Source organism: Aptenodytes forsteri, unplaced genomic scaffold (assembly GCF_000699145.1).
Source record: "Aptenodytes forsteri isolate BGI_AS27 unplaced genomic scaffold, ASM69914v1 Scaffold841, whole genome shotgun sequence".
NCBI classification, from domain to species: domain Eukaryota; kingdom Metazoa; phylum Chordata; class Aves; order Sphenisciformes; family Spheniscidae; genus Aptenodytes; species Aptenodytes forsteri.
This window is the reverse complement of record NW_008796189.1, coordinates 457,534-518,598: the sequence shown is the minus strand read 5'-3', so window position 1 is coordinate 518,598 and position 61,065 is coordinate 457,534. Positions and strand designations below refer to the sequence as shown.

Genomic DNA, 61,065 nt, shown 5'->3' with positions numbered 1-61,065 from the left:
GGTGCCGGGTGCCGGAGCGGGTGGCGGGGGAGCCGGGGAGGTATTTCCCCACTGCTGGGTTTTTACGTCTCAAACGTACCCACAGCCCCGAGTGAGCCCCGCCTCGGGTGGCCGTGGTTGTGGAAATGGGTCTCCCCGGTCTCCCTTCCGTGGAGCTCCTCCCGGGCCTGCGGTAGCTGGTGCGCCGCCTTGTTGTCTGTTGTTGGGGGGAGGAGGGGGAGGTCCTGGGCGGCTGACTTGCAGCGGTGGGTTAAACACTCTGGGCCGTTGCTCCGGTGTGGTGAGGGGGGATGATGGTGCTTCCTTGGGAGGGGACTGGCATCCCCCAAAGAAAGCAGTGAATGAAAGACTCATCTGTGCTTACACAGTGCTTAAATGATGAAGATGCAAATATGCTTGTCAGTTCTTTGTCTAGTGTCACATTGCTAGTCTTGATCTTGTTACTGAGTCTTCTTGTTGCATATTTGTATTTTTTCTTTGGACTAGATCATCTGGGAGCAAAGCAGGACAAGTTTGGGCCCCTGAAGGATCAACAGCTTTCAAGTGTCTCATCTCAGCCAGGTTCTGTGCAGCTCTTTTAAGCAACATCTCTGATTGTGATGAGACGTTTAACTATTGGGAACCGGTAAGTGGCTTTCTCTCCTTGGAGATACTTGTGAATTTATAGTTGGCCTGTGCAAATGCAGATTTATCTAGAACCTTGTGCTAATCTCTGTTTCAAAGAGAAATTTTCTTACTCAAGAATTCAGAGATGGGAAATGCAAAACTGTCTACTCTGTGTGATGCAGATTTATTTATTTATGTAATCTCCATTGTAGACACACTACCTCGTTTATGGAAAGGGGTTTCAGACATGGGAATACTCTCCAGCCTATGCCATCCGCTCCTATGCTTACCTGTGGCTTCATGCCTTACCAGCCTTGTTCCATGCTAGAGTTCTACAAACTAACAAGGTAAATCAGATGTGTGAAAGCTTCTTTTGTGATGAATAAACATGCCTTTAGTCTGTGTTAAACAGCTGCTTTGTTTGTTGTCAGAGGTAAGAGAATTAGTGTTTACAAAACACTAATTTGTTTACAAACACTAATCTTCCTGTAAGGATTTGCAAGGGTTTGTGAGCTGACTCAACGGGATCCAAGGAAAAGTGATTGGGAAGTTGCAGGAAATGCTGTCAGGCTCCGGTTTGATTGAGAAGCTGTCCCAGAGGGGCTGTTAGCTCCTTGGCCTTTTGAGTGTGTGCAGGCCTGGGGACAGACCTGGCAGCCATGGGCTCTCATTCACCCCTGTGAGTTTCACCCTGATGCTTTAGAAGCCAGTATTGTTTTCTATGCCAGCTACCAGTGACTATTTTGATTTTTTTTTCAATAAACTATAAAAAATAAATTAGTATTTTGCAAGCGATATTGCAAACTGAACTCACAGAAATGTAAAAGAAAAAGCACTGAATGTGGATTCTGCTTGGGTATCCATTGCCATACTTGGCATGTTTCTGCATAACAGAAAACAAAAGAGGGGTAGTTCTGGTAAGTTCAGTGGACTGTGTTCACTTTCTCTGTTGTAAAGGACTTCAGTGTTAGAGGGCTAGGCCTTGAGCTGCCGGGATCTTCATCCTCCCTTGGTGTGGGATCTGGGTCTACGAGAATAGGCTCATTCGCCACTGCCAAACTTGCTCCATCCTGTTCAGAACTTTTGTTCTTGGGACCGACTTGTTAGTAATAGGTGAATAAGCTTCATTGCAAACCTTGTTCAGACTCTGAGTATGTCTCCTAGGTTCTTATCTTCTATTTCCTCCGATGCTTCCTGGCCTTCCTGAGCTGCATTTGTGAACTCTACTTCTATAAGTGAGTATTAGAAGGTGTCTACAGTGAATGTTTTGGAGCAATGTGAGTAACATATTCAGTTATTGCCACAGGAAATACACTCTGAAGCTCATGTGTAGATGTGTCTGGTAAATTGGGCTACTTCACAGTGAACCTTGAAAATATATGTTCTTATGATAACTTAATGAAATACTGGTCAGAATTCTACTGTTATGACAAAATTGTATTCTCGGATCTGCCACCCACATCTCCACTCCAGCATTTTGTTGACTACACTTGTTTTCTCAGTGATACCAGCAAGCAAGGTGGGAGTGTTGTAAACTGAGCTCTGCTGGAGGAGAGACTGGTGTTGTGTTTGCTTATCATAGTGAATTTTAGTGGAATACATTGATTGTTGCTGTCTGTAATGTATCTGCCAATGGTGTTTACATCCACTAAAGCAGTAGCCTGAACATACAATTATCTTGTCTAAGCTGGATTTTTATTTTTACCTGCTGCCTCTTCATTTGTGGCTTTCAAACTATTACCTTGCATGACTTTTCTGTTGGCAATAGTCTGGTTTTAAGAATGTGAGCTGTGGCTTTCTGCATGATGGGATTTTGTGAGGGGTGAAAATCTTAGATTGATGTTGTAACAGCAGTGCAGACTCCCTGAGTTCCTGAGATTTGCATGAGTGCAACTGACGCTGGTAGAAGCCAAGTCTCTTCTAGAGTTTTGCACTAGTGTAACTTAGGAGGATCTGAAATCCCAGGCCAGAGGCAGTCATACTGCTCTTCAGGTTGCCTTCAGTGGCTGAGTAATGAACATCACCCACCTTAAAGCTCTCAGGATGCTCCATGGATTGTTTGTGATTCTGCATGCATTGGGTACTGTTCTTTTATGTACTGAGGATATTTTTGTGGTCTCTAATTCTCTCTTGCTTCCTTAGGGCCGTGTGCAAGAAATTTGGGCTACATGTGAGCCGGCTGATGTTGGCCTTCTTAGTACTCAGCACTGGGATGTTTTGCTCATCTGCAGGTGAGTTTGCTTAGCAATGACACTAACAATTACTTTGTCCATAGAAACCAAAGACAGGTCCAGAGAGGAGAAAATCCACAGCACTAAAATATCTCTCTAGCAATCGTTTGTTGTATTCTGTTGCAGGTCTTTCTCATGGCAGGTGTGATGACGGAATAAGAGTTGATTCAAATTATGTTCCCTGCATCACTCTCTTGTATCTTTCCATTTCCAGGGCATGTTTGTTTCTATTGCTGCCTCCAGTCTCTCTGCTATGGGCCATGCCTTTAAACAGGGTCTTGGCCTACCTTCCTTGAACATATTTTAACTCAAGGAAGGAGGGTCATATTTTGGCATTGTCATTTGCCTTTGTGTCCTGTCCTCTCTGGCTGTTGTACCCATTTGCCTAGCCAACCACCATAAGACTTATAAAACACCTGCTGTAGGTATTGAGTAAAGTGCAAGGAGAGACTTTGAGCAAAGGTTTTCTGTATTGTGCGCATACAGAAACTGAAAGGGAAATACCACAACTTATGAATGCTGAGATTTCATATTTTACCCTTTTTTTGTTTACGGTGAGTGGAGAAAAGACTTTCCCTTCATTATTTTTGCAGTGTCATAAGTCTCCTCATTCTTCACTTCCCACCAGTCTCTGCCCAGTTGCTTCAGAGACTCTACGCAGTCAGCTCACATTTTCTGCTGCCACTTGAGCAGGTTCATTTCATTTTTTTCAACCTAGCAGAATATAGAGAGTGCAACAGGTGTTACAAGTGGTAACCATGGATGTTGTCAACTGGTTACCACTGCTGAGTGCCACCAAGGAAAGAGGCCTTCATACTTAAAGGAAGTATTTCTGGTCTTGGCAGAACAAAAAAAAGAATCGTCTTTTTTTTGCTTTCACTGAAATGAATGTCCAGTGTAGCATCCAAGCTCCAATGGAATGAATGAATAAGAGATATCTTAGCCTCATGCAGTTTTCCCGCTGTGGGAAAGCTGTACTAACCCTTTTCTTTCCTTGTGTTGCAGCTTTCCTCCCAAGCAGTTTCTGCATGTACACCACGGTGATTGCCATGACTGGCTGGTATATGGACAAGACCTCTGTAGCAGTGCTGGGGGTGGCCGCTGGAGCCCTTCTGGGCTGGCCCTTCAGTGCAGCTCTTGGGTAAGGAGAGGAGGGCTTAGGAGTTTTGCACTTTGTCAAATGTTTCTTGTCTGGTTGGGGAGAATGTAGGGGCTGGAGAGCTAGAGGAAGAAACTAGCAGGGACTGAGCTGCCAGCCTAGTCCAGGATCATTGCTACAGGCTTCCATAGCCTGATTTCTTTGCTTTTGAAGAACTTAGGTTGGGAATATTTTCTTGCCCTAATATACTGAGAGTAAGACCTGAGCTGGATGACTGGAATATGGAGTAGAAGCAGAGCCCAGTGAAGTGATGGTTCTCTTCCAGCTACTGCCCCGCTTGCTTTGATGGGACAGGAAAACCTGCAATGGGGAAAGACAAAGTCTTCAGTTGATACCTGGTCTCTCTTTCAGGCTTCCTATTGCCTTTGACTTGTTGATACTGAAGCAGAGGTGGAAAAGTTTCCTAAACTGGTGTGTGGTGTCATTGATCCTGTTTTTGGTAAGTGCCTGTAACAATGCAAAAAGGGAATGGATTGGGCTTGCAATAGAAAGGGTGGGTTCCATTAAGAAAATCACATGGAGCTTTTGGGCAGTCCAGCCAAAAGCTTCTGGCACTTTAAATAATAGATGCTTTCTTCCAGGTGCCCTTGGTAGTTGTGGACAGCTATTACTATGGGAAGCTGGTAGTTGCACCTCTCAACATTGTTTTATACAATGTCTTCACCTCTCACGGACCTGATCTCTATGGTGAGTTTAAGATAACAAGACAGGAAGGGAGTCGGCGGTTTTCTTTCTACTGTCTTGCTACCGTGATCCACCCCGTCTTGATTGCCAATCCTTTTTCTGACGTACTCTAAAGCAAAAGCAGCCTGCAAGCTCCACAGGGCTGCAGTTCCAGCTTTTTGCCACAGGATGTCTCTCTCGAGCTGGGAATCCGCAGCCCATTGTCAGATTTCTCCACGCTGCGAGTTAAGCTGCTTTTGTTCACTTTCAAGTTCTGTAAACCGTCATGAGATGTCTCAGCGTCACAGCAGAGAACTGTTAGTAGCAAATGTGTCTGGATGCTACGCGAGTGCAGTGCATACAAGTGATACATGTGGGTGTTTGTCAGCTTTAATCGAGTTCTTGGCTGTTCCTCACAGTCAGGGTGCAGAACCTTGGGAAAGTGGGTAACAGTGCAGAATCCATAGTTCACATCGGGTTTCTGCAGACTTCCTGAGTCCATGCTGTGCCTTGGGAATCTCCTTGCTTATTGGCAGTGTATGGCCTGGGCTTTGCTGGCAAGCAGAATCTGAGGTTACTATGAAGGCATCTAATCTGCAGGCAAATCATCTGCCTATGAGGGGTTCCCTGGTACTGGCCATTTAGGATACTGTGTGACCCAAATCTCAGGTCTGAACCTTGATGGCAATGCTGTATTGTTTGTTTGGAAGCTGCCACTGCACTAAGTTGTTCATATCATGTACTTCTAGAGCTGAAGAGTAGAAAAGTATTATATTTCTAGCAGGGCTTCAGAGGGGCTGGCGGAAACTTCAGGGAGCTTAGGGTACAGGGTCCCTGCGTCATCTCTGTCATCTGTTTAAGCTCTGTTGAGATATTCTAGGAGGGATTCGGCAGTGGTTAGCATCAAGGCTTTCTCTGGCAGTGCCCTGCAGGCCGTATTTGTTGGTTCGTTTGAAGGGCTGTTTTGGGTGGTGCTGTGTGGTGATTTGTTACTTGTGCTGTGGCACAGCAGGGCACCAGCTGCTTTGCCATGGTTCTTCATCTCTGCAGGAAGGCTCTGAAGTCTGTTGCTGTGAATTTTCTGTAAGGAAACTCCAGGCTCTGTCTCTGATAGGTTTTGGCATGGGCTTGTGCCTGACCTTTTCCACACTGGTGCATGAGTTGTTTCCAGAAGCCTTGAGGGACCAATCTATTCTGAAGTGTTTTATTCATAGTGACATTCATATAACATCCTCAGGCTAGTAAAAGAGCCTGCTTGAAATTGCTCTTTAATGCAGTGTGGCCAGGACAACGCTGTGTGTTTAGAGAGCTTCAAAACACTTGGGAAAAATAACACTACCAGGGGAGATGAAAGGCTGGCCTATCCCTTTTGGCTTTGGAGCTGGGATTTCCCAACTTTCACATGATGGGAGCAGGAACTGCTGGAGGTTGCAGAGTCATCAACCCATATCATCTTCAATGTAAGCACCACAGTATTTTTCCTTTTCCCTGCAGACTGGAGTTCTGGAGACAAAGTTCAATTTTTTATTATTTTTTTTTGTCTTTAGCGATACACTCCTTCTGGATAAATACAGTCTGTGCAATGAATATTTCCCTGGGGTGATTAGGTTTCTACAGCCAAGGGAAAGTAGCTCCCTAAGCCTGATTCTGAGGCTTTGGGATGTTTTTGTGTACATATGTTCTAAGAACGCACAATTTGTGACAAAAGTTTTATCCTACTTCCTGTGATCAGAGCCTTGGCTGTGACTTGCAGTGCAATGGCACTTTGGGAAGCTTTGTTCAGCTTGGACGGAATGTGCTGGAGCTGTTTATATGACACCTTGCTCTGTTGAGTCCTGGCTCTTAAAGAGAGTGAAAATAAAAGAAATGCAGAAAGCAGACTGTTTATTATACTAGCACTGAATCAGGCTTGCTTAGAATGAGGGCTGTGACTCATGATCAAATTATTGTGGCTTAGTTACGGCTTAACAGCTGAGCTACAGTTCCTGTCTGCGTGCAGGCTTTTAGCCTGTGACAAACATAGGGTGGGGCACCTTAGCTTAAGCCTATTTTACAACTCCTCTGCTTTGTCCTGAGCCGCCCTCACCATTGCTGTGGTCAAGCTGCAGCATGGTAGCTTGTTAAGTTCTATTAACTTGTGTGTGAGTTTGATTTCTAGAATTGCTTCTGGAGCCTGTCACAGAGCACAAAGTTCAAACCAGTTTCTGGCTCAGTGTCTGACAGTGCTTCCAGTTGGTTATCCCCATGGAACCATAGTGCCACAAACTGACTGGGCCACAGTGTTCTTCCCACTGCTTTCATCAGTCTCTCTTCTACAGCCCACATCTGCTCAGGTCCAGCATGTGGGATGCTTGCAGGAAGTTAAATCTGCTGTCATGGTCTGAAGGCGATACTGTGGAAGCATATTCCCATCAGTACTGTGCATGGAGAGTTCTTTAGTGTCCCTCCCTGCTTGAAAGACATTGTTCTGGGCCAGGACTTCTTGTATGCAATGGGGTGGTTGTTTTTTATCTTGCAGTTCTTTCTCAGATCACCTTGAGTTGTTGTGGATAACAAGAATAAAAGCATTTTGCCCTGGGAGGCATTGAGACTGAATGCCTCTGAATGGGTTAGTCATCACAGTGACCAAGCCTATTGCTTTTTGCCTGGTGTCTGTGAATTATTTAACTTGCCTGTGTAATGCACTGTTCTCCTCTCATATTTTTTTTTCCTTTTTTTTTCTTTTTCTCCTCACCCAGAGAAGAAAATCCCTCATTGGAGAAGGAGGAGAGGTTCCAGTGCTTGGTTCTTAAGGGTAATTCAGTCACACTGCAAAAAAATCTGAGAAAGTAGCCTTTTTGTTAAAGCTGTGCTTCAGACCAGCTGACCTCTTTATCAGCAGAGTCCCTCAGGACACTTCTGGGCCTTTAAGGCTGTATCTGGATTGTGGAGGAGGTGTGCTTCATGAAGTGTCCTTCATTCCTGAGTCCCAGTCTACTAAATCAGAGACCAGACTAGAGAGCGCCCTAGTTAATTTCCTTTACTTTCAATAGCAGCCAGGGCAGGTAGAAGAGTGATAGTATGGTCCCTGGTACTATCCTTTAAAGATTTGGGACTTGGCTGTGCTGTGCAGCTTAATTGTAGCCAGAAAACACTGGAGGGTAACAGTTTATATCAGTTTAAGTAGCTTTCTATCTCATTCTGGCAACTTCTGTGATAAAGTGGCTGTTGTTTATAGCAGTGGGAGTGGGGAAGCAGGCTACGGAACCTGGTTCCAGTCCTTTTTTATATAAGGAGAGGCCTTGGTGCTCCACAGAAGTAGTTACTAGAGTGGCTTAACCAGTGTTAACCCTGCTGTAAGTCTTTAGAAACCTGTACTATTGCCTCAGAAGAAAATCTGGAGGCGGCAGGGCTGGGAAGAAACCAAAGCCCCCTTTACACACACTTTTTCTAGATGTCCACTGGAAGATTTACAGTGTGATACCCCAGACTGCCTCACATTTTCCCTCACAGACATATCCCAGTCAGTAGCCCTGATTTCTAGGAAGGGTAGTACGCTTCAGTCCTAAAATGATATGCTTTCTGCACGTGTTCAAGATCTGTCACAGTGATTATTTAGAATTGCAGTCCTTAAATATGGAGAGTCACCAACAGAGTCTAGAGAAGGAGGAAGGGATGTTGGCACTATTGCAATGTTGCCATATAGATAACTCTGTCATGTCCATCACTTGACATGACCTTTCAATCTACCATATCCCATATTCAGCCTTTCACAGGCTGAGGATTGTGCTTATGTGGGACTTGCAAGAATTATGAGGCAGGTGGAGGGAGAGAGAAGGTGTTTCTAATAATTCACTCCCTTAAGGCCCCCTACTCCCCAAAATCCGAATCTGTAATTGCTGTTTGCTTTCAGTGCTAATAGCTAAAAGTTTCCTAAATGAACCTCAGTTGCTTGGACTTGGCCTTAGTAACTCCAGCGACATGTTTCTGACATTACTAGTGCAGCTTCTAATCATGTTTAGCTGTAGGAGCTGCAGAGGTTTCGGGTTTTCCTTGCTGCTTTTCAGTTGTCTGATTAATTTCAACATGGACCCTATTTAAGTGGCTCTGATTGCAGGAAATTGCTGCGGCATGTGACACATGTCACAACAGTGCAGTGATTAAAGCCCCCGCGTGTCATTTACTGACTGATTGAGCTAATCACACTGAGAGAGCGGCAAATGTGTGGAGAGGAACTGGCATTCCTTATTGTTCAGGATTTTAAGCATCCTGAATTAAGAGTCCAAATAAATGACAGTTGGACTGGAATTACTTTCAATTTACATCCTTCGAAGCTTGCAACCAATACCCAAGTATGTCATGTTAGGAGGCAGAGTTGGCTTGCTCCTGTTTGAAGCTACACTGTAAGAACAAATTGAAGTAGGGACATTTTAAATAGTGTTGACTCTAAGGAGGTACCAAAATTAGCATCTGGATGAACTTCTGTGGCAGAGTCTTTGTTGGGGTGAAGTGTGAATATGAACTCTTTTTTTTTCTTCCTTTTTAATACATTTTCTGTTTCTGCCAACATGGAGTATACATCATCACTTCAGAATTATAATGATTTCTTATTAACGTGGTGTTGTTTTGTGTTATTCCTCTGTTACTTCTCTGCAATTAGAAAGAATGAATTTGGAGTCAAATTTCCTAGTTTTACAAGTTTCCGCCTCTACTTTCTTGCTGTGTAGGCTTTCTTAATGCAAGGGCGAGTTCTGTGTCACAGAACTCAGCTGGGCAAGGCTGACTGTTAGAGTGGCCTGTGATTCATGAGCAGCAGATGTGATATTGACTATGACCCAGTGAAAAAGGAAGGAGAAAAATAATTTCTGAAAAGGGAAACAATGAAGTTTCTTGGGCAGACATGACTGTGAGATGCTCTGGTGCCTTTGTATGGCTATTGACTAACTCTCATGCCGCTGTTATGGCAGTGTGAGGAGCAGAACCATGAGACTGCTTTGAGATGGCTCAGGCTCATTCCATGGGGCTGCATCCTCTGTCCAGCTGCAATATCTTCTGTCCACACCCTTTCCATTCTTTGGTTCCAATATGCTTGCAATGGGGAGAATTGATGTCTGCTGCTGATTATCTTAGTCAGTGTCAGGCAGAGAAAGAACGAAGCTGCTATTACATCTAGATCTCATACACGCTTGTATTTAAAAACTCGTTTCCTTTTCTTATCCTTTAGGTACGGAACCCTGGTCCTTCTATTTCATCAACGGCTTTCTGAATTTCAACGTGGCATTTATTTTGGCGCTGCTTGTGCTGCCACTGACTTGTCTCATGGAGTGTCTGCTTCAGAAATTTCATGGTGAGTGCAAGACAACTGTGAATGCCAAGCACAGACAGCCCACATCTCAACCTTGTTGCTAAAGGGAGAGCTTGCCTGCCAAAGAGCAGCTTTCCTTCATTGGAAGTGAAACTAGGTTCAGGGAAAGTCTTTGGAATAATAGGAAAGTTCCTAGAGCTCATTACTCAGTTCAGTATTGACCCCACAATGGAGTTGCTGTGTAGAAAGAACACGCAGTGACATGCATCTACTTACGTGCTGTCTGCAAAAGGGCAGAAACATGTTCTTCTCTTCAAGGATGATTCCTGTGTTCCCTGCCTCCACCTCAAGAAGAACAATGTGTTATCAAGGCTGAACTATCCATACCCACAGTAAGCTTAACAAGTTGTATGGTACATAACCTTCAGCCAGACATGCAAATGCATTAGAAATAGCCCTGTCAGAAATCTTAAGGGGGAAAGAAACTATGTACCCATTGTTGTTTCCATCTTATCTGCAGCTGGAAATGGTAGCCTTTAGAGTTATTTGGGGAACCTTTTGCTGTCTCTTCCATTGTTACTTTTTTTATACCACTGCCAGAATGTTTTCTGCAGCAACTTGAGAGAACAGAGTTATTATTTCCTTTTTGATTGTTGGGGCTGAGCCTACAAATAGGCATCCTCTGGTCTCTGCTGCTGCCACCCATGTTGGGATTGAACCTGGACTCTTCTGTGCACTTCAACTCGCAGGACAGTTGTGTGCTACCCCATGCTTTGGGAAGTGTCCCCATAGGCGTGGATATACAGAGAGTAGAGAAAGGAGGAACCAGAATATTCCCTACTTCACGTTGGGCTTTCTCTTAAATTAAATGACATCAGTTTAAACACATGACATTTGGCAAGTGACTCTAGAGAGGAAAAAGGTGTTGAGGAAGTGTGAATTCTTCTCTGCCGTTTTCCTAAGGAAGATTCATTAAATGTCAGCAGCAGCCTCCAGATTCATCAGTCCAGTTAGTGCTTCGCTCTCTGATTTTTTACTGAGTACAAGAAACAATAACATCATAATCATGGGTGAAAATGTATGTTAACAGGTATTTGCTTATATCTGTTCCTTGGATATGACTGACATACTGTCAGAAACCAGTAAAAGCTCAGTAGGAGATCCTGTAAATGCAAGATTTCCTGCTGTTCACTTGGTGTTCTTGTACTTAACAGCAGGAGCAATTCTGCCAAGTGCTTTGTTCTTATTGTCTGTGAAATGCCGTTAGCTTAATTGCTTAACTCTGCTGTTGGGAGTAGCAAGGGGGCAGAAAAGGGACTGAAAATTGTCAGGCACTGTAGAACCCTCCTCAGTGTGACTAAAATTCAGGGTAATTGTTGTTATTTTTGAATCAGTTATTTCCTCCGTTAAGCAGAAGGTGCCTGAGAGACATCTCATGCTGTTATTTTTGTAATGAAGCAATGAAGGTTGTGGAAGCTTCAGTCGCTAAACAACCATTTGTAAGTTGAAGGGTAGGTCCAGAAGAGATCCTTTCTGATCTTTGTATGTATAGCATAATACACAGCAGGAAATCTAGTACTTCTGACCACCCGTTTAGACATGTCAATTCTTGATGGGTTTTGTCTCTTGCTTGGATTCAGTAACGCAGTCCCTTATTTTCTGCTTTTGGTCTTCTAAATTCTGTTGAAATTGTTAGTATTGATTGTAGGAATCTACAAAAATTCTCTGATCAAAATTCTATACTGACTGTTTGGACATGTTACCTGGATTTTAGCAACATGGCTGCTCAGAACATGGTGTGTTTGTGTCTGAAGGCAATAGTTTGGGTCTGAAGAATGGGCTTTTGAATGTGAGATATGATTGTGCAAGAGGGGGAATAGGGTAAACCCCTCATTCTTACATTACTACTTTGCTGAGCGTTTGTTTCTTTCAGTTCAGAATCTGGGCCGTCCCTACTGGCTGACACTAGCTCCTATGTACATTTGGATCATGATTTTCTTCAGTCAGCCCCACAAAGAAGAGAGGTTTCTCTTTCCCATCTATCCCCTCATCTGTCTCTGCAGTGCTGTGGCTCTGTCTGCTCTTCAGGTAAGTTTTAGTGGAACATGATTTTTTAATGAGCTCATACCTTTAGGGAGCATAACTGCTAGCTGACTTCTTTAACATTGCTTCCCAAAGTTTGGGAACATCTGCAGAATATCTGTGTCTGTGACACAATCTACAGTGATTACACAGTTCAGGACTGTCCTATGCATAACTTTTGATCATTGTCTTTAATCTGTTAGCTGGTACAGTTTTCATTTTTGAACCATGTTTCATGGATAGGTGTTGAGACTCTGGAAGCAAAATGCACAGCCATTCTAATACTGAAGTGTGTGTTGCTGATTTTACAAGTTAAACCATAATCTTCCTGTACAGGTTGATTGAGAGTATGTGGAAAACTATTAGCCCTCTGTAAGATGCGATGTAAAAGCAAAAATATTTGGGATTTCCCTCCTGATTGTCGTACAGAATGAGCTCATCTAATAATCTTGGACTTCAGTGCAGACTGCTTAACAGCCCAGCAAAAAAAGATCAAATTTCATGGCTTTAAAAGGTGATCACATTAGGAGCTTGTCCGGGATTGTGTGAAATGATAAATGGTTGAGAATATTTCCTTGCCACTAATTATTTCATGATGACTTTGAGTTGTTCTCCCATCCCAAGTGGGAATTTCTGGTGAGGAGCAGTTGTGATGTTGTAGTGCCAATACAACACAACATCCAAGAGATGTCATGAGGATTAGTAACTTGCTTATAACATTTTGCCTCCTTTGTCTGCTGTTAAGCAAGCTTTAAGGGGCAGGAATGCGTGTGTGTAGGAAATGCATTTTGTTGTATCCTAGTAAGAATCCTTCACTGATTTGAAAAAGGAAAAGTGATCTTGTTTAGGCATCGGGAAATTGCGTTGGACATTTGGAAGAGCCAAAAATTGGATGCTTAGTAAATATCACTTGAAACACTTCATAGAGTAAAGCACTAATATAGATTGATAAGACCCTTCCCAAAGCACAAAATTATTCATCTTTCCTCTGTTAAAGAGGCGCAGGAATGCAGTCACTAGTCCCTGTTAGAGCCTGTTCCAGCTGTTCGGCCTCATTCTGCTATTACTCCTCTGTCCTGCTATGCACCACTGCTGGCTGTTCCTGTCCTGGGCTCCCCACCAGCATTGCCTGCACCCCTCAAATCACTCTCATTCTTCCCCTGGTCAGTTGCTATTCTGACTGTTGATCTCCCATCAGTGCTGATGCTTTGCAGTGCTAAGCTGGAGCACCCCAGATGAGTTTCAGTCCTTGCGTTCGTACAGGATCAAGCTCTGTAATGTCAGCAGTTTTATGGTTCTGGCTGAGAATTGCTATGTGCTGTCAGAACATTCATCAGAGGGCAATGGTTTAGGACCTTTGCCAAATATGGCTTTAGGAAAATCTAGTGTATATTTCTGTCCTGCATATTTTAACACTGTTTGATGACATTTTGTCCAGTATTCAGTATCCAGCTGAGAATTTAGAACTGATTGCCCACTAGTAGTACAAGCTTGTCAGAGTCTGCTCCTCCAAACCACATGGATCTGGCTGTTATGAGAAAAATGCAAACAAGACAAGAGGAACAGAAACCAGATTAGGATAGGAAGTGAATAATCACTCCTGCAGAAAGGCAGAGCAGGAGGGAGGGACCAAGCCAAGTATTGGATGTAGTTCCTCCTGGGTATTCCCAGAAAGGCTTTTAAATTAGAAAAACCTAAAGGGCTTTTCTTGTAACAATTTCAGAGTGGCTTGTGTTTAAAGGTGGATGCAGAATGTGCCGTGTGTTCTTTTATCCACTTCAAAGCTGTAGTTTGTGCAGACAGGGTAAACGACCATAGGTCAGTCAGTAAATCTGGGTCATGAAACTTCTGTTAGCGAGCAAGTCATTCCAGCATTGAAAATGAGGTCTGTCTGTGTAGGGAAGTTCGACAGAAGTGTCTGAAAGGGACACTTACTGGTTCACTTACTGGTGAACTGCTGGTTCACCTGGGAACAACCAAGCTGGAGCCCTGGTAGAGAGTACTTTACAGCTTGACTAGAGGTCTTCCTAGGGAAAAGAGCTGAAAATGTCTTTAAATACCCTAGATTATCAGTTAAGAAATGTGACTGAACCATGTGAGTTTCTGTGCATATTTTATGGTCTGAATGAAAAAATGAAGACCAAAGATCTGGTGGGAGATGCAGGCACTGCTGTAAGGTCCTTATGAAAAATAGAATTTTGCTAAACATGTCAGAGTTTGAGTAATTTTATATTGTCTTTTTTTTTAATCTTTCCTCAGAAATGTTACCACTTCATATTCCAGCGCTACCGTCTGGAACACTACACAGTCTCCTCCAACTGGCTGGCTCTGGGGACTGTCTTTCTCTTTGGCCTTTTGTCATTGTCACGCTCTGTTGCCTTATTCAGAGGTTGGTATTTTAGACTTGTTCTGTGCTTTCCTGGCTATTGGTCTTAAGGCCTGCCAAAGTTTTGCTGCTTTGACTATAGCAGCACAGTAGAAATAAGGAGCCTCGAAAGTTTGGATGTCATTGTTGCAGGGAAAGAAATAAGTTCTAATGGTCACCATTAATGAATGATTGTATGTGTGTGTGTGTATGCACATTCATACATGTATGTATGAACGTATATATGTATTCATGTATGTATGAATGTATCACTAGGATTATATCAGTTAAAAATCTGCTGCCCTTCACTTTCAGCCAGTACAACTATACTGATATAAAACCTGTACCCAGGCTAGTATTAAAGCAGATACTTTAACTTTCAAACATATGATCCCACTTGAAAAAGCATTTTCCCATGTAAAACTTGTTATTAGGTGCATGTGTCCTTAATGGAGATGGATTAGATATGGTCCTTAAGTACTTTCTTGAATCAGAGCCATGCAGTGAACCTTCCCACCTCATCAATATTTTTTTGCTTGATGGTAGCCATTGGCAGTCAGGACAGGAGAACGTGAATAAAGGTCGTAGGGTACAAGCCCTTCTAAAAGGAGGGGGAGCTTTGGAATCCAGCCACTTTTTAGCATAGCCCAATTCATTTATTCAAGAAGTTATCAGTTAAGAAGTTATATATGAACCATTTTTCATAGTCTTTCAAAAGTAGTCATGTAAATATCACCTATTTCTTCAGCCTTATTTACAACTTTCTGCCTTCCATAGGCTACCACGGGCCCCTGGACCTGTACCCAGAATTTCACAGGATTGCTACTGACCCAAGTATTCACACTGTGCCAGAGGGGAGACCGGTTAATGTCTGCGTGGGAAAGGAGTGGCACAGATTTCCAAGCAGCTTTCTCCTGCCAGATAAGTAAGTTGTTTAATGTAAAAGGTACAACTTGGTGAGATTCATAAGGAGGGGCACTTCTCATAAGAAGTATTTATGGGAGTAGCCTTCAAGACCTTGTATCTCTGTTGACACCAGCATATCCAAAACAAAGGATTCCAAAGTTTGTTGTCGGCAGATTATGTTGTCCACAAACTACTGAAAATTTGTAGCGTGACTGCTCCTCTAGCAGGGCTGTCTACCCTCAGGAATGAAATGTCCTTGGTTATGCTTTTGGTTTTCTCCACACAAAATGTTACTAGCTCCTGCATTTTCCTGCTGGCCTTTCTGACACTGTTTTCTGCAGTTGGCAGCTCCAGTTCATCCTGTCAGAATTCAGGGGCCAGTTACCAAAACCATTTGCCAAGGGACCAATGGCCACACGGATCATTCCCACTGACATGAACGACCAAAACAAGGAAGAGCCATCTCGATATGTAAGGATTATATTCCTGTTTTCTTTTCCTTACCTTACTGTATAATTTGTATTAATATAATGCCTATGATTGGGTCTCCCCATTTTGTTTCCCGGGGACCATACAAGTTACAGAACAAAAATGGGCTCTCTGCAGCACTTGGAAGTTTCCCTATTTGTGTGAGTGGTTTCTGTTTGCATTTCATCTGCCTATTTTTCAATTAAAGACATAATAATAATAATAATAATAATAAAGAAGCAGAAGTAATGATTCCTAGTTATTACGATTTGGGGTTTACTATAATGTGTTACTGCGATCACAGGAAAGTGAACTGAATGAGTAGCTTGAAATCCCCCACAGAAAATGTTTGTCACTGAGCAGGGATTGAAATTTTCCTTTGTACATTCCTTTCTTTTTAAATATAAATGTATTCATCATATTTGCAACTGAGGAGGAGGAACTTAATTTGGAACTTCACTGAAACAATTGTGTCAGTGATTTCAATCGGAATCTGTTAAGGTAATGTATACTGGTATTATTCATTTGTTACTTTTCCTGGTTGTATTGTATTACCTAAACAAAAACAGTGCACACATATGAATATTTTAAAATTATGGTCAGGTAACTTCTCTAAAATTATTTAGCAGGTTAAATCTTAGCAGTGCACTAAATATTCTTTGCAGTGCACTAGCTACTTAGTCATCCTTTATTTTTTGTCCTAAGGGTTGAATGCGAGGAACTGCCAAGAAATGCATAGTCCTTTCTTCATTCTCTCTTAGCACCTTGGAGGATAGCTTTGGTATGTCCATCAGTATATAGGAAGCACTCACATGTGATGGACCAGGTCTCTGGTTTACACAAATGGGTCTACCCTGGCTGAAGACAGCAGACGTATGCTTGTTTATGTGGCTCATGACTTTGGCCTGTTAGACTTTGTACAAGCACTTGTGATCTGCTCACAGAAGTGGATGGAAGGTAGTACTATAACACAGGAGCAAACTGTGTGGGTAAAAGTAGGGATCAATCTTCTGGGTTAAAGCTCTCTTATTTTAAGCCTCATTATGTAGCTACTGGAAATGGGAAGGAGGCGTGTTCCCACCTGAGAGAAGCTGTCTGCTGCAGTGCATTTAATTTACAAAATCTTTAACTGTGGCATATTTTTAGCACACACAGCTGGCTGGTGCACAGCCTGTGACTAATGGAGCAAAACACACTTTTGTTTCATGGTTGTTTCTTAATGTCACCCTACAATTTTGTTATTTCTCATGCAAGCAAAAGGGCCTAGGACATTAGAAATTAGCTACTAAATGTGAATTTTAAATGGGGTTTTAAAACTTCTACTTCTGACCTGCTAATAACACCAAGAGAACAAGATCTTTTCTCAAGTTTAGTGAGCTTATGAATGCAAGCATACCCAGATTTAAAAAAAAAAAAGTTAGCAAGCACTGAAAAAGGTCCATCATAGTGAATAAATCTAAATAGCATCAGTCTGTTGGTCATTTAAAGGGGAGAAAACAAATGGTTCAAAGGGATTATCTGAGCCATGGACAGCTTAAAACCAATTAATGGCTGCAGAAGTGGGACCTATCTCTCTGTTTCAAGTGTAAGAATCTATTACTGCTCTGCTTGAAAATTGAAGAGTAAATCTCAGTGTTTCTGTTGCTATGAGACACTGGGGAAAAGAGTGATTTGATCTTCTTGTTTTGCAATTCTTCCTTCCTTAATCATGTTGAACAGCACTTAACTTGTACTTGTCCTACTGGGGAGATGCATTTGTCTCTGAAACTGCTAAGAAAGAGATAAGGAGTATTATCTCTTACAAAGATGTATCCAAGCAGGAACAGTAGATTAGGCCTAAAAGCTGAAACTGTTAAAAACTCCTGACTTCTGAGGAAGTTTTTTTTAACCACTTTATTTTCACTTCTTTTCCAATTCCCTTTAGCTCTGTTTTGAACCATAGGAACCACCTGAAGCTTGGTCTCATTTTTGAAATATGCATTTGAGTGATCAGTAAAACATCTCTGATTTTGCTCAAAACAGTTGAACTTTATCTGTGGTAAACCAGACAAACTCCTGTTGTGCTCTGTGTGGCCAGGCTAACATCCATCCAGATACCAGTGAGCGACATGTGGCTGCAGCAGTACAGCAGCAGGCTGCGCCCTTAGGTCCATCTCTGTACTATACCGTGCCCACTCCTGTTATTCAGGATGTGATCAAATGTAGTTCTCTACCACTTAGCATAGCAGTTGCATCAAATAAAAAAAGAGTGGGAGGACGAAAAGGAAAGGAGAACAGAAGAGGATAGGATGTAGTTTAGAAACTCCTTGCAGCTCCGTTCACTAAGACTGACTTCTTTCTACAAAGAAACGTTTCAAATTCTGTACACCACCAAAGTCTTGTGTAAATCCCCAAATAAATGCATAGGTGCTGTTTTGGCCCTCCGACCAGGATGAATATTATCCTTAGCTTTGGTGTAACTTGTAAGAAGGCACTATGCTCTACTTGGAATGGTAGAAGGGAAATCTGTCTTTCACCTGGCAGATAATTCATATGCATTGGAAGTGCCAGCCCTTTTAGGGGAGCATTTAGAATGAGAGAAGTGAGATTAGTCTTAGTGCTTGAGGCAGTAACTTGTCTTTCTCTGAATGATTCTACATCACTTACAGAAAAACTTGGTTAGTGGTTTGGGAGTCTTTTTGCTAATGAGCCAGAACCTCTCTCAGGGCCTGGAATGTTCTTCTCATACAGTGCAAGAAGTGGATTCAACATTCTCCTCAGCAGAATTTCCCATGGTGTAATTTCATTTGCCACTCAGTTGTGATGCCACGGAGCTGTCTGGCATCCACCTAATTAAATTGTTTTCAGCCTAAATTGTTACAATAAACCCCAAAGGTGCTTCAGAAAAGTGAACTGAAGCATGTCCGAGGAAGTTTGCAATAAAATTTTGTGGGAGAGCAAACTGAAATGTGGGATACCTCAAGGAAGAGTTTGAGGGAGTAAGACAGAATAAGACATAGTCATCCTGGAGAACCTCAGCTGCCTGCATTTAAGATAACTGATGGGTAGAGGCCTTTGCAAATCTGGCTTAAGGGGCCTTAGCTTTTCATTTGACTAATCCAGCTATAGCTGCCCTGCCTTTTTCTTCACCTTTTCAATGTGTCAAACTTGTGCAGTGACTCTAAGGAAATTTGTTTCTTCATTGAAACACCTGGTCATCACACATTACCTTTTTTTTCTGACTTGATGAGATGTACACACTGTTGTGCAATCAACAAGACACAACTGTGTATGTTGTGTTCTGCCATTGTGCAACTGATTGTAAAAGCACTTCCAAAGAAGGCATGAAAAATTAAGTGAGTGATGGGATTTCTTCTGCAGAAAGTTGGCAGATACACTGTTTCTTACAGGAGGATAAACAGGGGAGCGTGAGGCACTGGGTCCCCTCAGCCTGATCTAGCATGTACTTTGTTGTCTTTCTTGGGCAGTGGGTCAAGCCTTTATCATGTGAACTTGACTGTACATTCTTTAGGCCTAGGACAGCACCTATACAAGGTGTTAATTGGCAGTGTCTTTGGATGTTTATACATTACAAACAGTTCATGATCATGACAAACGAGTGCTGAGTTGGTACACTTCCCAGCATCGATGTTTATTATTCTTCTGGTCTACAGAAATATTCCTCTGGATGTGCCTTAACATAAGGTACCCTTCTCACTGTTGTGCATGCACTTTGGAGCAGAATTCATTAATTGCTGTTACAGTAATGATAGGAGTAGTTATCCGTAGAGCACTTAAAATGGGGGTATGTACTGGAAACTGCAAAGGTCTGTCCTTTTCAGAGTTTTTATCAATGATTTGCAGGGGGGGAAGGAGGAATAGGCAATAGGCTTATTAAATAACAAATGATGTGGGAGAAAGTAGGTAATTAGAATTCAAAGTGATTTTGACAAACTGGAGAGAGGATCTGAAAAAAAAAAGGATGACATTTACTATGGACAGTGCACTAGACAGAAATAATAAGGTGAATACCTGTAGGTTGAAGACCAGCCAGTTATGCACAAGTCCTTCAGGAAAGGATCCAGGGGTGCGGCGAATCACTGGATGAATACAACTTAGCAATGCCATGCTGCTGTATAAAGAGATGAGCCACATAGAGGGCTATATGCACAGGAGCATATTGTGCAACTGTTGCTTTGCTGCTCTGCATTAGGAAGTCCTTCATTAAACTGCCACATCCTGATTTCGGCACTGCATTCAGGATAGATGTGACTAATTGAAGACCCACAAGAATGATCACAGGGGTAGAAAACATGACTATGGAGTAAAATAGGGTTGTAGAGAAGACAAGAGCCATCTTCAGATAACAGAACTCTAGTATGTAAAAACTATCACAAAGAAGATGATGTTTTCCTTGTTTATGATGTAAAACAAGTAGGGACAGGCATGAACTGAGACAGAAGAAGATTCAGTGTAGACACCAGGAAACCTTTCTAACGCTGAAGATGGTGAAGTCTTTTGCCTGGGGAGCTTGTGGAGTCAGCATTGTAGCAAGTCTTTAATAGCTAGTTAAACAACCACCAGGAAAAACGTCAACAGAATTGGTTCTGCTACCTCAAATTCCTCTCTGTGACTTGACAGTTCCTCAGTAAGAGAGCTGGCAGTGGTACTTCCTCAGACAGGGACCCTAGGACTCTTCTCCTATGACCAGAGCAGTAGTGATAGCTTGTATTCCTCCATAAAGGTTTTACTTGAAAACATTCAAAATATTTTACAATGTATCCTGCATGAAGCATGTCACCAGTTGCTAGAAATTTAACCCCCTTCTCATTGATAAGTAACAGCCTGTATAAATGAACACATACAACCAGAAGCCTACAGGAAAAAAAACACAAGAATGTCTTTCTTTCTGCAGATTGACATTTCCAAATGCCACTATCTGGTGGACTTGGATACAGCAGCTGAAACCCCAAGGGAGCCAAGGTATTCCTCCAACAAAGAAGAGTGGGTAACCATTGCCTACAAGCCATTCCTAGATGCTTCCAGGTATGCTTTACACATTTGAGAGGGAGGGAGAAAGGCTGGCAGGTCTGTGAACTAATTCTGTTCAATTATCCTCTTGCAAAAGTAGCGGTATACAGGGAGGAAAGATACATGGGCAAACGCTAGCTTGAAATCCGGTTTCCAGTAAAGGCAGCTTGCTGGCTACAGTGGAACCTTTGTCAAACTTGTACTTGCAATATTTATGACCTAGGCTGCTTTAGAGGGTGAAGCTAGCTGAGAAGGGTGGTAAGAAGGATTATTTTAAAAAAGAATCCTCCCTGTGCACTTCTTGCTGAAGTAATGTTTTTTGTTTTGCTTTCTGAAGAAATGAGGTATATGTCATCTCCTCCCAACAGACTTTTGAATCTGCTGTCTTGTTTCAGCTAAATTCAAGACAGGTGTAAGTCAGTCTCAAAGAGCATGAGGTCTTACAAATTTTATGAACGAGAGGAGGCAGACAGAGAGAGGAGGCAGTCTCATGGAGTGAAAAGTCAGCAAGGTCACACCTTTATTAGGCATCAGAGAATCCATGGAAGAGACCTCTGTTAGAATCCGTTCTTCATTAGTTCTGCTGCTCACTGAACAACTTGCTTGTGTGTCTGAACAGGAATTTCTGTGAGAGGCAGAGATTGAAATTGGTCTCCTCCAGGCTAACAGGGGCTGGAATCAGCGTTGTCAAAGTGGGAATGTTGTTAATACATTCCTGCAAATACAGAGACCCTCAGCTGTAAGGGGACAGTTATTTAGTCATTTAAAGCTCTGGTCATGTAGCTGTCATAACAGGACAGGGAGGCTGACTGGAAAAATCTCTGTAAAAAACTAATACAGAGTTCAGTGCCCTCCTATTTTCTATGTGAGACCTTATTATTTCCTAGTAATAGGACCCTCGAGGGAGGGGGGCTGGTAAAAGCAGCTGAACAGTGAGAAAGAGTGATAATGTTAGAGCAGCTCCCGGGAGTGCTCTAATGTTCCCAGCTTGCTGACACAAACAAGTTTTCTTGGCAAGGTTTTTCATGAACTATGTTTTCCGAGAGACCTGCTGTTACATTCGGGCAGGACTTTAGGAAGGGAGAATGAGATGGCCAATGAGTCTTATTAATGAGGCAATAGAAGCATCTGCGTAAGAGTTTTGCAGAGGACTCCTTGTGCAGAGCATATACCCCTGAATGTGCATTTATGCTTTGAAGACACATTCATGTGTTTTTAAAGCTGGTTTATCTTGCTATCCTCTGCTGAACAGCCCAGCTTTGATTGTTTGGATCTGATCTAAAATCCTTTGAAGTCATTCAGAGGCACTGAGTCAGGTCCAAATGAGCCTTTAAGACACCTTGGGTTAACCATGGGGATGTAATTTGCTAGGGGAGCTTTCAGAGGTAGCAGCTGCCTGTCGCAGAGATGCTAGCCTGCCTAATGAAAGCAAAGTGAATTACTCTGCTATGGCTGTACATCTCACAGACTTCTCCAGAATGTCCTGGATTCTCCATGGCTTCTTTCCACTTCTGCTCATTTTTCCTGTACTTAGCTGATGGTTGGTAGAGAAGGAGTTGGTCTGTCTCATGGGGCTTTTTGGATTATTGCACTTTCAGCCCCCACCCATAGCCTCTGAGCTTTTGATTAAAGCTCACGAGAGACGTATCACTGCTCTCTCTTCTGAACCGATTTCGTATCCCCTTAGAGGCTGTGCCCTGCTGAATAAAAAACAGCATTTGTCTGGAAGCAACAGCACAGTGTATCTGCTCCTTTTGTGGGGAGAGAGTTGAGTCTACCCCTGTAGGCCTTACCACAGGACACTAGTGTTTCGAATCCTCCACTTTCACGCAGGCTTTTTTGTTCATTGCTAACTTGGCTGGGGATTTTTCCTGTAAGATGTGTGTACATCTGATACCATCTCAATCCTGACCCTACTGCAGCCTGCAATGCTGACTGGAATCAGTGCAAGGAGCTAAGCTAGAGCCAAACGCATAGCTCAGTACTGAGCTGAGTCCTTGTCACTCTCTTCACTGCTTTAATGCTGTTTCTGTATGAGTCACTCTATGATATTTTTCTTTCTTCTTTTCCCCCCTCCTTCTTATTAGGGGAAATTGATAGGATTAAGGAATTTCCCTATTTACAGCTAAACCCCTGCATCCTGCCAAGCATAAATATCTGGCTGGTTTCTCAGGAATTTGGCTGAATACATAGGTAGATGTGGTGTAGCAGCTCTGTGCTTCTAGGGGAAATGCTGTCAAAGTACTTCCTGCCAGACTGAGGCTGGTAACTTATTCCCAAGTTTGGCAGTGAAAACTCGTGCATTCATTTTAATTTGATATATGATACTGTGTGTTGCATTTAGATCATGTAAACTCCAGCTAGATTCCCAAGCTGTATGTTTCTTGTTGGCTAAGTATCTTGCAAGCCTGCAGCCAAACTCTGGTAACCCACTCAGTACAGGGATGTCGATTTCTGTGTGTGGTCCTTCATGTCTGGCTTGTGAAAGGAAGGTGCATGTGGCTGTTACCACTGGAAGTAATGGCTTGGCTTGTTGTAGCAAAGGTAGCATCTCACCATGGAGCAGCAGCTTGTTGTGAGAAGCTGAGAGTCACAGAGAGATCCTGAAACTTCAGAGCATACTGACACTGGTAACGATGAGATGTAAAGGCAGAATACTGGGGGTGGGGAAAGGGGAGCATACTCCCTGGCTAAGCAATCACCAAGACCTTAGAACAGATCATCTAAAGTGGTGGGGAGGAAGGGGATCTTTCTGGCTGCTGTGTCCTCCTTAATAAAAGATGCTGTTGCATTAATGGGAGACTGGAATAGAAGAGGGTTTGCAGAGCATGTCCCAAGAGGAGATCAGGCAGTCAGATCCTTAGCCCTGCTGGTGTCGCCTGTCAGCCTCCTCCGCTCCTGTTCTTGTGCTGCATGGAAATTCTCCATGCTGTTCCTTATCAACGCCTCACAGCTGGAGCAGAGGGGAGGTGTGATGCCTTCACCAGTGGAGGAGGCCAGGTTGCCATAGCAGCAGGTCTGATTTCCATCCCTGCTGTTAGTACCTCCAGAGCTCCCGCAGTTTGGAGCGCTGGGCTCCGTCCCTTCAGCAGACCTTCAGCAGTCTGCAGGTGGGGCAGCTCGAGTGCACAGTGCTGGTGAAGGACTAGAAGGGCATGTGCTTACCTGGGGGATATCACTGATACTGAGGGATGAGAGAACCAGCAGTGTCTCCCCATCTTGTCACCCTGCTTGTCTGACAGATTCTCTGTTACCTCTGAAGGACAGTAAGCCAGGAACCATGGCCTGCCTAGCAGGGCAAATGTGTAGCAGTGGGCACAGCTTCCCAAAACAACTCATGGTACAGTGAAGAGCAGTAAGAACAAACCATGCAAGGTCTGATATGGCCTGTTTTTAGCCAGTGTGTCACTTAAAGGTATCACATTTAAAATTGGATACTACCGACAAGGTCAAGGCCCCTTTTGCCAGCCCATCCACAACAGCATGAGCAAGAGAAATTTCAGAAAGGCTCTGTTTGGATTGCCTGCTTCATAATTTTTTGTCATATATTTTTAATTCCTTTCTGTAATTTGGCCCTTGGAGAAGAGGTAGGGTGGATGAGTGATTAAGGAGCTCAGCTGGAACTTGGTGCTCCCAAGACTCTGTCCACGTATCTTAAACCCTCCCTGTGTTGCAGTTTCGCATTTGGACCAAAAGTTTGTTAGCTCCCCACTTATCTCCAGGAGTTTGCTGGCAATGAATAAAAGAGTGAGAAGCTTCAACTTCATAATAGCGGTGGCAGGTAAATCCCTTTGCATTGTTTTGCATCCAAGTATTGGAATTTTGCTGCAACATCCATATAAAGGTTTCCCATGGCAAATGTTCATAATCAGTCTGTTGAGCTCCTTGCTCTGAATGCGTCGTAGCACTTCTAAAATAAGACAGCATTGTTTGCTTTGTTTTTTTTCCCTGAGTGTGATTGAGTTGTAACTTGCATAAAATAATGGGGCTCAAGCAATTCTCAAAAGGGGAAATGACACAAGTTTTGCAGTAGATTGGCAGCTGACAGATGAGTTAGCTAGTGGCAGTTGCAGTTCTGTCTAGCAACTGAATGAGATACGAGGGTCTGTCTCACCCTGCAGACTCAGGCATTAGCTATTGTCCTTTTGTTGAGATTGGAAAACCTCATTTGCGAAGCAAGTACTACTGGTGTGTCTTTCTGTCTGTGGCTGCAGCAGTCTCCCTTGCTGCTAGTCAGCCCTTGCTTTGCTTGCTTCTGTCCTTATCCCAGTCTGTAGAGTACCAAGCCCACTGGAGTGGGCACTGCAGAGCCTCAGAGGGAGGACACTGAGAGTTGCCACTCCATCCAGCTGGAAGGTTCTCTGAGGGCATTGGGTATACCCTGAGACTGTTTCAGGGATGCAACAAGTACTTCTATAGTCCCGAAAGGCAGGCCTGATAGCGGAGAAGGTATGGAAATCCCAGCAAAAACACTTCTGTGTTTTTGTTTCGTTTTAATTTGAGACAACAAATCTAGGCAGGGCTGTCTCTCTTAGACTTGAGAAATTGATCATTCTGGGGAGTTTAGCTGCCGGAGAGGAGCGGTTACACAGTTGTAATAGCACATTAGGTGCTAGAAATTGGTAAGCTGAAAGGATCCCAGAGTTAGTAGATCTGTGGGGAGAGTTATTCCCAGGGTAAGACATACAGGTCTGTGGGTAGAGTCAGTGAAGATGCATCAAGAACTCCTATAATGATCCAGGCTGCTCGCATTTCTGAGCTCCCCAGCTTAGCAGAATGACGCATCTCTCAAATCCAGCACCTGCTTCCACACAATGATTTGGAAATGTCCCCTGCTACCTCTGAAGTAAGTGTAAAAACACTATGAAAATGCAGCTTTTTTTATAAAAGGGAAGGAGGAACAGAAGAAGTGTCACTTTGAACTGAGCTGCGAGGGAAGCTGCCAGGGTAGACTTCAGGTCTGCAGCTCAAGTGGCTGCAGAGCAAGGAGCATTTTTGGGCAAAAAACCCCCATGAAACACCTCCCCACCCAAACCAAACTCCAGCTCTTGTTCTTTGAAAATAAATGACCCCAGCAGTTCAATTCACTCCTGCTGAACTGGAGGCTTCTGGGACTCACTGCGAGTCTCACACTGACGTCAGCAAGTGCAAATGTAAATCTCAGCTGGCTCTGATAAATGGTGCTGCTAATTGAATTAGAGAGTACTCCAAGCCACCAGCTAATTATGCTCCTCAGGAAGCTGCTTTGTCCAGGTCCATTTAATTCTATATTGGCTGAGCACTCCAAATCTGGCACAGAAAAGGGGAAATATATTACAGCTCCCCACTGAGGAGCACATATTTTGCAGCTCTTTAGGCTGAGCCGTCTGCTTGCTCCAAATGCTTGGGTTTACCATCAAAAAAAATATTCTTAGTGCAAAATTAATGATTCGGTCACCTTGTTCTAGCATATCATTACCCCGGTTTGATAAGAGAGACTGTCTCATTCCCTTTAATGGTGCTTTCCTCCATGTTACATGAAATGTTTTCCCTACTTTTGTTTTACAAGTAGCTAAATTACTTCTTAGGTGCATGGCTGGTACAAAATTTAACACCTAGAGGAAGTGCAAATGTTAATGGGTTTTCAGAGAGCTTTGATCATGAGCTTCCTGTGTATGCCTGCAGCTAGAAGGTACTAGGTCCTGCCCATGTGGCAGAGATTCAACTTCCTCCTGCCTCTTCTTTCTGCCATTCCCTTCTCTTCTTCCTTCTCATGCTTCTTTCTGAATTCTGCTGTCAGTGGGGTAAGAAGTTCAGGTTACAAGATGCAGTCAGGAAGAATCTCCCACCACTACATGTATCTAACTGCTTCCATTCCATGTCAGTCTATGAGCTTGGGAGGGGGGACTCGAACATCTTCACTTAGCAGTCCTTGCTTCCATTCCAGAAGAGCCTCCACTGGCATTAGTAGAACAGGACTGTTGAGTTGCTTTCTTCTGAAGTCCAATAGGTAATTTACAGAAATACGCTTAGCACCAAACAGCACTGTGGTTCCAGCTCTGCTGGGTGTACAGGTAACTGTGCACCTCTATCCTAACTGGCAGCTGCTCTGGGTGCTGCAGCAGTCGCTCCCCTAGAAACCAAAAAACTGGAAAATAATTCAGCCCCCCCCGAATGTGCGATACCTCCCATGTCTGGAGCACAGCAACAAGTGGGCAGAATTTGCCTGTTGCCTGGCTGCGGCCTGGAGCCCACCACTGAAAGAGCCTTGCTGCATCAGTGTTCCAGTAGCATTGCACTAGACCCTTGGCTACCCAGCTTGGAGTGATTGTGGCCTTGATCTTGCTACCAACATGCTGCTTGGGAGCTCTATGCTGATTAAGGCTACACACACTCACAGTCTCTGGGGGACAAATTTAGAAGCAAATGCAAATAGAACATTATATGTATATATTCACTGTCATCTGTCATCCCAACCCCTTCCACGTACCATCTGTTGTCTGAGGTTGCTGAACCTGACAAAGCGAGGTGACAGGAGGTAAAGGTTCCCTGTCTGAATTTAAAGCTCTATCATGACTTCCTGAGCTGTCGGTGCATCAGCAGCCATGGTTCTCTCATGGCTGCTGCTGAGAGCAGGCATCCAGGGCTTTGCTACTGTGTAGTTACCAGCAGCAGAGAGAGCAGCCTTGTGCTTGTGTCCAGTCTGAGTCTCTTTTCAGTGAGAAAGTTGCTGCTGAACAAATACAAAGGCTGACCTTATAGCTGTGGAGCAGATAAGTTGGTGCTACCATTTACCATGCCATATTCAGGGTTTCATGTTTTTATATCTGACGTGGTTCTCTGAGCACATAAACGTTACTATTTTTAAGATGCCTCTTTTATTTTCTGTTGCCTTTTTTTAACCTGTGTCCTTAGACTGGGTAATTGGAACCAATGTAAACTGTTCCCTTTTTACCTTTACAAGTCTTGTGAGCGAAGAGTCATTTTGCTATGGCACCAGCAGCCTGACTAGCTAACACCTGGTGGAAACCAAGGACTCTTTGTGGACTTGACAGTTTGAGTAATACATCATTTCACCCTGAAGACCACGGTGAACTTCACTTTTGGGGTCTCCTCTGGCTAAATGAGATCTACAACTCTCCATTCTCGGAGCACGTACTTCTTGTTTTGGGGGAGGAGTACAGGAATGTAGATCAGCTGTGGCCTTTATATACCAATTCACTGTATTGTTATTTGTCATGAGTGCCTTGGCATTATGTAGGACATCCACTGGTGGGAAGTAAGAAATGGCCTCAAGTTGTGGCAGGGGAGGTTTAGATGATGTAAGGAGAAAAATTTCTTTACTGAAAGAGTGGTTCAACATTGGAACAGGCTGCCCAGGGAAGTGGTGGAGTCCCCATCCCTGGAGGTATTTAAAAGACGTGTAGACATGGTGCTTAGGGACATGGTTTAGTGGGTGGTGGTGTTGGGTTGACGGTTGGACTCGATGATCTTAGAGGTCTTTTCCAACCTCAATGATTCTATGATTCTATGATTCTATGAAGAGCAGCTATCTTTCTGCTCTGTGTTTCTTGTCATTTTCCACCCTTGGTATTTTTTTCCATCAGTCATTCCTGCCTCTCCTTTTTTGATCTTTTTTACCAACAGTATTTTCTCCTCTGTTTCACTGCTGATATAAACTGTGAAACAGTGAACATTGACATTTAAACTGCTGCTAATGAGGGCTGAGTTGCTAGCAAAGTTAAGAGCATGTGGAGAGCTTTCGTTGCTCAGAGTTGTTTCAGGCTGTCTGCAAACTCAGGATGGTTACACTGAGCTGGCTTGTTTGGGAAGAGATTTTTGCTACTACCAGCTCCTGGAATTTCCTTTTGTTCTAGAAAGCAAAGCTGAATCCTGCATATTCTGAACATATGCCACAAAGACCATGTGAGCACAACCATGTGAGCTGCATTGGCCCTATATTTCAGAATACCAACAAGTAAAAGATATAGGGAGTGTTTCTCACAAAAGGTATAAAGAAGAAGAAGTACAGACAAGATAGTAGTGTTTCTGCAGAGCTGTGAGAGGCACCAGCACTGAGGGTAAACACAGGCGTTTAGTTTTGTTGCTCCAGCAATCAATCAGACCCACCATTACTGGGTTTCCACTGCGTTGTACAGTGCTGTCCTGGGCAGGCTGTCAGTATGTAGATGCATCCAGGTCAAGGGGAGGATGTGAACTGGGTGCTGTTGTCTGACTGCTGTCAGCTCTACATTTGGACTGAGTGACTGAAAGCATTTTCAGTGCTACAGACTGTATACTTGGGACCTCAGCCATCAGCTGAAGGTGCTGCCTTCCTCTCTGTCCCTGAGCTAAACCGCACAAGGCTAATTCAACAGATTACTTCATCTTAACCCAAGCACACACCCTGAGCTCTGGGGAATTGTGCTAGTTTCTGTCCCTTTCTTACAATGTAGCAGCAAGCTGGTACTCTACCTTACTTTTCAGTTTCCTTGTTTTAAACAGCATCCCAAGCAGCTTGAACACAGTTGCTTTTTCTTGTTTTTCTTTCTTTCCTTTTTCTTTGCTAAAGGGAATTGAAGTGAAACCACACCATTCACAGAGAGCAGCCATGGTAGCAATGGTGGGTTGTCAGGCTCAGAGGAGGAGATGCCAGAATAAGTTCAGCAATGACATGATGTTCATTAGCCACAAGAGATGGAGGAGGAAAATCAAGCACTTGTTTTCAAAGGGATGCTTTTGCTTCTAGTGACTGGAGGGAGGGCTGACCTCCAATTTCCAGGCACAAGGAAATGACAGCTGCAAAAAAAGTTCCTCGTTCAGAATACACCAAAATTACCATCTTCTGCCTAGTTATTTGCTACTAAGAGATTCTGCTTTGAACATGTTCCCGATTCCAGCACCTCAGGAATTCACAAAGAGCAACCATTTCCAGTGATTCTTTTATTTAGGAACTTTGCTGGGTGCTTTACAATTTGTAAAAGGCTTAAGTATTATCACTGAGCTTTTTGTTCTTCGAAATAAAGCAATCAGCATTTTTATATCCTAAAGCACAAGCTGAGCGCTTGGCAAAAAAGCAAGCTTACAAGATGCGGGATGTTGAAAGGAGGCAGAGTCTCACAGTTAGAAGTGGGACTTGCAAATTTTAGGAATTCAGACTTGCTCAGTCTCTCTGAGGGTAGACAATACTTTCTGCCTCAGTTTCCCCTCTCCAGTGTGGGAAGAATACTGCTTTGTCTGTCACTTTGTCTGTCTAAAGAGGGAACATTTCAACTGAAAAATGCCTTGCTTTGTGCTTGTATGGCATCTTATGTAACAGGACCCTGCTGCTGAGTGGTGCTATGCCAATGCAAGTAGATATCACCAGTCTTTTCCTGGATGGTCTTTTGCTCCAGGTTGCAGGAGATCAGGAGCTGCTTGTTCTCAGATGAATTACAGTAAGGCTGTCTAAGAACCCTGGGAGCCTCCAGGGAGTTGTAGTTCACAGTGGCAGTTCCTGCCATTGTTTTTTAGACTGCATTTTTGAAAAATATCCAGTGCCGCCTTACAATAAGCAAACGAAACACAATTAATCTTTCTTCTGAAAAAGTGACTTGAACTGGATGTCCAGAACCTTGGCTGTGTAACCAGCAAAGCTGTGTGAATTGCAGTGACCAGCAAGTACATGCTGGATCTGTGTACCATCCCTGACTTAGCACGCTGCAGATCAAATTTGAGTGCTGCAGTTGCTTTTCCAAGCTTTATGTGGATGGAGTTAGACTTATGTCTGTCAAGGGTTGATAGTTTACCAACAAGTTAATCTTAGAGAGATAGAGATAAGCTTAAATGCTGAGGAAGCAAGACTCTGCCCCAGCCCTGATTTCAATAAGTTTCTCTAATTTTTGAAGCTTCTAGCAAGGTTCAGTGCTGCTGCTGAAGGACATTATATTGGTCCACTTCACATTTAAACCTGGATTTTACTATTAGTTTGCTCAGGAAGAGAATACATGCATTTAAAATGTACTCAGCTAGCACAGCTCCAGCAATTAGCAGCCAAAGAAAAGGTACTAATTTGATGCAGCCATTAAACCCTCCATGCTTGAGTACTCCATTGGTCCAATTGTTGCAAAGTGCTGTGAAATGCCAGCTCCCAGCACTAGCAGGGCATGGAGTGAATGCTGGCAGCCTGCAGCAAACTGCTTGTAGGCTTTAGAGCGGTCCATCCCTCTTTAATTCAATATTCGCAACAGAAGATCAGCCCAAGAGCAAAACTTCAAAATGCCAGTGCCCATCAAAGCTTCTGTCTGCCCTTCAGACATGCGTGGAGGAATCGGCGGCCAGAAAGATTGGATAGAAAAGAGGAGATGCCAGGAGCTAAATGCAGCCTTGCTATCTTTCACCTTCATAGCATGCCCTGAGGAATGGGAGGCCTGCCTGTCTGTATGATACCAAAGGCTCACAGGGCTGTACTGTCTGCTTTTTGGACAGTGATATCCGGGATCTAAGTTTCTTTCAATAAATACAACAACTTCCTGCCCTCTCTCCCCCTTAATCCTACTGGAATGGATAGTGGGCATGCTGAAGAACTGGGCAGGCTGCTGCTTTTAAACTGGTGATGCTGGCACAAACCAGCTTTGGTCCCACCAACAAGGAGAAAATGGGACTGGGCTTCGTATGCCTGAACCATTAGCATTCCTCATGTTACTGACTCACCAGCCCAAATCTTTTGGAAAGCCTCATTTGTATTGTTTTGAACATACTGGCTAATGAGCGCTTTAAGGATGATTTGTTTTTCCTTTCTGGTTTCAGGTCCTCAAAGCTGCTGCGTGCATTCTACGTCCCTCTCCTCTCAGAACAGTACACATGGTATGCAAACTATACTATTCTGAAATCCCGGAGGTCGAGGCAAACCAGGAAAAAAATGGGAGGCTAGCAACACACCTGGGCAACAAAACCAAAAGCATCTGCTGACACTCTTGGACAGCTGCCTAAGCCATCTTCAGTTCCGTTTTTGAAAGATTGCGCTTGTAAGATTCACTAATAAAGATTTCCCATGAAGTAATTTCACTCTGCAAGCTTCCAGCTGTAAAAAGGGTGCATCATCTGTTTTCAGTTCCTCAGTGTCAGGTCTCTGCTCTGCCTACACAGAACATATTGGTAAGAAACCATTTGAAAATCCAGCAGCCACCTACGAATGTATTATCCCTGCTGCTCCCTGTGTTATTATCTATTACACCAGAGAAGAGAAAAATGGAAAATAAAAAGGAATGACAGTATGAGGTTCTGCTCCAGGTTGCAATCTGGCACTGGGAAAATCCAGCTCAGCCTCTCTTTCTCTCTCCTGCTGCCCCACCTCCACTGTCCTTGTCTGCTTAAGTAGTGTTCACCTTCTCCTAGGGAATTTTTTCAGGTAACAATGTTTAGGAATTGTTTCTTTTTTAAGAAAAAGGAAAACACCTGAGAGACAATTAACTGAAATGCACTGAATCTTAAGGAATGAAGTAGTGTGCACCACAGAGAAACAGCCTAAAGTTGCTCTGTCCAGGAGACACTTTCAAGGATAAACTTGCGCTTTGGGGAGGAAAAAACCCAAACTTAGGAGTTGAGCCAATTAACTGTTTTAACGGGATCAGAGTGTTTTTGTTATCTGTGAAACCAAGGGTTTGTTCACTATTTATAATAATTTTTTAAAGATACCTATAACATCCTTTGAATTCTAGACTACAGCATCTTAAAATTTTTGGAAACATCCAGAGAGGATAAGAAGCATTAATTTTTTTTTTCGCAGAATAGACAGTATATGTTACATTGGTCCAATATGCTTCAGAGCAATTTATTTATTATATCTCCATTTTTAAAACATGCAGTATCACAAGCTAGATGAAGGGAGTTGTTTTCACTCACATCCTTGGAACTCTGTGGGGATGGGATGGCAGGAGATGGAGCAAATGGAGGTTCCTTTTGCAAAAAGGCTGTACAAGCTCCATGCCCCACTGTGACTGTGATTAGATTGGTCTGTGTGTGCAGTGACGGAATGCCAGAGCAGGTGGATCAGGAAGCAGATTGGTATGTTTGGAAGCTGTTGGGATCCAAACAGAAAAGCATGTGCCTCTGAGGATACATGTGTCGGTCCAGGTGCAGAATGCAGTGCTAGGCAGGTCTCTTGGCTAGTCTGCAGATTAACAGCTGAGCAGGATGGGAAGGGCAGGCTGTACCAATGGGGCTGTGATCTAACATGACACCACTGGGACAAAGCAGGAGGAGCTGGATGAGGAGCAAGGCATGGGCTGAATCATAAGAGCAACTTTAGAAACACAGGGAGAGGTGTTCTGAATCCCCTGCATTTCATTAAGGAGGAGTTTTTTTAATGGCATTGTGCTCTATTGGAAACACAGCTTATAAAGTGCAAAACATGGTAAGAGCAAACAGTGTGCTTCTTCGTTGTCTGGATGATTACAGCATGGACAATGCAGTTCTCCTCCATGGCACCCCCACTGTATGGAGGAGCAGTTTGAAGCTGAGACTCTAAATTCAAACTTTGAAGGCTTAGGGAACCATCTGTGGTATCTAAGTCTTGGCTCTCTTCAGAGAGATGGATTTCACCCTGTTCAAATACCACCTTTCACAAGAGTCAAATGTGGAGCCTCAAGGTTTTCAGCCAAGCAACTGGTGTCTTGGGTGAGTTGGTCTGGAAGGTCAGAGTCACACTGCAGATCAACGTTGTAGTGTCTGTGTTCATAGTATTCCCCCACCTCCCTCCAGCCAGCTCTACCCCTCATAAAATTTTACATGTGTTGAACAGGGCTCTACAGTGCCAGTAAATCAAAACCAAAACTCTTGCCCTGCTTGTTGCCTCTTCCCTTGCTAATCCCTGACCTTAAACCAAATAAAGAAACAAATGTAGTTAAAAACCAATTGCACCTCTCTCTGGTGCTGTTTGTGTGACTGTTCCATGTTGTCATAGCCCATAACCTCATATTTAATGTGAAAAGACAGTACAGTAAATATCCATTTTAAATGACTGTGGCTGCTCCACCTTCCTCTCCAGTTTGATTCCTGTTTTGGGGTGGTGGTGGGAGACTGATAACTTGACAATAATTAGGAGTTATCAATGTTTTCCAGAGGAATGCGGCAAATGTTTGGTTCCTGGTAGTAAACACAGGTGTGGCTACACGTAGTGGACAGCTGGATAGCTTTGCATTCGAGAGTTTCAAATCAAGGCAGGGACTCCATTTTGCTGCTTACCATGCAAACAGGTGGAGTCAGTCCTGCCACCTGGAGAATTTGCAGGCTAAAGAAATGAGGCAGAGGAAGGGAGGGTTGTTACTCTCATTGATGACAAGAGCAGATCACATTTTAATGCCCATTTCAGGGGGAAGTTGGGAGTCTCAGTGCTGCAAAGATCTTGACCCAACAACTCATTTAAGGTCACACATGGAATCTGCCTACAAGTTGTTTCTCATACAGTGTCTTTGGCACAAAACCAGCCTTCCTGCCAGCAGGTAAAGGAGCCAGGGCCTCCTTTCCTTTAGTCCCTGCTAAAGCATAATTGTTGTCATGGGTAGTGCTACTGGGCAGCCAGAATGTAGCATAGAGGCAATCTATCGATCCCAGCTGAGACCACTGGGAATGAGGTGAAGTTGCTACTAACGGTGTTTCTATCATAAAGACTGAGGCATAGGTGAGATTTCTGATAGGAAGTGGTAAGGCTCCCCTCATCTTTTCATAAATCACAAGTCAGGACTGTTGCACTCTGTGCAGTGCTGAGATTAAGCAAAAAGCCATCAATAACGAGATTACTAGTAATTAAACAGACTTGATGGAGTGAACCGTACAAGTCCAAGGAGTATGTGAATCGGGGCCTGAGGAAGAGACTGCAAGAATTGCCTACCTGGCTCAGGTTTAGCTGGATGAAGGATCTTGCTTTCTGAATGCAGATGTGGATGCAAAGAGGTTTGCACCAAAAGGTGGAGCTGCATCCGAAACAAAACATTTTTAAAAGCATTTTGTAGTTTGCTTTTCTGGTTTTGTTAGCAAGCTTGAGGGAGGGGCTTCTGATTTTTTTTCCTTTTCTCTTTGCTTTGACCCTAATTAAAGCAAATGTATGATCTCATTGTGAGGAGGCAGGTTTGGGACAGCTAATTTATGATCCCTATTAAAAAATAAATAAAGTTTTGTGGTTTGCGAGCTCATGGGTAAAGGGTCAAACCACAAACTGCTGATCTGCCTCAGCTGGATTCCCTGCCTAGAGTTGCCTTGGACAGAGAGGGGTGTTGTGACCAAACCTGTCGGGTAGCACATCAGGATTGTGTAGGCAATCCACCTTTGTCTCCTTTCTGTCTCTGGAGAAAGGGCTCTTCATATTATTCCGGCTGGTTCTGGAAAATAAGGTATCTAGATGGCTTTCTACAGTGATGTTAGTGTCTGACCTTACACACTGACAGAAGCTGGTTTCTTGACAGAATCGTAGATGGGCACAACCTTTCGGTCATGACTGTGGCTAGATCAGGTGTCTTGCATGAAGCTGAGAGATGGCACAAGACACTCGCAGTTGGTCGGGGAATGTACAGGGGTTACAGTATTCTAACCTCCTCTTTGCTGGCAGTATTTCTCCACCTTTAAACTGAGGCTGAGAGCACTGCAGGTTGGACAAGTGCTGCTGTGAAATACTGGGACCCAGTAAATTTCATTTTGTCTGAGCTCATCCAGTCTTGGCAACAAGGAGCACTGAGGTGGAGAGTCCCTGAGGAAGTGCCAGCAATGAGACAGATTGACACTCTCAGAAATAGGCTGAGGGAAGTCACGATTTCCACAGAACTATTTTTTCCTGCTTGTCTGCTGCAGCAGGATTTAAGGTCCATTTCAGTTATGCTCCTGCTTTTTCTGCCTGTTCCTGGAGTTCAGCTGCAACGTGCTCCAAAGGCAGGCGTATGTGTAAGCTGGTTGTCTCCACCTAGGGCTCTGCCTGGGCTTGGGGGCACGTCAGAAGAGGGCACTCCTGGACTTGAACGTTTCCAAGGATGTTCAATGCAAATTTGCTCTTTTTTTGAAAGGAAAACAAAAAGGACACTGCATCTCCACAGAGGTGATACTTAAGCTTTCCTTGACTCAGTTTTTTTTCCCGTTCAAAGTTTTTTGTCTTCTTTCTGTAGGAAAATTATTTGAAATAATGTACTCTCTTAGAAGCCAGGAACTGAGAGTGTGTGTGAAGAAGTAGGGGCAAAGGAGTTGAGGTGTGTGGAGCAGATATGTTGGATATGAATAACAGTGAATAAAATGTTGAGGGCTGCATTTAGGCTGGGAAGGCTTCAGGCTGGCTTAGCTGGGAATGCCACAGGCCAGCTTTCAGGTGTGACTGGCAGATCTGTACAGAAGCTGGTTGTTCTAGGACAGATTTATGGCGTGTTGGCAGCTGGTCTGTCATATCAGAGCACAGCTGCTGTTTGACAACTCTTCTCTCCATAGGAATGGGGAAGCACTTTCACTCGCCATGTTGCATTGCCAACATACAGGAGATTTCTGTAAAGCATGGTGGGGGGACGTTATTTCCAAAGCAGATTGTGCATCCTCTCAGTGATACTGAAGGAACCGGACTAAAGTTTGGTACCTGGGACAGTGATGGTCAGTGTCAAATAACTGCTCTTTCCTCTCCCCTATTCACCTGCCGTGTCTCTAGTGAGCCTAATGCTTAGACAGTTCTTAGTTGTGGCCTTACTGGTAACAGCTCTTTCCTTGCTACTTGTACTAACCTCAGAAGCAGGGACTATCTTAGTATTTGAGTCCACCTCACATCCAACAAAAGGTATCAAGTTGTGTGTTTATTTTGTTGCTGCAAGAAGGGCTCTAAGTAGCAGTGGAGAGAGGCCCTGGTAATGAAATTCTGTGGTTTTGAGTTCCTAGCTCTCCAGGCACTGCTGGATGAAAAAGCTGTGAATTTCTTTCTCCTCCAGCATCTGTCAGAACCTGAGCATCATCCCAGCCCTGCTGAGATTCAGCGCATGTCCCCGTGAATAACTGCACATGTCTCTATCCGCTTGCCTGGAGAGGTACTAATGAGGCCCCATCTGTCTGCTTTGCAAACTCCAGCTGTGTCTGCTAAGCAGCAAAAAAAGGTCAGGGTGGATGTGCAGGGTGAGAGAGCATCATAGCCTAGCAGGACTCTTGATCAATGCAGTCTGCTGCTGCCTTCCTGCTCAGTTCTTCATCCAGAGGGTAACTGCTGTGCAAGGCTGGAGAACTGCAACCAGGACCGGACAGAGATGCGTTTTGTTGTGGGATCAGTGAAGAGGCAGGGTCTGAGGCTGGATGCAGAGGTGGAGACTCCCTGGTCTCCTGCAAACAAATGCATGTGACTGGATGCCTGATTAGAGACTAGGCTAGAGAGCCAGGAGGCTGGGTTCTCACACAATCCTGTCACTCACTTGTCCTGTAACTCCACGAATCCTGCTTGGGAGGTGAATTACTGGGTAAGTGTTTAAACATGACTGACACAACAGGCTTCGAAAAACTCTTTCTAGAAAAGGGCAAGCTTCTCTGTGTTCTACCCAGAACAGAGAAGGCTGCTCTGGCCTTCTCTGGTTTCTAATAGTCTGTGTGACGTTGTAGAATTTGTCCTGCCTGGAGTGAGCAAAGAGGCATTCTCTGGGAAGTTTCCTCTGTCCTGCGTTGAAATGGGCTGGTTGGAAAAACTCTGTGTCTAGTGAAGAGCAGGGTGGAGAGGTGATCACTGCAATTATTCTGCCTCAGAACATGCTGTCCAGGTGCTGCCCTGTGCTGCAGAGCCCAGCCCTGTTTTCTCCTCATACAAGGAGGAGGCTGTTTTGACCTTTCCGGTTTTTAATACTCCCCTCCTACTTGGCTGGGGAAGCTGCACTTTCAACACATTGTATCTGAGTCAGCAAGAAACAACAACAGGGCCACTGGATGTGGTTTTTGTGGTGAATTCAGAAGCAGTTGCCCATACTAGCAGGTCTGGTTTGAGACTAGCCCAGTGGTCAAGGCATAGTAGCAGCAATCTGCAGACTTGGATTTTCACCTTGATTTTGGGGACAGGTAGCTTTCCACATCCCTGACATTCTTTCCACTGCTGCAAAATCTTTGAGGCAGGTGCAGTCCTTGCCTGCATTTCACAGTGCATTGCACCATGGGTTCCTGGACTGCTCAGTGCAGCTGCAGGTGTGAGAAACCAAAGGGTCAAAGCAAGAGGTGCAATTATCAGACTCCTTGGCTTCTTACCTTGCTGTTTCAAGACAGGGAGTGGGTGGTTGGCTTTCCTTGGGAGGAGGCTTTTATATTTCTTCTGCACAGACCGGTTTGCTCCAGCATCTCCGCTGGCTCTGACTGCACCTCTGAAGAGACGGAACCTGCCAGTACCTTGCTGGCTTGAACCCACTGCAGCTGGACTCAGGCCCTCCTCTAACTCACAGCTTCTTGGGAATATGCTCTGGGGACAGGCAGGAGCTTTCCAGCAGCTTCATGCAATGCTGTCTGAATCACGCAATAAACAAGTCCCAGCCCTATTATTAGACTTTGGAAACGGCTGCCTTAGAGACAGGTTTGCTTATAAATATCCATTATTTTCTCTCTGGCTCTTCACTAGGGAAGCTGGCAAGAAAAAGGGATCTCTGCTTCTCCAGAATCTGCCTGCCCCTGCTGTTGTTGCTGCTTCTTCCCACCTGAGCTCATCCTCCTTGCTCTTCCAGGCTCCCAAGTTCTAGCTGTGCTAATAAGACATCCACTCCAATGTCAGCAGGGTGGCAAATGCCAGCTGTTTTGGAGGGGGATGGGAAAACACAAGTAATAAACAACTGGGCAGAGCACTTGCCACGGTCACTGCAGTGTGTAGGTATGCAAATCAGCTGCTTTGGTGGCTAAACCAGAAGTACTGGGTCCAGTTCCCTGCTCAGCTCCAACAACACCCTGCATGACTGTGAGAAAGCCCCAATGTCTCATGAAACAGGGATGACAGCACTCCCTTTCTCTGCCTTGTTTGAGGAGGGACAGATCTAAGGCTCACCAAAAGTCAGTGGAAATGCCGACTTCAACAAGCTTTGCAGCAGGCCTCTGGACTGCACAGGCTGTCTCGTAAATATGTGAATACAGCTGGCCTAACAGGACTCCTGTCTCATTCAAGGCTGTTAGCTTTCCCATCCAAATGAAATAGCAGTCTTCTCCCCATGCCAAATCTACCCAGCACAGATTCCCCCGACGCTCCTGCCTGCCTGTTCTGCTGCTCTCTCTGCCTCTTTCAGTTGTTTGGCATGAGTACTTTTATCTGTAGGGTGCTTTATCTTCCCTTGCAAAGCTGATTTTATATTTTGTGCACTCAGTAGTTGCTCCAGGGAATTGGGTTCAGCTTTCTGTCAGAACCCAGGGCTCCTCTTCTTACCTACACTTGTTAGGTAATGCTCTGCTGTACATAAAAGCCCCGAAGCTGCTCAGACTGCACCCTGTGTCATTCTCTGTATAACTGGGGCAGGCACAGAATAGCCAGGACATGCTGTAGGCTTGGAGAAGGGATAAAGGAGGTATTTTTAAAATGATTAAAGAAATGGCCAGCTCCCCTCCAGTGGATGTTGCTGTTAAGGTTGTGGGGAGGGCTGGCTAAAATCTCAAAACCATTTCTCATTCTTTCTCTAGGTGACTGCCTTGCAGCCCTGCATTACTGCTGTTTCTTCTAGCTAAGCCTGGCAAAACAGGTCTGTCTCTACCAGGTCAGGCAGTAGACTCTGCAGTGCAAATGCAGCGCTTGTCATGTTGCCGTGCTCCCCAACCCTGCAGCTTGCTTTGCAAACAGCTGGAGCCAGTGTCTGGTGCTGCATCCCTAGTGCAGGTAGGAGGTGAGAGGGAGGAGACAATATTGCATGTCTCCAGTTGCCCACCTGTGCATCTGTTTGCTGGGGTCCCCTTTCCACGTATCTTCTTTGCCTGCAGATACCTCTTCGTCAGGGGAGCGTTCAGAGAACTCGCAGGCTTCTCTCCTCTTTGACACAGGGATGGATACAGAGGGCAATGGGTAGTGCCTTTAAGGAGATAGGATGCTTGGATCACTCAGCAAGTGACACCAGGGAGATTTAGAGAGAAATGTGTACAGCTCTCTGGCCTAAGCCAGCTATACCGGGTACCAAGCAGAAACTAACAGCTTCTATGAAGAAGGAGAGTGATGCAGGGCTATGAATCTCTGCCTCAGGCTTGCTGGTGAATTCCAGGGAGTGGCAGAGCAAAGGGGGTGGCAGAGGTGAAAGAGCAAAGGGAGGATGTGTTGTAGGGTGTAGCATTAGGAAGAGGCATTTGTAGTTTTTCAACCAGGTTTATAGTGAGGGTGGCGTAAAGCGTAGGAACTGTAGGGGAGACATAAGAGGACAGGAGGTGGAACCGTGTGGAAGCGGAGGTGTGCTTGTGTGAAGAAATTATGTTGGCTGAGGCACCTGAGGGAAAGCTTTGGAGGACCTGCCCCACAGAAAACATGTTCATTTCCTCTTAGCTTCCAAGTATTTTTGTGATCCTTCAGCTTTTCTTGCTTTCCATACAGCATCCTCTGCAGGCTGGTGGTCAGTGGTGGAAGCTCTAGGAGATGGGGACAGCAGTTTACAAATGGAGAGCTTTATTCTTCTTCAGTTCTGTTAAGCTGGTCTGTCTTTGGAGGCTGTGGCTGACAGCAGCTCATATAAGGAAGTGGGATTACAGCTAACAGCTGGGAATCTCTGTTTTAAGCCCCCGTTCCTCCCTTCCAGCCCCAAGGCACTGGGTCCCTGGTGGGAACGTTGCTGAGTTTCACCCCACTCCGGCTGGGAGACGCTTCTCCAGCCGGTTTCTCAGGCCCCCAGGAGAGGGCATCGTGCTCCACGAGAAGTGCGAGAGACGGGGTCTTCAGGGCTGCCTGCTAGGCTGAAAGTCTTGGGGATGGGGTGGGGAATTGGGGTTTTTGTTACAGGTAAGACCTTGGGTTTCAGGACTGCAACCTTGCAGTTGTGTGGCAAGGCTGACCTTGCTGGGATCCCACTGGGAGGGGGGGGAGGAGGTCAGTGGCTGATGCCTGGGTGTTTTCTCTCCAGTGGGGCAAATTATAATAGAGCTCCCTGCCCCTGTGCTCTGATGGCCTGCTCCTGGCCTCTAGCGCCTTTGTGCTCTGACCCGAGGAGACATCACAGGAGGGTGCACGATGCTCCTGGAGGGGCTCAGTCGGCAGCTGGGCCCTGGTACTGTGTGGAGACAGGGCCTGGAGTGCTCTTCCTATACAGGTGGCCAGCAGGCTGTGCCGAGCATGCTGGGCAGGCAGGTCATTGCACCCTCCTCTCTGCTTCAGTGGCAATGTGAAGGAGGAGGTGATGCTGACTGTTGTTTTCCCTCTCTGCAACCACAATTATGTATCCCTTGTTGCTATGATAGCACTGGAGTTTTAGTTTAGCTGGTTCCGGTGGCTTTGTGGGAGCCAGTCCTGAGTGAAGAGGATGCACCAGCCCCTCCGCAGGGGTGCAGAAGTGCTTATAGCTGGAGAGGGGGACCATCCCTCTCTTTACATCCCTGGGGTAGTCTCCTGCACTGTGGTCAGTGCTTCAGCTTTCCAGAACACTTGTTGTTTCAGTAGCTTCTGTAAAGTCCTTTCCTTGTGATGGTCCTGTCTGTGAGGCCCTCAGGTTGTAATACAGCTAGCTTGTGTGTGTGTATGTGGGGGGTGTGTGTGTGTGTGTGTGTGTGTGTCTGAGCATCAAAACAGTCAGCCTCTAGCGCCTTTGTGCTCTGACCCGAGGAGACATCACAGGAGGGTGCACGATGCTCCTGGAGGGGCTCAGTCGGCAGCTGGGCCCTGGTACTGTGTGGAGACAGGGCCTGGAGTGCTCTTCCTATACAGGTGGCCAGCAGGCTGTGCCGAGCATGCTGGGCAGGCAGGTCATTGCACCCTCCTCTCTGCTTCAGTGGCAATGTGAAGGAGGAGGTGATGCTGACTGTTGTTTTCCCTCTCTGCAACCACAATTATGTATCCCTTGTTGCTATGATAGCACTGGAGTTTTAGTTTAGCTGGTTCCGGTGGCTTTGTGGGAGCCAGTCCTGAGTGAAGAGGATGCACCAGCCCCTCCGCAGGGGTGCAGAAGTGCTTATAGCTGGAGAGGGGGACCATCCCTCTCTTTACATCCCTGGGGTAGTCTCCTGCACTGTGGTCAGTGCTTCAGCTTTCCAGAACACTTGTTGTTTCAGTAGCTTCTGTAAAGTCCTTTCCTTGTGATGGTCCTGTCTGTGAGGCCCTCAGGTTGTAATACAGCTAGCTTGTGTGTGTGTATGTGGGGGGTGTGTGTGTGTGTGTGTGTGTGTCTGAGCATCCCACCAAACAGTCATTCAGGTCTCCTGGTCCATCACAGGAATGCATCTCTGGCCTTAGTCGGTCAAGGTAAGTAAGCACTGTGCTGCCTGTTGCGAGGGGCAGTCTGAACCCAGCCTGCACCTGGCATGCATGAGGCTAGAGGCCTGTAGACTTCTCACCTTCAAATCCTGGGTGCTGGGCTGAGTGAGAGCAGAGGGCCCTGCATGAAATCCTGCAGTCAGTGGAACAGTTTTGAGCGTATGTGTGTGCACGTGTTGAATTCCTGTGCAAGTTGGACTGCTGCCCGGCTGGGGGAGAGCCCCCTGCAGTGCCTGTGGAGTGTGTGGTGTGCTTTCCAGATTTCTACAGACATTTAAAGCTACACACTATTGACAGTACAACCAGGCAGGGTGGGAGATGGAGGTGCTGAACAGGCAGGGAGTGAGGAAACTTGATGCCACCCCACCAGGCTGAGGGTTTCCCTTCTCCCATGCTCAGGGATTGCTGATGGTCCCTTTGCTACTGTGCACAAGAAATGAGAAGCTGAACCAGGACCTTCTGGCAAAGCAAGTCCCCTCCCATTCTTAAAGCAACCCAGAAAACTTTCCTGCCTAATTGGAATTATTTTTGGATCTCATTTTCTCTAGAGAGTTGACACTTATTGACAGATAATCCATGTCTGTAAGGAAAACTAACGATAATTGTTTCCTTTCAATTAGGCTCCCTGTCCTCTATCTTGCAGAATTTGCTAACAAATATATATTATCTCTCTGGCAGTCCAAAATAAATAGTTGTCCTCATGTGGGAGCTGGTGCAGAATCCAAGGCTGTACTTGTCTTTCCCACCAATAGCAGGCCTGGAGATGGTTGTCATTGTGAAGGAATAGATGCAATCCTCATTCACTTTTTTGGCCACAGACAGGTGAGAGGGAATAGTAGTAACTTAGGCAGGGAAGAAATGGGTGGTCTGATTTCTACATTTTGTGAGAATGTGGAGGACAAGGCAGAACTGCTAACTGTAGGACCGTTCCTTTTTTTTTTACATCATAAAAACTCCCTGGAATTTTGGCCACAGCATATATTCCATGGTATTCAGGCAGGGAGGTATTTTCTCCTAAACACAGGGAAAGAAAAGATTACAGGGTGCTCGCCAACAGACTCAGGGTTAATGGGACTGCCTCTTAAATGTCAGTTATGGTCTAACATGCCTGCTGCATTAATGATTTACAGGAATAGCAGTGTGTGTTTGTCTGAGCTTTCATTGTGAGAGCGGCTGTGATGTCTGTGAGAGTCAGATGACTCTAGAGCTGTGTTACAACCCCCAAAAGCCTTCTTTTTACTTTGGCTGTCTGGCAGTCACCACGTAGGGCACTCCAATTACACTAGTAAAGGACTGTGCATGAGAAGGACTGTGAATTTTAGCATTTTTTACTGGTGAGTTCACAGATGCATTTCTGTGGGCTTTGTACATAACAGTGGGGTGATGAAAATTGTTGATGTGCTTTTGTGCTTGGTCTTCATGCCCTAAATAGCTTTGGCCAGTTCTCCATCAGCTGACTGAAATGCTGATGGTGCTTGGATGGCAAATACTGCTAAGGAAAGCTGGTGAAGGCAAAAGCTAAGTTGTTCAACCTCCTGAAAGGACTCCTTGACTAAAGAGGGCAGACCAGTGTCCAGCATCTCCCCAAGAGGAGCTGGGTTTAGTTTCCTGCTCTGCTGGAGCGCTTGTTTTTTCTAGCAATATCTGTTCTAATTCCATGGCCATCCTTGGCTGGGACAGGGAGGTGGGCAAAGAACCCAGCCCTGCTTACCCTTAGTGTCATGTGAATTCCTTGTATGTTTTCAGCTTACTCTCTAGAGGCTGAAGACAGGCTCTGGGATTCCTTTGTTCATGAACAGAGCCATTGTACAGATCAGCTGGCCAGTACCACCTTCCAGAAATATTTGCTAAGAAACTTCCTTGTAGTATTTTGTAAGCCCAGTGTGCTTGCTAACTTGGGAGGGCTCCTCCTCTGTGCCAGAACTGCCCTCACCAAAAAGGAGGATGAGCTGGCTTTTTCCAGTTAACCAGTCAATATTTACTCTTTCAGGCAAGCTGTTAAAATGCTGTTGCTCTCTTGTTTTGGTATTTGTTTCTCCTGTCTTGCTGGAATATTGCCCCAAAGTCTCCCACACTGGCAGCTCTTGTTTGTGTAGCAATGACACGTGGGCGTTCATAAAAGACAAGGTTGTGGGAGCCTTGCAATGATTGCCAGGTCATGTTTTCATTTTCTGTTCTGAGTGTGGAGTGTGTTTCAGCCCATCTGCTTCAAGAAAGGCTGGAGTTCGGGAAGAGAAAGCCACAGGATCATTTATTCAATCCCAAGGTGAAATCTTGCTTCCACTAAAATCCATGAGAAAACTCCTGTTGACTTCAGTGGAGTTTATTTGCATCCTCTGTTTTCAGGACAAAGGCATCCCAGGTCTGGTTTTGGCAATTCCCACCTCCCCTATTTCCTGTCTGCCTTTTTGTGCTGTATCACTGCATCCTGGGGCTGCACCCTAGTGTTCCCCTGCACCTCCAAGGCAGCACCCTGAAATTATGACTGAACACATAATAAAAAGTGAGACACTATCACCCTGGCGAGAATGAGGGGTCAGCCTGTGTCAGGGGCATCAGGAAAGCCTTGTCTCCTCTATCCTTCAGTACAGTGATGCTGGAGTGCGGGTGGCTTGTACCTCTGGCCTTTTGCTGAGTTCAGTTCAGACGAGGCAAGAGTTATGAAGATAGTTCCACCTTGAACTGGTAGAAATTAAGCTGGCACTCCTCATTAAGCTGGCACTCCTCTTCCATCTCCCCCTTGCCCTAGGAATTATAGCATGGTTTTGGTCTGTAGTCCTAGCATGATTTTCTATTTGCTAGATGGCAGGATACATGGCATTGAAAGGATGTACAACTTGCATATGGTGATAAATCTCAACCTAAAGCTCTGTGCCACAGATCCCACACTGACCTGTTCTTGGCAGGATACTGGGGTATTCCTCTTCAAAATCCCAGGGCGCACACGTTTTTAAATGACATTTATTAAAGCTGTTTGTGTGTTAATGCTCCTCTACAGAAAGGAGAGCTTTGGACAGAAGGAGTCTTTGGACTTTCAGATAACCATGAGTCTTCCTGGTGTAGAAAGGGAGCAGAGATGCCCTAAATTAAGAAAAACTCCTTTGAGCATTTCTGAACAGATCAGTGCAGACAGATTTCCACTCTGATACCATGTTTCTGGCAGTTGGTATGTAAGCCAGCTCCCATACAGAAAACATATATCAAATTAGCAAAGTGTTGCACCTGTAGTTTGCTGAGACAGAGTGGTTAGGACAGTTCTGGAATAGCCAGCCCAGCACATGCACTGGAGGGGTCACTTCTGGCTGCATTTTCTATGCCATCAAGTCTCCTGCATGTGTACTGTAACCATGCTAAGTTGGGCTCTGGTGATGACAGTCCACACTTGCATTACTTACTTGCAGTGTAAAGGTAACAAGGATGCTCTATAGCAATAGCTTTTTTGGGAGTCCTGATAGACAACTTTGGCCAAAACCCTGTCTTAATGGATTTTTTGTGTGTGCACCACTTGGATATAGCTTGTGTGTAACCTTAGCTGGAGCTTTGCCACTGCAAGTCCTTGGTCTAGCAGTCCTCTCTCTTTATTTTCAATTATTGTGACACTTAATTTCCTTATTACTGCAATTTCCTATAATCCCCAAGCATTTTTTTAAGAGAGGAATTACATTTGCTGCCCTACCTTTCAGTGCACTTGCTGTTGCCTTTGTGGTTCACTACAAGAAGCTTGATCATCTTCACTGTGCAAATTATTCAGTTTGTCAAAGTTATTTGGCTCCAGTAAGAAACTTTTCTTCTCCACTAGTAGGGGAAGGCAGCATGGTCCTTAATTGCATTTTGCAACTTAGCCAAGTGAAATCTATCTTTATGCCCTTGGAGCTGAAGCCAAAAAAAAATACCCCCCACTGGTCCCTCATGCTTTGGAACTCCTCTCTGAGTGAGCCTGTTTCCAAGTGCTTGTCTCTCCTGAGATTTATAAGCACTGGGGTAGTTAGCTTGATGGAGAAGATTTAAAGCTCTTGTGTGCAGGAGAGCTCCACATTGGTTTGAAGGGTGATTTGCACTAGTTTATCTCTGTTTAAAAGTCCAGGTAGACAAGACTGGAAAGAGTCTTAGTGAGAGAGGAAGAGCCTGCCCTGGACAGTTCTTGAAACCATCTTGAAAAACATCTTGAAATGTTTTACTGGTGTGCATTATGTTTGTGTTGGTGGCTAGATATAAGCCCCTGGCTTGTGATTAAGGGCACTAAACTCACTCAGGTCCAGAGTTTAAGATACAACTTTCCTCCTATGATACTGGTTGTAACTGTAAATCCACACCATCACCTCCCATCTGTCTGGATGTACAGTAGCAATGGCATTCTTCCTTGTGATTGAGTATGAAAACCTGACCTGAGACATTTCTGCCTCCCTGATCATTGCAGCTCCAATGGACACCCCAGAAAGTCCTTCACAAAGTCACTTCAGTGCATCAGTCACCTCCCATTCTGTCCTCCAAACTCCAGTATGCCATAAGGTCAAAAAACCTGTGAAGTGTTGTTGTGCTAACAAGCAGAGCTCTTTGTCCTTTGGCCAGTCTCATTGCTGTCCCCAACTGCAGTCTCTGGCCTCAGAGAGTGAGCTCAGGACAACTCTGCCTTAGTTCTGTGTCTGTGTGTGGCTAACAGTTCTGGGATGGCCCTGCCTCAGAACTGCGAAAGTAGAAATTATTCATAAAAAAGGTGTTTACTTGCTGGTACCCTTTGGTACCAGCTGGATTAATCTCTCCGGTTGGTAATTATTTGCTCAATTCATACCAATTTTAGTTTGGTAGGCTTCTGTTCTTCCCTTCTGTCCTTTGCACTTTTAACTATTTTGAGAAATTTATTCAAAACCACAGTTTCATAAATTCTTACCCCCCACTGATGGAGTCAAAAGTACAAGCCACACAGGTTGGAGAGTGGGGAGAATAAATCCTAGGAAACCTTGAAGAGAGTCCTAGAAACTGTGTGGAAAATCATGGAACCTTTTCAGGTACTATTTATAACCTTGCAGGAGAGGGAGGGGATTAAAACTCATCCAACCCCAAAGACAGGTTGTCGTGGTTTTGTCTTTCAGTAGTGTAACTGGGAATACATTTCCCTAAACCTATCGGAGTATTAAAGCCCCAATTAGACTGAGTTTTAAGAACATGATGAGGACCATTTGCAGCAGCTGTGGGGCAAAGTGAAATAGGCATTGTTCATGCAGCTGTGGAGTACACAGTTCTCTTGCACAACTTCTGTTGCTTTGACTGCTTTATTCCAGAGAGCTTGCATACACAGCACTGGGAGCAATTTCACAAGCTAGAAAATCAGCCTCCAACGCCTGCTTCCCTCCAGCTTCCCTGGCAACATGGGGCAGATTAGTTTGGTTGGAGGGAAATGGATTCTCCAGCTCTTACAGGTGTATAGTGTTAGGTAATAAGAAATGCTGTGGCACGTTTTTCTTGAAGGAGGACTTTTGGATGGTTACATTCCTTTGACCGATGATAATTTACAAAGCTTAAATGGAATTTTTCAGGTGATTCTAGGTTGACTTGGTGTGTGATTAATGAGCAATTATGAGTAGATATAAATAATAGTGGATTTAAGTATGTATAGATGCTATAATTAAAAACTCTATTATAATATTTATTAATATTTAATTATAGATGACAAAAGTTGCTATATAATTCTGTAGGACTTGACTTGGAGCGTGTCCAAAGAGGGACAACAAAGCTGGTGAAGGGTCTAGAGCACAAGTCTTATGAGGAACAGCTGAGGGAACTGGGGTTGTTTAGCCTGGAGAAAAAGAAGCTCAGGGGAGACCTTACTGCTCTCTACAACTACCTAAAAGGAGGCTGTAGTGAGGTGGGTGTTGGTCCCTTCTCTCAAGTAACAAGCGACAGGACAAGTGGAAATGGCCTTAAGTTGTGCCAGGGGAGCTTTAGATTGGATATTAGGGAAAATTTCTTCACTGAAAGGGTTGTCAAGCGTTGGAACAGGCTGTCCAGGGAAGTGGTGGAGTCACCATCCCTGGAGGTATTTAAAAGACGTGTAGACGTAGCACTTAGGGCCATGGTTTAGTGGTGGACTTGGCAGTGCTAGGTTAATGGTTGGACTGGATGATCTTAAAGGTCTTTTCCAACCTAAACGATTCTATGATTCTATTTCATGCTGGACACAGCCTTAGTCACAGCCTGGAGCTTTCTTGGATGAGGCCATGCTATGTCCTGTTGAATGCAACATCCTGCCTTACAAAAGCATGGCAGCAAGGGGTTTGAACACTGCTTGCATGGAAGATGACTTACTGACTGCAGATGGTTAAGTACCACTGGGGGAAGACGGGCAGTATTTAAGTGGTTGCTGTAGTCAAGGAAGCAGGACTACAGGAAAGATTCCTGGCTGCTCCGGAATACTGCTCCCTACTTTCTTTGGGCTGCTGGGTCCCCATACGAGGCTTCAGTTTTCTCCATGTTTTCGTATTGCTGATTGTCTCTAAAAGGTGGCATCTCTAAAGTCTTTTTGGAAGGAGACAATCCTAAATGCTGCAATCTATTTCCTAGATGCAAAAATATATAAGGAAGACACATGTATTTGCTTGTGTGCCAGCATCAATGATTTGCGAATGACAGAGCACCACACCTTCTGAAGGGACAGGAGCTGCAGGAAAACTGAGCTCCCATGCCCCTTTTAAGGACACCCCTGTAACACTTCTTTTGCACAGCATCTGGCACAGCAGAGGCTTTGGTGGGGCAGCTGAGTGGTCCTATGGCATAAACATGCAGCTGTAACATTGCAGCAGAGCTGCTGGGCCCCAGGCTGCTGCAGGTATGTCCCCTTGCCAGCTGTAATTTGCTAGTACAATGCTGCATTGTCAGACGTCAGGTCCTAAGACCGTGAGATCCCCAGATGGGAAGTTCATCAGGTGAAGGCTTCAACTCTGACACTCCTATACTGGGAAACAGGAAAGCCTGTACTACTAAATAGGTTGGAGAAAACTGGCTTTCACCTCCCTGCAACTGGAAACGTGCCCTGGGTTTCAGCACAGGGTCTCCAGGGACAGAACAACTTCTCCCTACAAGAAAGGTATTTCTTGAACTGCTGGGCTCCCAAAGACCACCTGAAAAGCTTCTTGAGAGCCCTTTATAATAATGCATTTGGCTTGGGACCAGCTCCTGAGTTCAGCAGAGATTATGGTTGTTATTGTTGTTGGAGTTTTGTTGTTGTTTTACTGTAGCAATAACTAGTATCAAACAGCAGCCTTTTTGATCAAGAAAGTAACCAAGGAGAAAGGCTGAGCAAACGGACTCCCTGTTTTAAGTAATGCTGATATGTTCAGTACTCACAATCCACAAAATAACACAGAAAATGTGTTGCTGGGCCCCATCAGATGTTCTCCTGGCTTGTAAAAGTTCGGCTTTTTGTAGTAAAAAATTACATTCTGAAGGGTTAGGCAAGTAAGCAAGCAAGGGAGAGTGTATGACTTGCGTCTTTTCCCCCTTCCCTTGCAAAGCAGCTGCCAAAGTTTGATTTAAACATTGATGCATGAGTTTGTAAGAAACCATGAGCTTGTTCCTGGGGAATCTAATGGCATGAAGAACCAGACTGAACCAGCCAAAACATGGTTTCCGTGGTGCCCTGTTAACAATGGGCCAGACCCAGAGCTCCCTGAAGGTTTTCCGTTTGCTCCCGTGCAGCCTCTCTTAGATTTATCTCTAAGGGTGTTCCAGGAGATGCTTAATTTCTTACTGGTGAGAGAAATGTAAAAGGTGATTATTTTATTATTATTAAGGAGACATGAGGAAGTTTTGTTGGGCAGATACTCAAGTCTTGCATTCTCGCAGGGAAAACTATTTGGGAAAGTCTTAGCCTGGAAAACGTTTCTGCAGGTCTTGCACACACCAGCAGGCTGATGTAAACCTCTTACCTACGTGTTTATCTTGACCTGCTTACACATGTAGAAGGGACAGCAGCTCTATCTCCACTAGGATTTCTACCTGCTTTGAAAGACACTTCTTTGAACTAGAAAGTAACGTCAATGAAAGACAGCCCCCCATGCAAGCAGCATTGCCTAAACAGAAAAGGCAGCAAAAGAGCAGGAAGGAGACTAATTGTGAGGGCGGGGAGGAGCCATGACTGAGGTCCCTCCAAAGGAGTAGTGGTGGCAGGACTTGGAAAGCTGCCTTCTGTTCATAACCATGGTCATGACAGCACTGCGCTTCAGCTGTGGTAGGCCAGATGACTGCTCAGTTCAAGTGCTTTGATTTTGGTGGAATTTCACATTTTTCATGGAAGCTCTTTGGTTTTGTATGAAAGGTGCCTCAGAAAACTACCCTTGCATCCCACAACCTACCGTGTGTGAGAAGGGAAATGTTTACCTGAATCCCTGCTATGGGACCCTTCACCTGTCTCTGAGACAGCTACCTTACTCAGTGAAAGCTGTGAACACCCCTGTGCTCATTTTGCTTCAGTTCTCTTGTTCTTGCCTTTGGTTTACTGAGCAACAGTAAAGACAAAATGTTTTTATGCTCCTTCCTTTCTGGAAAGGGGACAAAATGGCAAGTGCCCTCGAAACGGCCCCCCTTCCGAAGTCTGCACTTCCCTAAAGACAAAGCATGAAATCCTTGAACACTGAAGTGAAATTAGAACTTTTGCCTGACTTCAGTGGAGCCAGAGCTGAGGACTTGAGCTTTTGTTCTGCCTCTAAAGGAGTGTATTTAAGCTGCTCTGATCACTTGATTTAGATGAATATTCTTAATAGCCGCTACCTGATTTGTTTCCTGGAAGGTACAACAGATACAAGTCATTCAGGATGAAAAGGGAAACCAGGCATGTTTATTTTAGAGGCTACCTTGTCACATGTAGTTGACTGCTATTGGGCAATAACATCATTCACAGAGCAAGTGCTTGGTGAAGGATCTGCTGTTAAAGCAGATTGTGTGATGAGAGTGGACACTTCTTACAAACAGCATTTTAAAATGAAATTAATCAAGGCTGAGAAATTTTAAGCTTCTCTTTGCCTATGGGAAGAGCAGGCAGGGAACTTGCTTTCCAGAGCTGGAAAACCTGTTTTATGGGGTTTATCCTTTTGGATTGCTCTTCTCTGTTCCAACTGGTGCTTTGTTCCTGTCTGTGTTCTCTAAGGAACAGTCTTTCAGGCATGACTATATTGACTTCAGCAACTCCCCTGCAGGCAGGTCAATGCTTTTAGACCACTGCAGAGAGGGAACAGTTGTACAGCAAGCTAAAGGTATTGTCTGTACACCCATGAAAAGTTGGAGTTACAGGATAATTCCCAAGTGAACCATTCAGCATTGGGTACTGCAGCTTTCCAGAAATCCCTAGAAAGCGATTTGCCCTTCAGCTAGCAGCAGTTTCTTTCTGTTGGGAACTGACAAGTTCATCCATCATTCTGTGGGCCTCAGCTGCAGGCCCACAGAACTGTATCATTGTTTCAGAGCCAGTATGGCAAAGCACGTAGTTCTCCCTGCCTTCGTCTAACATTCGCCGCACTTCGTGAATAAATGGGGGGATTGGTGGACATTCTCCAGGGAGACCTTCAGAAATGTGTAGCTAAGCCAGATTAAAGTGCTATGCAGCAGTGGGGATATGTGACACTCTGCTAAATTTACCCACCATCTCACTTGTTGGGTATTTTTGCATGACCTTGGAAATACCCTTGGTGCCTGGAGCTAAGCTTGTCAGTAACGACTAAGGCCTTATCCTCACAATCTGGTTAGAAAAGTCAGATTGTTGCCAGTTATATTTTTAAAACGATTCAGAACTGGTGGTTTTTTATATTTTCTTTTGTTATAAAATAGGGAGTGTTACTTTCTGTTAAAAAAAAAAAAATACTGAGAATTTCTATCCTTTGAGACTGCAGACTTGGTAGTAGTGTCTCCAAAATCCCCTCTGACAGAACGAATCCCTCCCAGCAAACCTTTTAGCCTCGCCTGCCTTGTGACTGAGACCTACTTCAAAAACAGGGAGAAGAGCACTACTGAAAACCAAATGCAGCAGCTGATCCTGGCTCCAAACACCCTGAGTGCTTGAACTGCGTGTTGGCAGCAGGAGATCAGATGCTACTGGCCGTCAGCTGCCTCTCTTAAGAAACGTTTTGGCCATTTTTCTTTGTGTTTAGATACAGCCTGAATTGGTGTGCTAGCCCATTAACCCCTCACATGCTGTCTTCAGAAAAAACGCTCTGTTTCTAGAGAGCTAGAGGAGTGTGTTCTGTGCTATTGTGTGAAACTCAGCATGACCCAGATCCTGGGGTCCTGGGGTTATGGGAAGGCCTTTGCATAGGAACAGTGCCTGTGAGGGCAACATCCTGACTTTTTTCTATTTTATGAACCAAACCCTAGATGCCAGCATCACACTCTGAGGGATGCTTTCCACAGACTAGGCATTTGGTAATAAGAGTTTTTTACGTGCGTTACATTGTCTCTTCCTGGAGCTCTCCTTTATGCTTGCTAAAAACTGATGTTTGGATCACGTTGGCCTTGACCCAGTGGCTTTTGCACCAAGGACACCACTAGGACATGTAAATTGTTGCAGGTGTGCAGCAGCCAGACCATGCACAGCCTCCAAAGCATGGCACCCTGCTCTTCTGGGCAGGTGGGCAGCACAGCCCTCAGCCTTCATTCTGTGCTTCTGGAGGACCTGTGCCAGCCTGGCTGCTGCTAACGAGCCCTGATTGCCACCACCTGGGTGGCACTGAGAGCACTCAAGAAGTTTCTCCGTGGTTGAGTTGGATGTAGGCAGAGCATGTGGAGGTTGTATACTGCATGGGTTTGCTGATAGCTGGAGGTAAGACTGGAGGAGTGAGGGGGGCTTGGCTGTGGGGTGGAGGTGTGTTGGGAGGAGGAAGCTCTCTGGCTGGGGGTGGGGAGGGTAGCTGAAGTGTGGCTGAGGGCTCCAAAGGCACAGAAAGGTGCTTTCGTGATTGAAGCAGGTCAGTGCCTGACAGGATTGAGGGCTGGTGTGTTGGCAGGACAGTGAGAGCTGCACCTCTGGCTGCAGGGAGCCTTGTTTATTCTGAGCCTGTGTGGAGCATGTGCTGTGTGAGATGTGGCCGTGCTTGCAAAAAGAATAGTGGCTCCACAACACCAGTGACTCCCTATAACCACAACCTGTGATGCTGGTGCTGTGTTTCTGTATCCCGTTTGTAACATGTCTTTGTTGGGCACTGTACAGACTGTAGAGTCCTTGCCATGAGTGGCTTCTAGTTTTTCCTAGGAGGTGGTTCCTGGAGACCTACAGTGAGGTACCAATTGGCATTGCTCTCTATTCAGGGAAAGTAGGATGCCCTTGTTTATGTAGCTGACTTGATTTCAGATGTGAGGGTTGCTGTGGAAAAGTAGCCACTAAGTATAGGTCTCTGTGGTTACCGGGTGAAATGTGTAGCTGTTTCCCTTTGTTGCTTTATAACTGAATGTCTCTGAGCTGCTCAGTGACTATAGGAGGTCTTTTGGCCTGTAAAGTAGGTTTCCCCCATCCCCCAGTGACCCAACTAGGAACAATGCAGGCCACACAGTACAAAGTGCTGTAATAAAGCTGCCAGAAGCTGACGTTGCTTTCCCCTCTGAGTTTTTCCAGGCTTATTTTTAGGCAGTTTACAATTAATTATTTTGGAGAAGAAAAAAAAAAATTGCCATTGTGGCTTCTAAGAACTGTTGATATAAAAATCAGCCCTTTTAAAGACTGGTATTCTGGGACAAATACCCCAGGGAAGGACAAAAATCTGGAAATGTCATGCCAGGACTCTACGCAACATGTTCAAAATACCCATGCATTTTTGCTTTATTTCTTGCACTTTGTACTTTTTACTGAGCTTCCAGTTCTGAGTCAAGGGTAATATATGTATGAGCTGCTCATGAACCCTTGTTTTTTTGCTGTTGCTGTGTTTGTGTATGTTTATCTTGATCAAATCATGTCATCTGAGCAGGTCAGAAGGGAGTTTTAAGGGCTTCTAGGAGCTCAAGAAATGCTTGCTCAGGGAGCAGACTGTCTGTAGACTCTTTGAAGTAGGTTTTGTGAGCTTTCCTGATGGCGATTTTTGGAAAGCCTTACCCAAAATTCCTGTTGTCATTGTAACTGCTTCTGCTGAAATGAAGTGAATGGTACTCAAAGTGTCTGCTTTCCAAGTCAGTCTTGCTCTATGGAGCATTAAATGCACCAGTTAATTGTCATTCATCAATATTTAGGCTAAACCGTTCTGGGGAACTGAGAAACATCTAATCTTTTTAGACTGGCAGTACTGAATCAGAGCTCTGGTCTCCCTTCAAATATGTGATTACTTTAAATAAACATTAATAAAACAAGGTGAAGTGCTTGGGGTCACAAGAGTGTCTTTGGAGCTAGAGGTTAAGGGCCTGGGTTAAACTAGAAAGGCTAAAAGTTAAAGCCATGTGGTTCTAGGAGGAGGTCAGGGTCTTGCTTATTTAACTGGACCTTGGCATCAGAGTGATATGTGGCAACCCGAGGTATTAAGGGGAAAAATAGCCGCCTGGCTTCATGATGCCTTGGTTGGATTTTGCTTGCTCTCACTCTTGTTAGAGGCTTTCTGGGGAAACAGTAAGTGTGTTTTGACTTTTCTTTTCACAGACGATGCTGTAAACATACAGGGTTAACTTCTCCTGTCCTGTTCAGCTTGGTAGGAGCCTCAACACTTCAGTGCTGGGTATAGCTGCTCCTTCAGCGTAGTGCAATCTGTCAAACAGGAGGAGCAGAGTCCCATGTGCATGTGTGCTTGGTTCAGGAGCGCACAGCCGGTGTTTGGTTTGACTTGCCCTAACCCAGTCCTTGAGCCAGGCTTGTCTGGAGACATGCAGGTCATTGGATTGGCTTGGCTCTGTCAGAGCAGAGTGTGAGGGTCTGGATACCGCAGCATCATCTTGCAGCTGGGGGGGTGCTCACAGAGACCCTCAGTGCTCTGCTGTGTCTGTTGGAAAAGGGTGATTTACCTTGTGGCTAGAAATGGTGAATCCTGAGTTGATGTGCCTTGTAGCAATAAGCCTTACTGTGGTGACGTCTGTGTGCAGGTGTGCTGGCTGTGGGCATGTTTTTCTAAGGTTTAGAGTAGTATGTGCAGAGGTGCCCCTCTGTGAGCCTGCTGCTTATGTTGAGCGGGAACCATTTGCTGCTGGGCACAAGTTTTGTTGTTTGGTGGTGGTATTTGGTTTTTTGTTTTGGTTTTTTTTTTTTTTTTGGAAGGGTTTTTTGGGGGGGCTTGGTGGTTTTTTTGTTTTTTTTTTTTTTTTTTTTTTGGCCCTTACTGCATCCAGAGGAGTTGGTGGATCCCTTGGCAGGGGAAATCTGGCAGCTATTTCTATTCCCATCAGCAGCTCTGCAAATTCTCTCTGGCTTGCTGCCGCTCCAGCCATCTTCCTGGGGAAGAGCTTGCTGAGTGCATGAAAAGGGTTAAAGCATTTCAGAACCTTCCTTGGCTTTCTGTGCTAAATTACCTTAAACTTTTGACAAGTAGGATGGCCTAGACAGATGTGTTGACATGGCAACCGCTCCAAGGAAACGCTTGTCAAGAAAGGAGAGCAGCTGGCCTCCAGTCATGACAAGGTACTGCAAGCAGGAAGCCGCAGCCACTGCCCTGGCTGTGCCCCCAGATCTTGCTGTCAGCACCCTGATTAGTGTGAATAATTTATACATCTCTCTAACAGCCTTTAATGCAGCTGCAGTGACGTGAGCAGTGCTAACAGGACTCAACCACTAATTTGCTGCATTAATAATAATGTCCTCCTGCTTTTGCTCATAGCAAGTATATCCAGGGAAGGAGGTTAAAGCCAGGTTTTCTGCATGGTGGTTCCAGTTGTTGTTCCCCTCTTCAGTTCTTCCCACCCAGACTGATACACTCAGAGCTTACAGTCTGCAAGGCTGGGAACCTGGGGTGGGAGTGCATGCCTGAACACTTGACAGGCAGGACCACTGTCTTTAGCTCCTTTTCTGCCTGCTCTGAAGGCAGCAGACCCAGCTTGCTGGAGAAACAGTGTGGCCTAGTGGCTAGGGTGCTGGGCTGGGGTTTGGGAGATGCTGTGTACTTGCTTTTCAGCTTTGGCACTGTTTTTCTGAGTGGAGGTGGGGGGGATTCTGCCTTTATTTAAAGAGTTATTTGCCTGCAGTATTTGCTGTTACTGTACCTACTATTTTCTGGGTGCTGTGGTCTGAGACCCTGGCAGTATTTGCTGGCCAGCACTGCTGTGCAGTTCCCTTTGGTTGCTGTGAGTCCCTCATGCAGACCAGACTTGGTGGGCTGGCTTGTTGAAGGAGAGGACCCTAAGTCTTGCAGAGCCATGAAAAGCAGCTCTGCTGCCTTTGTGGACATGTAAGCTCCTGATTCCCCAGACCAGCAGCGAAGTGGCCTGTCCAAGTGACTAAGATGTAAGCTGTCAATTGCAAACAGAACAGCCTGTTCTGGAATAGGGAAAGGTTGCCTTTGCTCTCTTCTGAGAGGTTTTGCTATTTGGCATCTGTGTATCACAGTACCCGGCTCTTGGTGCATGAACTAAGCAATGGTGCTGTATACTGTGCTTTCAAAGAAAGAGATAACCCTGAGCCCTGAGAAGCTCAATGTATTTATTTTTTGTTGGGGGGGGTGGGGTGGGTGGGGTGGTCCTGGAGAATATTTACTTGATCTGATGTAGTATTTTCCATGCAAGCAGACACCTGAGCTTCTCAGGCTACTTTGCAGCACAGCATACTGAGCAGGCTCGGTGGAAAGGGTAATGCATACCCAGGTGATTTCAGTACATGGTATTACTTACCCTATTGACGTCAGCAGCTGCACGCTCTCAGCTTCTCTCCGCTATAGCAGCCTGCAGGAGACAAGCTGCAGAGAGCTTATGAACTCCCTAAATGTGCCTAACCTTTCCAGAACTTAGCATATAATTCTCAGCTAAGTAAATGTCCATTTGTGAGTATTTTGGGAACAAACCTCCTATTAGCTTTCCGTGTGCAACTAATTTTGCTCCTATTCTGCAAACCAACACCACATGGATTCTTATCAAAACACTGTAGCCTTTATTTGCTGGTAAGTCAGTTCAGCAGGGACTGTTACATAAAACCATATTATGGCATTTTCCTTGCAGAAAATTACTGCGTTTAAGTACCTTTTTGAGCAAAGAGATCTCTTCTCAAACCACCCTATTTAAACTCTTTCCTAACACTGAGTGACAGTTCTATGGGAAACGGAGCCTTCCCATTAGGGATATTGTATTGAGTCCTTGCTGGAAAGCCCTGGAAAAATGGACAGATAAAACTTTTGAAATAAACTGGAAAGATAAGATCTGGTGTATGAGTCTCCTTTCCCTGAATAGCCTCTTACTGATATCAGTGGTTGTAGAGGAACAAAGAGAAATAAGTGTGTCTCGCAGCATAATTCCATTTTCTTTTTAGCAGCAGGTTGGGCTTGGACAGAGTGTTTTGGGCATCCTGGTATTGTTATGCAGTGCTGCTGTTGTGTGCTTCAGTCTCAGTTTTGATTAAAAAGGATGGCTGCAGCAGTTTAGGTTAGAAAAACTGCTTTGATGTGAGCCAAGTGTAACTGTAGCAGGGCAGAGCTGTCTGGCTGGGTTTGCAGGCAGTTTTTGAAACAAGCTACTGTGAGCCATGTACTGAACTGCCCCTCTCATCTCTGTAGCTTTGTGAGGCCAGGTGGGAGGTGACAAAGGTTCCTGTTGCATACTCCTGCAGTCTTTGGCTGGTGGGAGAGGGAAGATGACACACATAGGCTGTGTTGTTTAGAAACAGTGTTGTTTAGAAACAGTTGCAGGTAATAATGTTGTGGCAATATAGCAAACCACGGTGTGAGTTCTTATAGGAGGGGAAGGTGATTTTATTTTAAAACAAGCTTGACTTGAATTGCTTACACCCTTCTACCCACATCTATGATGTGTGTGTATATATCCATGTGGTCTGTTTGGGATTTCCTGCAATGACGCTGAGGACAGCGACAGTGCCTTAGGGCATCCTGCTTGTGTCTCCGTAGTTATTCTTAGATTGGTGGTGATGTGCAGGTTTTAGAGATGCCTTTTGACCCCTTTAGGAGCTGACAAGGTTCGGTTTCTCAATCTTTACCCCCTTCCTGGCCCCCACTGTTTACTCTGTGAGCCCCCAGGATTAACTTCTTGTCCTTTGTAATATTTGTTGCTTTTCTAGCATAACACACAGTTTTGCTGTTTGATGTTAGCTTGTGGATAGTAAATTATTGGCACTGAATGGTATTCTCTGTTGCTGAATCTGTAGGTTTGATTTTTCATTAGGGGACTTTTCTTTTAAATTAGAGGATACTGTGAGCTAGACATGTCTCTTCCCTGGTTTCAGTTTCCACTCTGTCTTGGGATTTTACACTCAGATTAACCTAAAATTTCTTAGTCTGTCTGGATGTCCATGCTCTGTTATAATTACTCTTTGTTCTGCTAATTTTCAACCACTGAGAATCAGAATAACCTGTCCAAAAATCAGAATAACCTGTCCAAATCAAGTTAGTATCATGTTTAGTCCACAGAGAGTATATTCCTTTGGACGTGGAAACCTTAGTCAGTGGCACAGTGTTATTCTCTGTATCTTGAGGTGTAAGCAATAGTACAGATGCTTTGCAGTCACCTCCTATAATCCTTAAAGCAGTGGAGGCAGAAACATTCATTATTTTGCAGTTGCCATTAACAGTAAGAGGCATATCCATCCCCACTGAGAGAGCGAGCTTCCCTTGATTGGTGAAGCTTTCAAATTGGATCTTTCTTTTTTTTTCCCCCCTTTCTCTCCCCCCTCCCTACATGTTTTTACCTCCCTGCTGGTAGTCCTGTGCCAGTTTCTTTCTTGTGTCTTCCTTCACCTGTGGCATTTGTTTATAAGGAGGGTTATTTGTATTAAATGTGGGAGGCTCATCCGTTTATATTTACAAAAGGGCCTTCCCATTTAGCCTGTAGACTGTGGGGTTTTTGGGTGTCAATTTCAAACACATAACAGAGTCTCCTACTTCTCACATATGAATACTGGAAGGCTCTGTAACCCCTCTGAAAAAGGAATCACTACCAGACAATATTCATTGCCGTGGGCTGTTTTTGTCCACTTATGTATAAAATGTACTCGTAAGTGTGCACACAGTCTGACAGCCTGCTGGGGTGGCACGGGGAGGTGACTTGTCTTTGTCTTGCCTCTTCTGTACATTTCAATTTTGGATCCAGTCTCTTGGCACCTGTTTCTATCTATGCTGTTCCACACTACTACTTAACTTGTCTTTTTCCAGTTATCATGTAAAATGTTATGACATCAGTTTGTCAATTCCTCCTTTTCCTGTCTGCCTTGGTCCTGTTGTTTCTGTTGTGCCAAAATAACAGCCATTGCTAGTTGCTCCATGTGCCCCAGGCTGGCTGCTGCTTTAGCAGCTAAACCTGCCTTATTTCTCCATTCATTTCCTGATTCTTCTTCCTTTGAGGTTTTGTGTACCTGATTCACAGTTGATTCCCTGTGAGATTCACCCAATTAGAAGTTTCTTTTCATCATATTTAAAATTAGCTTTCTGCCATCTGACCTCCACTCCAAACATGCAATATAATATTCCCATCAGAAAATAATCTGAATCAGCGAAAATCACAATGCTTTTGTTGTCTTAACTTGCAATCCTCTACACTTGGTTGACCTGCTTGGCAATGTTCCTGTATTTTGTCCCCATCAGGGTTGGGGCTACAAAATTTATGCACTATTTTCCAGTTTTGCACTTTGAATGTCCAGTAGTGGACTGGGGAATTAATTTCTGCTATATTTTTATATTCAGTCTTAAATCTTCTTCAACTTCATGTGTCCAGTGTTCCTATAAATGATTAAATAGTTATGCTCTACTCCCTCATTAGAAAATACACAAATTAAGAGATTAAGTTCTACCCCCTTCTTGTCATATAGCATCACGTTTAGTCACATCCTCCGTAGCAGAAGCTAAATATACCTGCAAGTCTCATCTTTTGTTGATGTAAACTCATTGCATTCCCTGCTTCAGTATTTGTGAAGCCTGTTGGTGGTGTGCCTTTTTGTTTCAACTCTCTGCTTCTGAGAATATGCTCCTCTGTGTTGTGACCTGGAGGAGGGCATGCCATTGAAGACACAAAGAGGATGCCCTTTCTCTCCATTTACTTTATATAAAGTGAAGATTTTACACTTACTTATATGTCTGCATAGAACAGTATTTACTAGAGTATTTGCTAGAATATGTTTCATTGTCGGACAGGTTTGCATGTCTGAAACTGCTTTAGCAGTCTAATGAGCAAGTCCTTCTCTTGGATCAGCTCCTTCAGAAACATCTTCTAAGAACCTTTAAAGAGGTTACTCACTCTGTCCATCTTGGTGATAAATTATCTGAGTCTTTACTTTTTTTTGTGTGAACATAAACTTAGTTGAGCCTTTTCAGATATACTAGATAATTTCCAAAATGCAGCCCTCTGCCTCTCAGGATGTGCACATCTGACTTGACTGCCAACTCTTTATTTAAGCGGTTCCAATTTAAATAGATCCAGCTGCTATTTGATGTGGTGATTAATTGCAAAATTAGCCCACAATATATTTTTTATAAGTAATGCAGCCCTCTGCCCATCAGCTCCATTCTTATTTGGAAATAACAGCCATTAGGATAAGACTGGTTAGTTGGTTAGCTTGTTTTTCTTGAATCTCCTAAACCAGCCATAGCATAAAGCCTAGCATACGTGTTTCCCTTTTGTGTTGTCCAGCAATTAAGTCTACACGCATTTTGCCTACGCCTTGTGTTTTTCTTCAGTTAATGCGGAAAATAGTGTTGCAACAATGTGAGGTTGTTGTGGTTTAACCTCAGTCGGCAACTGAGCACCACACAGCCACTTGCTCACCCCCCCCCCTCCCCCCCCCCCCAGTGGGATGGGGGAGAGACTTGGAAGAGCACAAGTGAGAAAAACTCGTGGGCT

General features: G+C 44.6%; 1 protein-coding gene across 2 annotated transcripts; it reads left to right on the top strand.

The window, feature by feature from the left end:
* The first annotated feature begins 493 nt into the window (after positions 1-493).
* ALG9 (ALG9, alpha-1,2-mannosyltransferase) lies at positions 494-31,757 on the top strand. 2 transcript variants are annotated; one of them, XM_019474292.1, is made up of 14 exons: positions 494-625; positions 819-953; positions 1,771-1,841; positions 2,749-2,837; positions 3,843-3,978; positions 4,348-4,435; positions 4,578-4,683; positions 9,863-9,985; positions 11,877-12,031; positions 14,285-14,414; positions 15,168-15,315; positions 15,638-15,767; positions 20,659-20,789; positions 31,542-31,757. In XM_019474292.1, exons 4-14 carry the CDS (start codon positions 2,789-2,791, stop codon positions 31,663-31,665), a joined length of 1,320 nt encoding a protein of 439 aa, XP_019329837.1. In that variant the 5' UTR covers positions 494-625; positions 819-953; positions 1,771-1,841; positions 2,749-2,788; the 3' UTR covers positions 31,666-31,757. The 2 variants fall into 2 exon arrangements, with proteins under 2 accessions (XP_019329837.1, XP_019329838.1); XM_019474293.1 differs by lacking the exon at positions 1,771-1,841 and having other exon boundaries at positions 600-625.
* Positions 31,758-61,065: the final 29,308 nt, after the last annotated feature.

Bases quoted from the DNA above. Each gene is read 5' to 3' on its own strand.
- ALG9 (XM_019474293.1), top strand. From the start codon at position 600: ATGAGACGTTTAACTATTGGGAACCG. The intron at 3,979-4,347 runs GTAAGGAGAGGA...TCTCTCTTTCAG, and splicing joins CCCTTCAGTGCAGCTCTTGG to GCTTCCTATTGCCTTTGACT. The intron at 9,986-11,876 runs GTGAGTGCAAGA...TGTTTCTTTCAG, and splicing joins TCTGCTTCAGAAATTTCATG to TTCAGAATCTGGGCCGTCCC.